Source organism: Eleutherodactylus coqui, chromosome 2 (assembly GCF_035609145.1).
Source record: "Eleutherodactylus coqui strain aEleCoq1 chromosome 2, aEleCoq1.hap1, whole genome shotgun sequence".
Classification (NCBI taxonomy): domain Eukaryota; kingdom Metazoa; phylum Chordata; class Amphibia; order Anura; family Eleutherodactylidae; genus Eleutherodactylus; species Eleutherodactylus coqui.
In genome coordinates, this window is record NC_089838.1 from 283,791,213 (window position 1) to 283,863,301 (window position 72,089).

Consider the following 72,089-nt stretch of genomic DNA (forward strand, 5'->3'; position numbering starts at 1 on the left):
GCTGATCAACTCATCTGCCCGTTTATGGGAGCAGAATAAAACAACTCAGTGGTCGTTTGTATAGCTCATGTGAACGAGGAAATGTACAGCTGACTAACGACAGCTCTATGGGGACAAATGATTGCATTAACGACCATTTGTCCCCATAAAGTAGATCATCTGCCATGTGCATAGTCCCCAACGCTCATTACAGCAGGCTGATTTTCTGTCTAGGTAAATAGGCCTTTAGTCCACATTGACCAAATACAGTCTTTCAAACTGGCCATATATAGGTTTAGTGACAGCAGGCAAAGGATATTTTTGGAAATGTTCATTTAACGATAGATTGCTCACAGTTGATGAACTTTTCAAAAAAGTTTGGTTGGTTTGCTGAAGTTCAGTCTGGATTAGTTCGAAGTGAGACGGAATATCTCCAATACCCTAAAACTGGTGTGGAACACTGTCTAAGGGCTTATTCAGACGACCATATATCAGACGGGTTTTCACGCCCGGCTGTTATACAGTGTCCCTCTCTGCAGGGGGAGGAAGCTGGAAGAGCCGGAAGCAGTGCATTGAGCTCCTGTCCCCTTTACGCCCCTCGGCACTATATGCAATGGGAGGGGACAGGGGCAGAGCCAAGTTCCGGGACTTAGCTCCACCCCCGTCCCCTCCCATTGCATATAGTGCTGAGGGGCAGGGAGGGGGCGGGAGCTCGCTGCACTGCTCCCGGAGTTTTGTTTCTGTTGTGGTTTACGTTGTACCTCTACCCATCCGGGCACCCGGAGCAAGGTGTATATATGTGGTGAGCTTGCATTTATAGAGCTGCATTTGTATATAACTGGTATGCTTATCTAATCTCCAGTCCTAACTATGCTCTCTGGCGTAGTTGGCCAGAAACGTACCACATTGCTTCCTCCATGTGCATCCTGACTCAACTCTATGCACACAAGTGCCTAGAGTTGAGTCTAAGCACTTGTGTGCACTAGAGTTGCGTCACTATTCTGTATTCCCAGATCCGTCCGGGAACTTGCGTTTTTATTTTTTTTGCGCGACATGTCTTTTCCACTGCTTATCTCCGACTGCACAGGAACAGATAGCAATATTCGACGGTCTGCTTCATTGAGATTTTCCGTTAGAGGAGTGGTAAGAGGTACGGACCAGCTCATTGTATTATGGAAGCACGTCTTTATGGGTATTGCTCTAGCTGGCACACTAACCTCTGAACAGCCAGAATTGTATCTGAACATTATAGCACAAGGGGTTTTTTTTTTTTTTTTTAAGGATCCACCTATTTACTATATTACTCCCCACTTACAGCTGTCTTAGGCATGGCATTGCAATCATACCCATTTATTGGCATATGGAACACTACATAGCAGCAAATGGATGGCATAGTGCCAAGCGTCAGGACTGCATTTCATGCTATGGTGCAAGTTGCCATAGAAACTCTTTACATTCTAGGTTCCTTCATTGAAACTCAATAAGTTATATTTGCAGAATAAAGCCCTGTGTATACTGCATCACTGAGTCATACAGAGGTATAATGGGGCACCTAGAGAACACAAATCCAGCTCAACTAGGCGCATGAAAAACCACCGACCACCTACACAAGATTTACTCACCTTCTTCCCGCTCAGATACAGAGGCTTGACTGCTTCATGCCAGTCTCTTCATCCTCCAGCAACGAGGTGTTGTATAGACATATATCCACTGCATCACTGGATGCCAGAATGCGGAGACCGGCGAGGAACTAGGCAAGACTACGTGGAATGGGGAGAAGATGTAAACTGCCCCACAGCAGTAAACCCACAGGACAGGTGATACGCATCTGATCGATGGGGGTTCAGCTGCTGGGACCCTCACCGATCACAGGAATGGTGGTTCTGAGTGTCCTAGAATGACTACAGCACATGCACACTACTGCTCCATTCATATCTATAGGACTGTCAGAGATACTCAAGTACAAGTGCTCAGTTATCTCCGAGAGTCTCGCAGAGAAGAAAGGAGAAGTAGGGTGCACAAGTGCCCATAACTCTAGTCATCCCAGGACCCTCCAGAACCCACCATTCTGATACCCCCAGCAGTCAGAACCCCCACTGAGCACATACTTCTTGCCCATTCTGTGAATAGATGAGTTATTTTTGTGGGACTGTAAAGGAGCAGATGATGCGGGATCTACAGCAACAAACCCTGAAGGCAGAGCAGTCAGTCTTAGTCTCTCTTTTAACCTCACAAGCGGTGCCCTTGCCTTTCTCCTTGATGGGCGGAGGAGCCATGTACAGGTTGCACCCCGGGTTCCAACCACCGGTGGCCGCACAAGCTAAAAGTAAAACAAAGGAAAGCAACAACCCCAGCGCCCACAAGAGTGGTGAGAGATTGAAAATATCAGACACTCCATATTGCCTTGAAGCGCATCGCATCCTCCTCTCATCACCTTGTTTGAAATAATGTTCTTATTGGTACAGCGGTTTTCCAAGCCTTTGATGTCCCTTTCTACATAAGTGGTTCACGTATTTGCTCACAGGGACTTCAGGTGTTGCAGCTGGCCTGGTTCTTCGGCTGAGCTGCTGACATCATGGTGAGTCCTCCCTAGTTTTATTTGTCACCTATATATGTATTTTTTCACTACTAGTCCAAAGTGCGGTCCTTTTTTTATTTTTTTCGCACAAGGAAAAAGTGCCTGGCTGCATTGAGCACAACTGAGGGTCCGGAGGAAAGGCACATATATTGAGGCCGAGAAGCCATTGCAGTACCTGTTGAAGTCGGTTTATACAGACATCAAAAAGCAAAAGTCCTATTTGCTTCACCCATTTGCGGGTAAAGCACACGTTGTCAAGCGAGTTACCAGGCCAGCTTTGTCGGCCCAATATCATGCTCGCCCACGTGAAGGTAGCCTGAGGGAAGAGAGGAGCCAGTTTCCCTTGCCACACAGAAGTCTGTTGCATCCAGCTAACTGTTGGAACAGGAATCACTTTCCAATTCTCTCTCATGGGGGACACCGATCTGTAGGACCAAACACTTAAAATCACTGCACTGCTCCAGGGAAAAAAAAAAAAAGGTCCTTTCCGCCACACCCGTCGTCTTTCTCCACTTTCTCTCTCCTTGGCACTCAAAGCTCACCCCTCCGTTCCCGCCGCCTCTTAAAGAAGGTACACTACTGTGAATACGTTTTCAAAGAAGCAAACAGGGTAGAAGAATATGCAAACTTTCCCCCTTACAGGACCACTTTTCTAATGTCTACATTGTAGGTTTCTGGAATGCTGGAGTATTTTTCCCTTATTGTGAGGTGAAAACTATAAAACCGTACAGGACAGAAATTAAAAAAACAACTTGTTTAAATTCCATTTTTATTTTCTCAATATAAAAATACTTATTTACAGGAAATAAATATATTTCAAAACGGACAAATAAATTACACAGTGAACTACAGAATGAGCAGGAAGAGGGAAAGCGAGCGCGTGAGAACAGAGGATCCTATTTACAGAAGAGGATGGAAAAAAGGATATTTTTAGCGTGCAGACCCCAAGGAGGTTTGGTTTAAAAAAAAAACAAAAAAAACAAATAAAAGTGAATAGAATATGTATATACAACACGACCCTCTCATCCCTCCCTGCGGCCACTTGCAGACACGTAACAATTAGAATAAAAAAACATTAATGGCATTGGGCAGTAGAGAAAGATAAATCCACGCAAGTCCTGGTCTTGTCTATGGATTCGTGAAATGTTTTCATGTATAAATCGCACAGCGGAATCATTTATGGGACATGGTACATGTCATGGCCAAAAAGGGTTTCTAGAAGGATTGTCCCCGCTTCCAGAGGAACTGGTGGAAGGAAAGAGAATAGAACTATTACAGCCTCACATTCGTTTTCATGCGTCTAAAAAAAAAAAAAAAGAAGTCATTTACACGAACACTCAGCAACCGGGCTGGGCTGCATCACAATTACGTGACAACCAGTCATTTTGCATGTGACCCACATGGGGAAAAGGGGGTTAAAAAGGCATGGTTTGGGCAGTTTTAAAAGGGGACCAAAAGATGTATCTGTAGACTGCCGCAGAATTCTAGTACAAATTGGATATGTCAACTTTTTTTTTTTTTTTGAGTTTTCCCATATACTCATATTCCTTACTTCAATACAACACAAAGCCAATCGCTCTCCTGTGGAACTGCAAGAGCCAGCCAAGTGATAACAAGTGGATGGCTCTTTGTACCAGTCCTTGTAGTCACACAACTGACTAGCTGTGGACAACTTTCTTCTATTCGCGCTACAAGGATTGGTGGCTGTACATATAGAGCGCTGTAAACTTGTAGTGTAAAAATGCTATAGAAAAAACAGTAGTGATTTTATTGCCATACACCAGTAAACCTGCAAGATCGGCAACTAAGTGGTTAACGATTGATCCCTGCACTGTGATTGGCAGAAAGAGTAAACAGGTTGCCGAGTCTTTCTCTCCGTTATTGCTCTTCTGGCCAAGGATTTCAGGACTTAAGAAGCGACTGGTTCCTCCATTACACTCCGGATCGGACATCACTCAAGAACGCATCGAATCTTACAAGAAAAGATTTACAAATACTGAAGTTATACAAGTCACAGAAGTAAGGGGAAAAGTGAGCAAGTACGCCAGGACAAGAAGGAGAACCACTTAGGTCTTCTCCTCACTTCTATACATCTGCAGTGGAGACAACACAGGGGAAGAGAGAAATTAAGTTTTGGCCACATCCTTCCCCCAAATCTCCAGTCCCTGAGGTAGTTCCAAATAAAAAGTAAGAAATAAAAACAGTGCAAACTGTGCATGTGGCAACCAGGATTGTCAGACAGACGATTCCTCTGGGTTGGAGTCCGGCAAAGCCTGCCTCTGCTTCAGTTTCCACCTCAGTTCTTCATTTAGGTCCCCAAGTGGTGGCCGTTCCTCATTTATTGCCCCACCTAGTGTAAGCCTTATATACCCATTGCTGCTAGAACCCCGAACACCTGAGAGCAGCATGTGGTTAGGTGAATGAAGAGGGGGTGAAGGTAGTGGTTGACCTGGGATGCCATTGCCAGAAGGAGAGGAAGAACCCGTGCTGTTCTGGCACAGCGCATGACCTGGAACAATCTTAAGCGATCCGTCAGAATAGTAGTAAGAGGAAGGATCCCATAGTTTCTCGTCTGAGTCTGCACTAGGCAGGCACTTTGTAATTTTGGGTTGTGACGGTAACTGGATGGGATACACCAGAGTATTCTCCAAGGACTTAGAACCTTTCTCCATCTCATCTTGCAGCTTTCTTCGGAGATAGATAACAGCCAGGAAAAGGGCCAAGCACACAGCTCCTAGAGCTATAACCATCATCCACACCAAACCCAAACCATCCATAGGAGCGGACGATTCCAGAGCCAAAGTTGGGGAAGCCACTACATTTAACTGGTAATGTTTGGAAGACAATTGGGCCCCTTGTTCAACCGAAAAGCAACTGTATGTCCCAGAATGGTGAACGTTAACTCCAAGGATAACCAACGCCTGAAGTGTGATATCGTAAAGCACAGAGTCATTATCATCCTGTCGCAAATCCTGGCCATTGAACTTCCATATGAGTTGGGCCAGGTTGGAGGTCGGCTCACAAGGGAGAATGATATTTGTACCAATGGCCACAGTGAGATTTCTTGATGAGGGTTTTGCTGAAAGGCAAAAAAAACAAAAAAAAAACCATGAGCAAATCATTCCACATTATGAACCACATACAACCACAGACTTAACATAAAACTTACATAATTTCATGAACTCTATTTCACATATGGATGTATCAAAGTTTTCGATATCTTGAAGCAGAACATCCCTACATAAAAAAATTAAAAAAAAGAAAATCTTAGCATGAAGTTACCTAAAGTGGGAATACTGCAAACTAGATCATCATTAGCCGTTCCCATCACTGACATAACAGTTTGACCATCATTCCCCAAATAGGAGTCGCTACTCACCCATCTTGTTCGTCAGACGCAACACAGCGGTTTTGGCTAAGATTCCAGGCACAGAAAGGATCCCGGGCTAGAATGCAATCGGCACAGGAGCGATATTTACTGCAGTCTGCCATGGAAAGTCGTACCAGCCCAGATGGAGAGCCAGCAAAGAGAGAAGACTGTAGAAGAAAAAAGAAAGGTCAGGCAAATGTATAGAAAGAAGAAAACTGTATATAAACAGGGCGATCATAGCCGTAAGAATCCTGATCCTGTCCGCTATACAGTAACAGCTTGGCTGGATGCATCAAATTAGTTTGACTTACATGGTCTTTGGTGGCAATGGGAATTACATGAGACGACTACTGCAAGACCACCCCTTAGTATCTAGTCCACCTTTGACCTCAACAGCTATAACTATATATTAAAAAGGGGCCATCCAAACAAAACCATTTATCCACATTACAGGTGACAAATGATGGATCGCTGAAGATCTGACCCCTGGGACCTCAAGAGTCCCCTGGGTGAATAGAGCAGCAGTGCACAGCTTCATTTACCTTGTATGGAGATAGCAGAGCACAGTGTTCGGCTATGTCTATCAGCCCATGAGAGTTAATGGAGCAGTTGAGTTGTCACGCATGCGCACTTAAGCAATTCTGTCCTGGAGCTGGAGGTATTATCTGCAGTTCTTCTCTGCCATCTGTCTGAATAGTCAGTTCTGGTCCCAATTTTTGGCTGTCCAAGATGATGGCTGCAATTTTCTATCTTGATAATGCAAGATGTGCACTGCTATGATTGGCCAGTGCTGATCATGTGAGCAGCACTGCCCAATTGGAGAGCAGATACAGCGCATTGGTGGTTTAAAACTACCAATGCACTGTGGTGATTAGGTAGTCTGAAGATTGCATGAGCCATCATGAATGGCTGAAAATGGGACCTGAACTGGCAGATTGGGCAAATGATATAGAAGAACAAGTGCAAGTAGTGCAAGTGCACCTTTCTCAGTTCCCAAGACAGAATTTTGTCCCAAAACTGGAGGGTCGCTTTACGTGGAGAACCTCAAAGAGCTGCCATACTGGAAGCTACATAACTAGCCTACTGAAAATTTAGGTGGCATAGAAAATGTTCTTACCTTCTGACTAGACAGGACCAAGCTGTTGACTGGATAAGGCTTATCAAACAGTTGAAGTTCCTCGATTAAATGGACAGTAGAACCCAAACGCACAGCTTTGTTCAGCCAGCCATTTCCTGCAGCAGTGAAGAAAATAGAAAATGAGGTCTTGCAGATCAACACCTTTCAGAATGACCACAACCACCGATTTATGTCAATGTTGGCAGTGGTAAAACACGGACCTGTTCCAATGAAGAGTACGTCATATAACTCCCCATTCAGCCCTGTGGTCCTGTGTACTGCAAGAGATGTAAAGTTGACTCCTTTCCTGACCAGCAGAGGGCGGCCTTGAACAGATTCCTCCATAAGAGGGTGTTTCTTGGCAAAGTTGAGTGTGTTATCGGGAAGGTCCATGGAGCTGTTCATTCCGTATTGACGGTGGTAATTTGTGATACACTGGAACAAAAAAAGGTTCAAATTTAGAAAATAGGAGAACATAAATAAGCTCTGGCTGTAATAACCAGATATATGCTAGTCTCAAATAAATCCATTACAGTCATCTGCCAACCTTTTGAAAGATGGAAATTTTTTTTTTTTTTTTTTTTTTTAGTAATTGGCATCATGAATGCCCTAATTATCAGCTATGATACCCAGCTAATAGCTGCCTAAAGGGAGCTTCAAATGTGGCTTCAAAAATCACAGGGTGGAATATATTATACAATGGTATTCCCAGACTGTTTTGTGCTTTAAGTTGAATTGTTAAGTCACCAGAAATAGTCCTTTGTGCATAAGCAATCTTTTCCTGGCTTTGTATCAAGGCCTAAGCAGCAGTTGCCTGTGCAGCCTCTATGTGCGGTTCACATAAGGATAGTGGATTGTATTACACACTTTGTATTACTTTTGCTGCTATAGACTTACAGATCCAGGTAGCGGACTGGGCACCGTGTCAGAGTAGCGACGCCATTTCTGGGCTTGCTCACTATATTCTTTGTAAGGTCCATCAAAAACATTCTGAATATCCTGAATGGCGTACTGGCAAACTGCTGAGACCGAGACGTCACCCCTGAAAGACAAGTGGACTGTTAGGGTCTTGTATGGATTTAATAAACAGCTTGTTGCTCTATCTTTGATCTGTTCTAGGCATGTGAATGTCCCACTTGGGACCCCCCTCTGGCCTGTCTGTGAATTACATGCTGTGCTATCGATTTGAATGGTTGCCATGTAATATATTTTACCTGGCACTATCATCAGATCTCTGGCCCAGTTTATGCTTATAAAGGAGGTTCTCTGCATGATACATCCTCTAACAACTACTATTAAAAGTAGCTGTCTGGGACTTTTACCATTGATGACCTATCCTCAAGATAGGGCAACAATAAGTTGATCGGCAGGAGTCTGTCACTTGGAATCCCCGTTGATCGCGATTTCCGCTGTCCACATTGTAGCAGCCCGGGTTGGTACTGCAGCTCCCATTGGAATTCATAAGACATGCCTGTAGTACCAACCCAGGCCGCTGCAACGTTGACAGCACTATCTGCCTCCAGTGCTGTCCACACTGACAGCTTACCGACAGGGACACCGAGGGGCAGACCTCCGCTGTTCAACTACTGATGAACTATCTTAAGGATCAGTCAGCAACAGTAAAAGCCCCAGACAACCCTTCTGACCACTTTTCGACATGCACTGTTCTTGTATGGCACACGTTGCATGTCTGCGTATGGAGCAGAGCGCAGTGTATACACACACACCGGATGTCCGCAATCTTTTGACAACTGACACCTGCCTGCGATCAGCATACTTGCCGATGGTAGCTGTTAAGACTTTGAATAAGACGGTCAATTCTGACCGGGGCATTTAAACGCCCCTTTTGGAGTTTGGGGTTCCAAATAGCCCATCCCACAGTGTGATCGGAAAGGCTGTTGGATTGTCGTTGCAGCCTGGGGCCTTCTGGGAACCCCAAGGCTGCCATCAATAATCATCTGCCTGTCATAAACCAGTATAATACAATAAAAACTATAGTATAAAACCTGAAAAAAGGATCAGGCATTTTGGATTTCAACATGCCTGGACTTTTGTTGCAAAGGGAGATAAGTTGCAATCACAGGTGTCCGACAATCGTTCACTAGTCCACCCATTGGAAACACAGTCAAGATAACCATTTATGGGGGGAGCCAAGAGGAATAGCTCGTTTGGTAAAAGGCTATACAAAATGTCTAATCACAGTGCATAAAGACCAGGAGAGCCGGTGAAACAACAAACAACTCTACAACACTTGTGGTAGAGGGTCTCCCTAAAGAACTGGATGGATAAAAACCCAACATCTAATTGTAGGTCGCCAAGTAAACAGATTAGGTATTTTTGTATTTACTGCATATTACTCACCAGCGTGCCTGGAAGACTGCATAGAACTGTGTAGACCTCCAGTTGTCCGTCCGCAGGGTAAAGACAGACTGCAACAGGTTAAAGTAAAGCTGAAGCTCTGGAAAGGAGCACACTAGCCGGGCCTTCAAGAAACTGGTCCACTTCCTCTGCAATGTACGAGCCCCTCCTAAGTCTCCCTGCAAGATCATTAGAATATGGTATGAGAAACAGGAGGCTACAAAGGAAGTCTAAGAAGCCAACAATCTTTATTGCCAATACCCCAAAGAGCAATTCTACACAGAAGGTATCAGCAGTCAGCATCCATGTATTACACAGCATTAAGGGCAGCTCGGGTCACTGCTAATGGATCTCCACATCCATTCACTCCTGTAAAGGGGAAGGGAAGTCATTGCCGCAGCATTTGGAAATTGGATGGAATTGGTCTTTAATAGCATTTTAATGCCAGAAGCTTTGCAATGACTTCATGGGGGTAGGACGGGGTTGGTTATAGTCACAAAGGGCATAAATGTTGCAGAAAGATTAAAAAAAAAAAGAAGAGATTACAGAATGTGCTAAAAAGACATGAGCAGCGCCTTTATATATAGCAATATTTTGCAAAAATGAGAAGAAATGTGCAGCAAATATCACCCACCTTACAGACACGGGCCACCCGGGACACCATCCGGTCATTATTGCAGTCGTATTCTAGGGCACGCTCCGTGAAGAAGAAATAGATCTTGTCATCATCACCCATCTCATTATCCATACTCTCCGGCACGTGAGCAGAGCTCACAAACTTGGCCTCTAGGAGTGGACAGAAGACGTACAATGAGGTTCTGTGTAGGAGCTAACTAGTTTTACCGAAGAGAATAGAGCTAGGAAAAAGCACACCCCTTATATGACTTGCCCATCATTAATGGGTACAGCACCAAAGTAAGGGCTTATCATTTTGTACAAAGAAATTTAAAGGGAAGGTATCACCGATGTACTTTCTGCTAAATGAAAGCAGACAGTCACACATTTCTAGTCTGCCTTTACTTTCTGATTTTTTTATTGTATTGGCCATACATGACTATGGGGCGGCCATCTAACCTAAGCTGCAGTCAACAGCATTTAGAGATATGCTTTACAGCAGCCTCATAGGCCACAGACACGATGGACAGAAGAGAACCTACTGACTTCTACGAGAGAGTGTTTTGGGTATGCTTTGCGAAGTCAGAGATCACTATACAAGGAAAAGTAGGAGGCGAGCTGTAATCATCACTTTGTGACTGGTAGATCCTGTGTTATCTATATAATAATATTATTTATTTGTATAGTGCCAACTTATTCTATATATACACACAGATACGGTCTTGCATTTTAATTATAATGAGACAACTGCCGAGGTTTCTCTACATAGCAGGAAGTGTCAGGCTCTTATTAGGATCTTCAAATAAATAAATAAAATATATAGTGTGTGACAGTAAAAATCGCCAAACAATCTTAAAATCTATGTTTAACATAAAAACTTGATTTACACAATAGGTCATTTTTGGACAAAACCTTCCCTTTAAAACTATGAACTTTCTTTATTTCCTTCTTTCTTAAAGGGAAATTTCATAGGTCTGGCAAAAACTGAGGTGCAGTCATAGAAGGAGAGGAAGGGAGGGGGGGGGGGGGGGGGAGGTATACCTTCCATAGGAATCTGCCTGATCAAAAGACACCGTCATGCAGAAGACTAAAATGGTTCTTGTGCTTATATAGACTAGTACTTTCTCACCGTTTAGCCATGTTAGCAGATATTCCGTCTTTATACTGTTATGTTGCCCCATACTGCGTTGAATCACCGGCTCTGTGCCCAAGAAGTTGAATAATGTAGCGGAGTACAACATCCCATCTGAAATGTAAAGAACAGACAGTTACTATATATACTAGATTACAAGCTTCCCCCGGACTACAGTCTACAATTTTCCTCAGTAAGGAAATTCAAAATCTTAGCACTCACCAACAACAAGCCCGGTGTGTCCCGTAGATGGATCATATGGACATTTTCCCTTCCCATCTTCTATGTTGACACTATCCAAAGTGAACGTTGACAGCTCCTGGGCAGGGGGAAAAGCATAGCTTGTCATGAAGCAGCCGGGCATTGAGCATACTTACACTCTAGATGGAAAGTGACAGTTATAAAGCAATACCACAAGATTGGCTGAAGGCCCCGAGTACGAGTTCATGACTGCATAGCCAACAAAGGGTTTTTCCAGGAAAGTTATAGCATTACATACTAAGCAAAACCATAAAAGGGGTTCCTCAGACACAGTTACAAGCCAAGCAGTGTCTTTTTCCCGCTAAGGAGGGGGTAACAGATACGGAAGACAACTAGCTGGAGGAAACTACACAGGTCTGTGTAGATGTGCCTGCCCCAAATAGCCACCCTATCGGACATTGGCCCATTGGAGTATTTAATAGAGAAGGAATATCTTTGAAGAGCATCCTCTATGTAGTCCTCTTTCAAGAGGTCGTAGACATTCGATAACTGTTGGTGAACACTCGCTTGGCCCGCAAGAATTCCTTCTGACCTCCTCATACACATTTGATTTGGCACAAAGCTCATAAGTTCTACACTGGGGGAAGAAATTAAGATAAGTCGCTGTTAGACACTTCTAGCAGAGGTTTATCTCCCTTGAGAATCTCAACCTACCCAATCCTTGTCCATCCCTCCAATCTGCCGAACGAATGTCAACAGAACGTTTAATATACATTAGATGGTTGGCTGGTCCCACAGAAGTTGTCCAGTTCAGCCAAGTAGACTAATGTGCATGGCCACCTTAACTCATGGGTATTGCTAGTACAATCAGGGCCGTTATTTCTCATTGTGTATAGACACCAAGCCAAAAACTAGGCTTGTTCAACAATGTAGGATGTAACAATTCAACAATGTTATTATATACAATGGCCTTTTATGCTTAAAGGTAGGGGGATGCATCAAAAGAAAATGGCATTATTTAAGTCAGGTTTTTATTTCAAGCACATCCTTGTTATACTGTCACCAAAGCAGGCACAATAAAATGACATATACAGCTTTCTGCAGTGCACTTGTAGACTGAGGCATGATGGCAGAGGGTGGCGGGTTTAATGACCGGTTTAGTGCACTGCTTGAGACCCACATAAGGCAGGATAATAAAGGTCTTTTTGCATGAGGGGGGGGGGGGGGGGTAAGCATACAAATGTTCCTGATGTATGCACAATGTAAATATGCCCAGGGACTTGACAAATGATAAAACATTAACAGCATATGTTGTGCAAACACAAAAATGCATCTTTTATCGGTATGCCGCTATTGTAGGGGCGTAACTATAGGGGATGCGGTTGCAACTGGACCCAGGAGCCTTAGGGAGCCCATAAGGCCTCTCTTCTCCATATAGGGAGCCCAATACTATGAATAAACCATTATAGTTGGGGGCCCTGTTATAGGTTTCACATTGGGGCCCAGAAGCTTCAACCTATGCACTTAACTAATATGGGGCCCATGGGTCATGGAGTCTTTGGGCTGAATGGCCAAGCTCCTCGTACCATTGTTGACTTGCCTCCCAATTCCATTGAATATCCAGCCAGTAGGGCAAGTCTCTTTGTAATTTACAGTTGTGATGGGTTGGGTGTCTCTTTGTCAGTACAGGCTGAACTAGTATCTGACATCTATACGGTGACTGCACTACTTGGGTATACTAGAGCTGAGCGGCTATATCTAAACCCACCATGTTATACATGTGCTGTCACTGATATAATTGTGTGTGTGTCTGGGTTGGGGCAATTCTACGTTTTTCTATGGGCCCCATGACCTTCGTGTAAACCCCTGCCGCCGACAATAATGTCAACTGATACCCCGTTACAGGCTACAATCAGGCCTTAAAGCTGTGACCTTCTATAGCCAGTGATTGGCTGCAGCAGTCACGTGTCTCGTCAGCAGCAACCAACCAGGAAGTACAGAGGGGCTGTGAAGCAATTTTAGGTAGCAAGAAATTCCCTTTAAGACAATACACAGCTTAGGCTCTGTATGTATCCCTCCGGTCCTGATAGCTCTCTTTTAGGGCAGCTTAACGCGAGCGTAATTCGCTGCGTTCCACCTGCATGTGACAGTTGCGTACTTGTTGTGGGCTGCCGATTGCCATGAATTATCTCGGTGTGCGTAATACACCCCAAGATAGAACATGGTGCGATCTTTATTGAGCTCGTATTTCGCACAGTGTGCATGAGATCGGCAACATGGGAGCCTATGGCAGATCAGTACAGCGTATTCTGTGCCCGAAACCCGCACACAGAATATGAAGGAGCCTTTAGACTTGCATCCGATTCATGAAACTAAAGTTACATACATGAGCGTTTGCATATAATTGCATGCTAGTACAGAAGTCTTTTTTATGTCCCAATATTTGGAATGTTTTGGGGAGGTTTACTGCATTAAGGTATCATGTTCTTCATAGGACATTAGAAATCCTATTTATCCCATCCAACACAAAGACATTCCTTGTCGAGTGCTGCTCAAGTACTACGGCAAATTCATTACTCACTATATAAGCACACTTGGGCTGGAAGGCGTAGGTCCCGCAAGTAAGGAGATGAGTCTCATTATATTTCTGAAGGATACGAATATAATTGAAACACTCCGTCTGCAAGAAAGAGTGACAAGAAAAGTAAGAGGGATGACGTTCACCTTAAAGGGACAGGTTTTCTTCCATTCTATCACAAACCTTACCTGATTGCTCTTTCCTTTATAGACACACTCCAGCTTCTTTTCACTGGGGGCTTCCCATACAATCTAATAGGAGAAAAAATGTAAAACCGTTAATAATCAAAATTGACCGTAAAAGGTTTCAAACATAAAAGTTGTGTAAATCTAAAAGAAACCTACCGGCGGTCTCAGGTCCTTGCCAATATTATCAAGGTCCAATGAAAATATGGCCTCCCGTGCGCCTACATACAGCGCACCCCTATTTTCATCAAGCGTCAACGTTAGGTAGTGGGAGATGCCACCACGCCAAGACCGGTGATTTTCAGAGAAGCCTAAAAACACGTAAAAGACAACAGTCAATGGCATATAAAAAAAATACAGTATTTTCCCTACACACTTCTCCCAGTCATGCTGTCTATGGGCCATGTGACTCGTCACTGGCTGCCATGTCACACGGGGGTATAAGGTATAATTACTCCATGACATCATCTCCCTAAGGAACATGAACTGCACAAAAACAGGTGACATCAGCCCGAGCCAGAGGAAGCTGTGTAACCCGCCTCGGCACGCTTCCCTTTGTCTACTAGCATGCTTCAGGAACATTAGGCGTGATGGTAATAGGTAATCTCACCTGAATACCGCACAGTTTTGCGTGGCATCTGATTCCATGCTTTTACTTCAACGCTTATTAAAAGGGCCAAAATACAAAACCACCGTGGAATCATCACCTCGTCCGGTCCTCCAACTTTGATTCTGGGAGTCTACAAAAGGCAGAGCAAGAAGAAACGGGCGTTAAAGGGCACTTGGGTCACATTATTGATTGCTCATAATAACGTGCAGAGTTCAGCCAAGGTTCAGCCATGTTATAAAGAGTCTATACATTGCTTTAAGTCCCTCCAGAACTCCTCCTTAAATCTAGAAAATCCAAAGTTAAGTCACCTCCTGGATGGCCCACCGCAATCTATTTTCCAGACAGCTGGATCCATCCAGTCAAAAGCAGTAGCGGGGAAAAAAAAAAAACTCGGATTCTCATCGGCTTTAGTGTTCAAGGCAGATACTTTACAGATCAGGCAAATTTATAAAAAAGGTTCCGATTAATCCAGTCATTCCCCCTCCATTATTCAGCCCTTTCATACGCTAGGCCCCTTTTTCTTGAAGGGATTAGTAGAGATTACGTTGGCCATATACATGGTAAAAACTAAGCAGAGTCCGGATAGTTCATTGTAACCTAGACCAATAGGTTGCTCCCCCAAATCAAGCACTGCCATTTCTGGAAAGCACTTTTCTCTAGATCTCCATTAGATATAACATCTGTTATGAAGACTAAGTAAAGGGGTAGAAAACAAGACTCAGTGGATCCTGTCGATTGCAATGTGCATGGGAGAGAGCATCTCTTCCCATGTCAGTGGTCTGGGACTACATAGGGCCAGGCGTGTTGGGTTCTAATATTCCAGACTCTTTGCTCCCTAGAAATAAGCGGAGGTAGAGGTAGCTGGCACCGAGTCATCTCTCAAAATGACCACCTATAGGAGCTGTGCCTGCAGTACCAAACCAGGCCATAGTAATGTTAACAGCGCTATCTACTTCCAGCACTGCCTGCATTGACAACGCACTCTGCAAACAGTTGATGGTCAGGGATCCCGAGTTGCGGACCCCCAGCAATCAGAGTAGCATAGTAAGACTTGTGTCCATCCAGTTCAGCCCATTTTCCTATGATGTTGATCCAAAGGAAGGCAAAAACCCCATTTAAGTACAAGCCAATATTCTTCAGTTTAGGGGAAAAAAATTTATTTCCGACTCAAAGTCTGGCAATCAGAATAATCCCTGGATCACCGACCCTTTTGAAGTAATTAGTGACTATAACATGTAACATTGTTGCACTCAATTTTTTACCTATTCTGGGGAGAGCTAATCAATAGTAAAATTCCTAGACAACCCCTTTAAGTGCATAGAGTACACCCCATACATAATCTTGACTACATATATTTCACACTCACTGAATGATTTTAAAAATAAAAAATTCCAGGTTTAAAGAAAACTATCCATTTCTTTTGCGGATCGCCTCTTTGTGGTTGTATCTGGTACTGCAGCTCATCTCTATTCAAGGGAATGTTGCTGAACAGCAATACCAGAAACAAACCCTTAGAGCGACCGTCTGGTTTCAGGACCAATTTCTATCCTGAGACTAGAGGGGGAAGGGAGGTTATATTACCTGCAGTTCTGTTTTCAGGAATCCAAGGTGGCCGACACAGTCTTCAGACTACCTAATCCCCACAGTGCATTGCTAGTGTTAGACTACTAGTGCACTATTCCTGCTGTCTGATTGACTAGAAGGACTCATGTGATCAGCACTGGCCAGGGATCAGGGCACAGTGTGCTGAAAACAGGGCCCAGAGCGGCTACAGGTAACACTCTCTCCACCTCCAGTCCTGGGAAAGGATTTTGTCACGAAACCAGAGGGGTGCTTTAAGGGAAATGTATCACCTAGGTTTTTTTTTCCCACAAAGTAAAACTAAGTAGTGAAAAATGTTCCATTTTTTATAAATCAGTATTTAATTTCTGAGATATATATAAAAAAAGTGACTATCCATTGTCTGCACATAACAGATAGGCTTTACAGCAGCCTGGTGGGCCATTGACACAATAGACAGGGACTGACCCATTGACTTATGAGAGAGTGTTGTGAACGTGCTCCCTGATCAATTCAAAAGTTATTGTGGAAGAAGTGAGCTGCGACCACCACTTACTGTGACTGTTAACTTTACATAGTCATTAAGGCCCATTTAGACAACGATTATCGCTCAAAATTCCCTCAAAAGCCGTCTTTTGAGCGATAATCATTGTGTCTAGCTGCACTGACATCGTGCAGTTTTCGCTAACCCGTCGCTCATCGTTGTCTTTCAGCGTGCTGTAAGACATCGATGAGCCTTATCAGGGATTCACAGCGGGATACAGCTGATACTATTGTTTTAGCTGTATCCTGCTCCCTGATGACAGGCTGGGTATGAAGAACAGAGCAGTCCCACTCTGTTCTCCATACCCCGCACGGAGTGCTTGGCTGTATAACAGCCGGGCGCTCAGTGCAGAAAACAGCTGGATGCAGAAGACAAGCAGAGATACTCCGCTTGTCTTCTGCATCCTCCGCGCCGAGCGCTCGGCTGTATAACAGCTGGGTGCTCTGAGCGGAGAACAGCTGGATGCAGAAGACAAGCGAGGACAGCAGGTGTCAGACTATTAGACTTCAGAATTTTAGGCCTTGCCAAATCACTAAAATAAGTCTTAAAAATATATTTAATATAAGCTTGATTTAAACAATTGGTCATTTTAATTTGAAACACTCCCTTCAAGGCCAGTATTACACCTATGAAGTGGAACAGCTAGGAAGGCAAGTGTAGTGTTATAAATCCTTGGACTAAGGCCTCTGACACTTGTCATGTGCCCAGACAGAGAAGCTTAGGTGCCAGTTGCATCGGACACTTGTGTGTGCTGTCCGATACACGGACTGCCCGCACATTGACTTGTATCTGCAGGTCTCGATGGTTGTCTGTGATATGGAGCGAAATAGGACGCATAATAATTTTTTTTTTCATGCCGATTATCAGTCTGTGTGAAATGGCAGTGTGTATAGCCTCATACGTTACAGTGGGTGCATGCGCGGTCCATTAATTACACGGACCGCACACAAACCCAAATACGCCAGAGGCCTAAGTATTTCAGCAACTAGAAGTTCATAAGTTTAGTTACAGGAGCTAACAGTCTCGCTTGAGGTCTATAGAAAAATATATACCTGGGGTTTTTGCTTTCTGAAACATAACAGGATTATCCACTTGACGGTTTTATCATTGCATTCTCCATACAACTTAACACACACAAATATAAAAAAAGTGCACACTTGAAAGATATGTTAAAAAATAAAAAGTGCCAGCAAAAAAAAAAATAAATAAATAATAGAGCACAGAGTGCAAATGAGACCTAAAGACGGTCTCTATAAAAGGGAACCATGGCACCAGAAAGGCTATGTTCACACTTGCATTAAGAACCTCCGTTCGGATCATCCGTCACAGATTCGACACAAAATGCGGGAAGAAAAAGCCCGGCACGAAAGACTTTCATCCAGTAAAATGCCGGAGATCAAACAAACACCATTTTAGTCAATGAGGTCCATTTGGCGCTATTCAGTTCCATCATAAGACGCATCCGTTTGCCAGGGGATTCCCCTCCCTTGCTCCCATAACAGAGCAGAAAAAAAATGGAACCCCTGAATGCAGAGACTTTCGTGGACAATACACCCTCTACAAACTCCTGCCGGTACGGGCACTACCTCGCTATAAACATTTGGATGCCAGTGCAAAAATTATACTTTGGGCTAAAACGAGAGATTTCTCCACGCCCCAAAAGTAGCCAAACTCTGAACTTGGTGGGAGTGAATGCAAGACCACAAGCTTGGCATGGATTGGAAAAGTGAATTAGTCACTGGAAAGCAGCTTAATCCACTTGGAAGGATCTGCACACGTAGACATTTTCCCCAGCGCACTTCTGTATACATAACATTAACATTCAGGTCATTACTACAATGGATTCCGCAGCGAAAAGAAGGAAAGGAGCTTACCATTTGAGATAAGTGGATTATGATGCCATGCTCACCCACCATACAGAACAACACACTGAATGTTACTAGTACCCACCCTTACGGTTTCTAATGAAGCACTTCTGGTGCACGGTATAGATTATTCCGTCACATAACTGCTAAATTACAAGCCAATTGGAGACACTAACCAGGCTTGGCAAATGTGAAAAAGGGCTATAAAGTTGCTGATGCAATTCTCTACAGTGGCAAGAAAGAGTTAATGGAATGACTCAATATACTGTACAAAAATCAAGGAAAATAGAGAAAAAAAAATATCACAGTGCTGTGCCAAAACTGTGGAGGAGGATGGAGCAGCAGAAGAAAGGGATGAGGGTGGGAGTTTAAACAGGATATACTTCCTGGGATCGGAGCAAGGAGGCTGCAGAAAGACACTTCCTCCTGTAAGAAACACAGCTTCCCCCTTCCGAATCTTCCCTTCCTTTGTTATGACCCAAACATACGATTAAAGGGGGCAGAGGGCGACACGAACAGGACCCACTCACAGGTGAAAAGGAAAGGCTTGGCCTTGCAGTCCCACACACCGGATGATTGAAGTTAGGTCAGTCAGAGGGGGATATGGCCATGTATAAGGGTAACCATAAGGCCGGCTTCACACGGGCGTATTTGCACGCACAAAACACAGTGGATAGAACCCATTGATTTAAGTAGGTTCATTCACATGTGCATATTTTTTCCTGCACCTTTTGGTCGCAATGAAAAAAAAAAAAAATGCAGCATGCTCCATTTTACTGTAAATGCACCGAGAGTCCGCATAGACGTCAAGTCCCGCATGGCACCGCGATGCGGAGATCAAATCGCGGCATGTTCTATCTTGTGCCTGCTCTCGCATCACAGCGCACATTGTTTGCAATGGCGACGGCAGCACAGCACATGCTAGGTGTATGCGATGCAAAGTCTCCCATTGACAACAATGGGAGAAACTCCGCAATTCTCTGCCGCGGCCGTCAGCCATGACAGAAGGTCCCTGTGTCAAATGAAAAACGCCTTGCATCCTTGAGGATTTCACATGGATGGCAGGGGTGATTGTGGGCAGTGATTCATGGACCGATATCGCTAATGTGAAGTTAGCCTAAAACACAATCATTCAGTTGAATTGGATTGAGTTGCAATACCGGGCACAGCCCCCAAACAAGCATGGCGCTGTTTCAGTTGGAGATAAAACAGACTCTTGAATTTCATAAAATTGTTGGTCCTGGAAGATCAGCGCACCATTTAATGGCTGGAAGTGTATCTATAGCCACAGGAAAAGGAGTTGTCCAGGGTTTACAGGTAGCCCTCATATACAGGGTGGCCACACTGTTAGGACGTATTTACAGGGGCGATTTACCCAGCGCGTTCAGTCAGATTCCATGATGGACAGAACGCGGAGGGGGCCAATATACTGAGCTAGAAGAATCACCAATTTTCTTCTATGGGGACATTAAAAAAATGCGTTTTTAAATGTAGGTTACTATGGGCCACCATGTATAATATCAATTCCTCACTGCTTGCAATGCCTCCAACCACAAGCTTGCTGTTGCTTACACTTAGCAATCTCCTGTTAGGGAAACGCAGCAAAGACGCAAATCTCTCCCTCTTGGCCTCCAGGCACCTTAGCAATGACAACAAGCCAGAAGCTCTGAATAGGATCTGACACTAAGCAGAGACTGAAATCCCAACAAGATGGCAACATATAGTATACATTCGAGAATTAATTTAAAGTGGTTTTCCAGAACCTCTCCTCGGGATAGGTCATCATTAATAGTTAATTGGTGAGGGTGCTCCGCTGAGGGTCTCCGGCAAACCTTAGCGGGGAGCCGCTGTCACTTTAGGCCAAACGTGGCAAAGTGCTGTACATTGTATAGTGGCTATGACTGGTATTGCAGTTCAATCCCACTCACTTGAATGGAACCAAGCTGCTCTCAAGCCATATGACTGATGAACGTAACATCACAGACCTGAGAAGAGGCTGCAGTACTCATCCGAACACTGATTTCTTCAAATTGGGAAGGGGGGGGGGGGGGTAATTATGACCAGCGGATTCCCCCAATCAACTATTGATGACCTATCCTGAAGATAGCTCATCAACAGTAAAGTCCTGGAACACCCCCCTTTAGTGTTAAAGAGGTCCACCCTACAGAGGGACATTAGAGCACCTCAGTTGTTTTTTTTGCCATGGACTCATTCTCCTTACATCATAAGAAAAGCTAATAATTTTTTTTTACTGCCTGTTTCAGTGGAAATCATAAATAGTCATAAAAAGGCAGTACGCTATCCCTTTAAATGTCTGCTGCCATAATTGTGTTTCTGTAAAAATAATCCATTCATATAAAATATTCATGGACACAGAGCGGGGTTAAACAGGAACGTTACTATATACGTGGAGCCAACATCAACGCTGCTCAACAAACCTAACACATTGTATATTCCGAGCAAGAACACAGTGTGCAGCGGGTATGCCCCCGGGTCGTCAGGGACAACTATCCCTCAAAATCCCCCCCTCCGTGACACCCAGCACTGGAGCAAGCAATCGTTTCTGCTTTCCTTGCTGACTTATTAAAACCCTTGTACACAACATCAGGTCTGACCAGATGACCAAATGAAGTAAGGGTTTTGACCATGATGTGTGAACTCCACCTAAACATGAGCGAAAGGGGAAAAAGAAAAACGCCCATTCTTAAAAAAATATGGCTGAAAAACAGGTTGTTCAGTTCTTGGTTCCATCACTCAATCTAAAGTGCAAGAGTTTATGTAATTCGAGAGGGGTACCGTTTCTCCTAGTGGAGATGGCCAAGAAGACGTAAAGAGATTTATAGGCCAAGCAATGCTCCTCTGGGGAATTTGTTATGCAAATAGAAGATGGTACAATGCCTCTGCAGCGCCATCTATTGGAAGAGCGGTTACTTATGGAATAATTCTGATCTAGTATTATGCCCTTAAATCATGTTACGAGGTCTGTTACAAGGTTGGTTACTTTCTAATAGGTGGCGCTGTAGAGGCATGGGACCATCTCCCGTTTTTATATCTTATGTAACAGAACAGGCCTTGATCTCCATTGTAGGCAGTAATGGCTAGGAGGCAGCTTACTGTAACAGAAACCTTTCTAGAGGGAAAGAAGCTTGAATCTGACAACACAATTTAAGGGCGCGGTCACACGAGCGTAGGCGTATTTACGTTCGCACGTGCGCAGCGTTTAATCGCCGGAAAGAACGTTTTTCAGCGATCATGACCAGAGCTAGAAAGCGTATTATCCTTTGTTCCTACTTTGCAAACTATCTTTTCGGCCATCGAATATGCGTTGGCGCGTATTTCGGTCGCATATGTTCCGTTTTTTTTCGGGTTGCCATTTTTACGCACCGTAAAATCACCCGTGCGAATGAATACATTGGAAACCAATGCCTCAGATGGTCACGTTTATACGATTGGGCGCAAAAACGCGCCGTTTATGCGCTCATGTGAACGCACCCTTAGACTGCTGGTACTGGTCAGCGGCCAACTCCCCCCATGAGCATTTACACTGGCACAGCACTTATCCTTACTATCATAGAGCGGGCACTTATATCCTAGGGAACAAAATAGCTATATACTTTAGACTGTTAGGGCTTATTCTTCTAGGCATATGCAATGTCCGTACATTAAAAAAATAAATAAAAAAAAAAAAAAGCACAATTTTCTCTGTGTGTGTAAAATGCATTTTCACTTTTTAAAATCAGTTTTATTTGTTCTTCAGCCACACAAAAAATGAATTAAAAAAGTTACAATTTGCAGGAAGGCCCAAGTGACGTCAGCTTTGTCACACCCACCAGCAAACAGGGTCCCCCCCCAAAAAAAATACAGACATAATGAACATGTCTGGGGCATATTTTTGAGGGGCATAGTATCCTTCAAAAGGGTTGTCCCATTTGTAGCCGTTTTGCTGAAGGAAGCAGACGGCTCTGTACATTACACAGTGGCCCAGGTTGGTACTGCAGGCTGATTCTTATTGAAGTGAATGGGATTCAGCGTGCAGTACGAACACAGTCCACTGCGCAATGTACAGAGCTGTCTGCTTCCTGCAGCAAATCGCTACAAGAAGGCCTACTGCTTTAAAAAAAGCACTGAAGGTTGTGTTTAGCTCTTCAACTAAACTTATTGAAGATTACATAAAGAGCTGGTGATCAGGAGTTTTTGACATTAATAGCCTATCCTCACTTGTGTGCGTGAGGTCTTCACTACAATAGCAGACAGCGGTGTGCACACACATTTACAAGGTATCCCCCATTCACAATATAGGTGATAACTTGCTGTTCAGTGGGGGTCCACAGATATCAAGAACAGGACTCCCTTGTCCCGCTTTGCAGGAGCCACTTCCAACATCACTGTGAATGGAGTGCAGGCTGAGCATTCGCGGTTGGCGCTCCATTCATTTCAATGAGGTTGACAGAAGTAGAAGAGCGGGTGCCACTCGGCTATCTCTGCAGTCCTATTGAAAGTGAATGGAGAGCTAGTGCAACCAGTGTGCCATTCAGTCATCTACTCACTGCGGGAAAGGGGAGTGGGTTGCAGTAATCCCACAGTGAGGATGAGGCAAGATAAAGCAGCCCCTTTCTCGAGAGCAGCAGTGGTCTCTCAGCAATGAGACCCCCATCAATCAGCAAGTTATCCCCCATCCAGTAGATAGGTGATAACTTGTAATTGTGGTGAACCCCCTTTAAGATGCGTTGTAATAAAATTTCATCAATACAACTCTTCCTACGCTTGTGACTAAGAACTAGAGAGTTTGAAATGCGTAAACATATGGAATAGTGTATTTAAAGAGTAACTACAATAAATAAATTTAAAAAAAACTCCCCCCCCCCCCCCCCACACACACACACACAACTTTTGGCATGTCAGAGAGACATGTAAAAAGTTTTGATCAGTAGGGATTGCTGAAGAGAAGCAGTGCACCCCTTTGGCAATCATTGTTTCTTGACAGCTGAAGACAGATACAGACGTCTATAGAATAGCTGACGAGAAATAACGACAGCCGAAAGGGAGCAGCTCCTGGGTGAGCACTGCAGTACTTTCATTTCAATGATTAGCGGGGATCTCAGCAGCCAGACCCCTGCTGTTTCGATCAGTAGGGTTCTGGGTGCTGAGACCTCGCTAATTGCTGAAATGAAGTGCTCAGAGTGTTGTGCTCCTCTAGCTGTCATCTTTCCCATAGAACCCTATACATCAGTCTTTAGCCGTCAAGAGGTGCCGACAAGGAATGATGGAGGAGGAGATTGCTGGGCTCCAAGGTTCAAATCCCATCAAGGGTAACATCTGCATGGACTTTGAAAAACTCCATCTAGATGTTGCCCTTAGTCAGGTTTGAACCTACATCTCCAGCAATGCAAAGCCGCAGTTCTAACAACTGAGCCACCAAACATGTCTGTCCTAGTAGGAAAACAACAAAAGCAAGAACACAAAATGTACAGAAAGGAGTGGCAAGTTGGAGTTTCCCCTGGAGCAATGCTGTGCAGTGGCTGCATGCTCGGTCCTACGGATTGTTTTGCCACCTCTCTAACCAGCTGAATTGGATAACGAGCTATTGTGCGTAAATCCTTACAACCGCTAGTAACTGCTTTGGTCCTGTAGCCATCAACATATTTCAGGCAACCGGGTGCACAAGTTTGTGTTCCATCCGTTAAGAACCGCTCTGGTTGATTACAATGAAATGGTTTACACGACCAGAACATGAAATATTTGCTTGGACACTCCAATTCACCCCTTGCAACAGAGCCCTTTACCCACCTAGGCCTCTGGTGGACCTCGTACGGTCCAAACCTGGGCCTGATCTGTATACAGCATTGCTACCAGAGAAGGATAAAAGACTTGTGCCAGCCCGCAGGAGTAAGCCAAGCGAGGGGCAGGTGATACAACCCAGTTCAGCGAAACCAAGTCTGCAGAGCTGCTTGCCACCAGCTCCTCCACACATCTGCAAGCATTTTTTAAGGAGGCCCCTAAATACTACACAGACGGGGTCTTTCATGATCATAGAAGGTTTTAAAAGACAAATGACCAGGGGGAAAGTTACACCGCCTGCAGGATAAACCCCATATAGAACAATTCTAGAACCTTTGGCTCAACTTGTTACAATGGAACCCTAAAGAGTTCAATGACAAACTTCGGCTTTGCCATGTCTATATCAAAAAGCTTAGAGAAGATACTCTACATACAGTAGCAACCGGTCTTGCTTTTCCAGTATTGCAGACTCATAGTATACTGTACCCATATATTATATATTCCTTATCTGCCCTCTACAAAACGTGCTCCAACAAACAGGAAAAGGGTGTACTGCCAAGGGCGATGTTTTCACTCAGCACGTTGGTTATCACCCGTTGATTGAGTTTATTTGTAGCCGACTCTCCCACATAAATTAATACAGGATTTCACCCTGTAGAATAAACAGTGAGGCTTCTCCATGGAGAGCAGGGAGAGGACTTTGCAAAGTGTCTTATGAGTAAACAAGAGGTCTGAAAGGATCTGTGTATGGAGATGCCGATTAGACCAATTAAAACACTATCACCGCTTACAATAAACATTGTTCCAAAACCCCATACAGACAATACCTGCCATTATTCCGCTGCCGCAGTAAGCGCCCAGGGTGTGGTTTCCCATTATACCTGCTGCATGTGAAGATGAGAGAAAGGCTTTCATCAGACTATTTGTAAACCCGTAATGTCCAAATCTCAGGCACATAATGCGGCGGTTTACGGGCCTTTTCAAATTGGCGTCACGGTGAATTCCATTAACTTCTAATGGGTGGATTAGGTCTCTGGGTTTTCTTTCAAAAAAGCATCTGAGGTTACATTAGAAAGTAAGGGTGCCTTTACACGGCACTACTATCCAAATAGGCACTTGATAAGAGTGAATGTAAGTGATTACATATAAACACAGACACCAACTAGGTGACCAGCGAGAATTTGACACAGCTCACCTAAAAATAGTCGCTGGTTGATTAATAATTGTCTGGCGTTAACAGGAAATCGTTGCCTTTCAATGACTAACTAGCCAACAACTTTGCAGGGAGAGGTGTGCCTATTTGGTGTACACCTCCCACTGAATGCCGATTGGCTCCCATGTTTTCGAAGATTTTGCCCTCCCACATAATTTTCCATTTTTCATGGGCTGACGGTAGTCTAATCGACCGTTGACATGACCGCTAAGGTCATTAGCGGTCATGCAGAGTGTTAAGACTGACAGATGTCACTGCTGAACCTTCCACGTGAAGCGCTGAGCGTTTACGCACAGCAAGAAGCCAGCGATGGTTCTGACTGAAAGTCAGCGATAAATATTAAATGACTTTTTTTGTATTTTCACTGGATGATTATCGCTCAATTTCGTTTGCTTGAATTTTAAGCCATAATCGTCCCCAGTAAATGGCCCCCAACACTCATTGGTTCCCGAAAATACAAATATGTGAGCGATTCTCGACTGAACAGTTGCTGCTGGTCTTTTAACACCCGCTGCTACAGTATCTGTCCGATTTTGGTCTTTGAGGATACACTTTATGCACCGACACTCTAGTCGAACCTGCGAGACCGCAGCAGTGATTGCTCACTTGATGACTTTCTGTGCATTCAGACTCGGCAATCAATGAGCGGTCATTGGATGTAACAGTCGCTATACGTAAAAGCGCACAGTCTTTTTTACGCTTTAATGACAATTGAAGCGATTATTTAGGTAATACATGTCCTGCGTAAAGCCACCCTAAAAGAAGACACATGATAGATCATATGCTCTTAAAGGGGTTGTCCATTCTGGTCAAACCCTTCAGTAAAAGCTCTTTTATATGGAGTGATGACTGGCTGTATGAACATTCCCAATCATTGATAAAATACTCGTTTGTCTCATCTTTTACATGTCAGTAACACATCCTCTCATTGGAACAATTTGGGCTGATAATGTAAAAACTGGATTGTACAAACCGCCGCACGATAATTATTGAATCTAACTGCAAAACTAAACGGGCACCGATTGACTTGCTATTAGTATAGAACACAATACGGTGCTTGGATGGGATCCCACTCCTTTCAACACTCTGTAATAGACAGTCCGGCATGTATCAATGGGATTTTTTATTAACGGCAATTCATGTTTATTTTGTGACGTTTCGGTCTCATGTGACCTTCATCAAACAATCAGGCCAGGCTGCCATACAGAAAAAAAGGGGTGCGAGTAGCGACATATGCCGCATAGGAGAAGGCTCTAGGTTGTTGGCGGCCACTCTCGACAGCCAATAATCTTCCCATAAAAAGGGCCATAACTGAAGACCCTCTTCTGATAGCGAGGTTTTCAGTGACCACACCTGCCGCCATCGCCAGTGAAGCTGTGGGCAGCTGCACATTTGTCCTGTGGCAGCCCCTGGAGGAGAATTGTGGTATTACCTAGTACCTGTGGGCTACTACATAATACATGGTTGTACAGGGTCCTCCAGAGGGCGGCTAGAGGGAGGGTCCTAAGCTAAATGCCCCCAACAGGGCATATAGGCAGGAAAATACCCCTGTAAAGAGGACTTCCACTGAAAACACTACATCTGCTACACCTTAGTAAACCACTAGTTGGCATTAATGTTTATTTAGGGTAGGACACACATTGTAGTGGCAACCATGACATTTCCTCACAGCATGCTGTAGATACAAAAATCCACAGCATGACCGCCTTCCGCTGCTGCTATTTTCCACTGTAAGCGAATGGGGTTCGTTAAATCCTCATTCACTTTCATAGTACTGTGCGTTGCTACGGAATTTCAGCTCGCATTTCACAGCAATTCAATTCCACTTTGTGTGAACTCACCCTAAAGGACTCATTCACACGGATGTATTCAGTTTCAGTCCATGAAATAAATACAGCATTTTCGAGAACGAAAACTACACGCATTCCTTGCGGTTTGTTAATTTTTTGACTCATATGCATTGCGTATTTCACGGTCAGAAGAAGAAAAAAAATAAAAATTAACACACCCCATTGATTTCATGCGCATCATGCAGATTCACATGATCCCATTGACTTTAAGGGGCCATTTCAGTCCACAATATGCACACTGCATAGTCCAATGCAAAGCAACAGGATTCCAGTGTATTCTGTATGTAAAATAAATAACTATGCACGCAATTCACAGCGCAAAACCTGTAGATGACATTACAGCCATATGTTATAGCAGGTCTGTATTATGGACATCTACAATACGCTCGCCTGGAACTGTCCTGACAGATGTCTGAAGTTTTCTATTTTGGTGGTGGCCATTTTTGAAGAAGGAACAAAAACAGCAAGAACAGCAACAACAAAAGTAATGTGCAGAGAAGTTCTGAAAGGTTAACAAAAAAAAAAAAAAGTGCGAAGTTGGGTTACTGGAAACTACATATGAAATGTATAGTCAAAGCGCCTGATATGTGCCATCTATATAGCACTGCAGATTCATTTAATACACATCCGGAATAGATTTACCAGACACTCATCCATAGGCAGTCTAATATTACAGGGTTTCCACCTATCCTTTAACATTGCACAGTCCCCTCCCCCACCACAATAGCTGTAAATTGCAGTCAAACCTGAATTTAATGCAACCCCAGCTCAGCAGGAAGCAAGTGGTCAACACTAAGTGCCAGGTCAGCTGCGAACCCCCCCCCCCCCCCCCCCCCCCCCCCCCCCCCCCCCCGGCAGAAGACAAACCAACATCCTCTATAAAGTGCACATCTCATAACAATAGGAAATCTAACACAAGGCTGCAAGAGTGACATCAACCCTGCAGATGCAAGGGGGACAATACAAACACCCTGCCCATATGTAATAGGACACCATACTACCAGGACCTCCAAGTAAAGTGTTCCTTCCATAAGAGGTTTCTGACCATTTATAGACATGATATAGCAGAGATGAGTTTGCAAATGCACAAGTTTGCCATATCATACAACGTATGGAGAGGAGATGATGGGTCATCTAAGGATTTCCATAGTACCACAGATCACAGCCTGTAGCCAACACACAGTTTTGCAAATGGGGCCAAAGGCTTGACCACCTTAGAAACCCCTCAACAGACCAATGGTAGAAAGGATGGTCTCATCATCCGACAAGCATGAGCAGCTCCAACCGTTTTGTTGTCCACTATCCAGACATAAGTTCATCCTCATTACAAGCCCCTGTGTCTGGCAGAACAATTTCTAGTTGCTTAGCTTTCATGGAGCCCATTACCTGTACTGTCTCTGAGACCCACCGATGCCTCCATGTGCAGTGGTGTCATAAATGATGAAACTGGACTGCTATGGAGTGGAACCGGGGTGTCTTCAGCCATTATTCCAGGCTTAGTTTGGGGCTCCTTCCCACGGACGGATTTCGGAAATCCGCTGCGTTGCTCGCAGCTATTAGGTTCTATTGAACCTAATAGCACAATGCTTACAGTGCGCACCGTAAGTTCACCCGTCCTCACCAGCGGCATGCTCTATTTGCCGCGGGTGTATGCGTGGACAGCTCCGCTGTAGCACAGGGGAAGATAGCATGAAACTGCTTCCCCGCCGCGTCATATGACGCGGCCGGCGCGTCACGCGACACTGTGGGCGTGTCACGCGCTCTATTGCGCATGCACGCAGAAGCGTCATGCGGGACCTGGGACGCTGGATCCGCAGGTAAGTATTGGGGTCACTGGGGGGATGCCGTGTGAAGCCGGCCTTAGTTTGTGCTCCAGCGACGACCGTGTTCATGTCTAGAGACCTATGGGTGAGCGCCTCAATCTTGCCTTTGCTTTGGAGCGACACACTGGCCCCTACTGGTGTGATGGTCTGTGGGCCCATCGCATATAACAATCAGTCACCCCCTAGTAGTGGTACGAGGAACAATGACAGCTCAGCGATATGTTCAGGACATCCTGCAGCCACATGTGTTCCTCTCATGGCGGCTTCCAAGAAACATTTTCCAGCAGGATAATGCTCGGCCGCACACACAAGGGGGTCACAGGAGCCCCCTCAACATTGTCAGGTCATCACTAGAAAAAGCCTCAGACAGCCCCTTTAAAATGACGCAATGCAGTTTCCTGTGGCCCTATGCAAAAAAAAAAAGAATGAAAAGTGATGCTTCATCAAATTGTGTAAGATGACAAACAAACTCAGCTTCACCATATTGATAAAATAGTCATCCTGATTAATTGGGCTGAGGGGTGAAAGCGTATACTGTACTGTATATGGGTAATTAATACCCAGGTCATCAATAAATGTGATCTGCCTCACTTAAGATCCACCTGATTACACAGAACACTAGATGATGCTCACATGAAATCTAATGCCCAACTGCAGCTAGCCCCCATGTACAGGGTACCAGGAGGCGGAGGTAAAAAGGACTTATTTGTCAAGGTCCTCACAATGTAGGGATGTGCCTGCCTGTGACATAAAAGGGACAACAAGATTACAAGGTTACTGATTATTTTCCTCACTTCCCCCTATTTTTGCAAAATAATATATAATGTTTTGACAAATAAGAGATAAAGGAAGAAAAATATGGAAGGGGTACAGAATGTAACTGTATAAGGCCATACAACCCCTTAAACATGAACGGGAGGGAAGTATAAGCTTAGTAATAGATATGGCACTAAAGCTATATATTCTGTATAGGAAACCAAGAGGATGGCAGCACATTACAGAATGTCTACCAATAGTTCCTCATGGTCATTGAGTGATCCATGCAGACACATAGGGTGCCGGCCACAAGTTTGTCAGGGGGAGACACCAGGCGAATAGAAGCAGGGGACAACCAACTTATCCTAATGACTTTCTTCCTCTGTGCAGCAGCACCTTGTGGGGCTTTTTGAATCCTCCTCACTTGGCTCTGTCTCCTCCCCTATGATCTTTTGAGGTGTCCCTGTCGGTCCACCAACTCCCAACAACACAACTGCTTAGTGCTGCTTGGTTCTAGGTCTGGATTTGTGTTAGGACTTTGGTTCTAGTGCCGTTTTGTTATGAGATTGGTTCTGATGCTGTATTGATGGTATAAGCTTGGCACCGTTACCGTATTTAGTCATAGCTGTATGCCCATTCCAGAAAAGTTCTATCTTGGTGCCTTCTGGACAAGCAGACTACCCATCAGTGCAATATTTTATACATTTATGATTGGGGCGGGAAGGGGGGCAGGAGGGGCCAAAAAAAAAAATCAGCAGTGCTTACTTAAAGTAGCTCTATGGTATGATGACCCCACTAAGCAGCTCCCCATATCTTGGCTTCCTGGAGTAATGTAGATATATCATACACTGATGAATGCAATCTTAATGGCCTAGTTTCTATATACAGTATAGATCCATACTTCCTGCTATACAGAAAGGTTAAGGGGGTGGATCAATATGGGAGTCTTCCATCCATCGATCGATCTGGAGCATAATCTATTGTAGTTATTTATGCGGAGTGAGATGTCACTGGGAGGTTTTATGAATGAATGCTCTGCTGAAGACATTTTCAATCTGTTCTGTGGAATATATTCAGATATCCCATTGAAGAAAGCTACAATAAATCTCTCCACAGTCAGAAGTGGCTGATAACAGGGAACAATAAATACACAGCAGATGGCATAGAGATAGACTTTAGCCCTCATATAAAGAGCAGTACCAGAGAAGAGCGTAATAGCAATGATGCCCTTGTACCAAGTCCAATTATTAGGGTTCTGGGGCGCCACAATGCGGAGAATATTTTAGGGTTCCTTTGCGTTTGTCTTCCGTTCTGCTGTTCATTCAGAGAAGCAGCAAAACGGGGAAAAAAATTGCTCTGTTTTACTTCCCATTAATTCTAACAGAACTTTTGTCTTACAGTTACGCTCCGTTCCATCTGCTTTCATGGGAAAAAAAAAAAAACTACTGTTTTTTTCTGCCAAGAAAAAGGAAAGCGGACAGAAAGGATCCTTTATTTTCTTTACATTATCAACCCCTGATGCAAACTGGATTGAAGAGGTTTCCGCTTGGTTCCATTTTCATTGCCCTCTTAACAGATCCATTTTTAATTCCATCAGCAATTGCAGAAGGGAAGATCAAAAATTGACGGAAATAGAATGAAACAAAAGATGAAAAACTGATACAAAATAGCTTTTTTCGTCATATCTATCTATATGGACCCATTAAGAAGAAGAAGAAGAAGAAGAAAAAGTGAACTATGGTTTCCATTTGGTTCAGTTTTAAATCTGTTTTGCCATCCGTTCCATGTTTTAAAAAAAGTGAAAGTAAAAACACTTATGTGAATAAGCCCTTTACATTAGTTTGAATGGACAGTGGCTCTACTGAGAACAGGGCCCCTTAGCACTCAGGACTGGAGGTGGCTCCAACAATTTGGAACCACCGGTCACACTTTAATGGTATACGTAAAAGCTAAATATGTCAATATACTTGAAAAGATGGATGTAATTACATCACAGACAAAGGGGTCTAGAAAGCGGAGATTCTGCTATCTGTTGGATAAGAGGGCTGGTGCTCAAGAGATTTTCTTTCCATGCTTTACAAAATAGCATCTTTGCATGGCATCAACATACACCATAAAAGGGTATGACAGGAGCGGGAAATTGGGGTCAACTGTTGCCGGAACACATTTTTAATGGAAGCTGCAGCAATGATTGTGATAAAATATGGGTTACACATCGTTACTTCTGCATTAGTATGACATAGGCCTGCGCTGGCCGGAGAGCCACTTCCCATTCACAGCCATATATTTACGGATAGGCGAGGAGGATACAGAATAAAGAAATATATATGGTGTACAGAAAGATACTTAACCCACTGAAAATGACGGATTATGTGAGCATAGCAGGCGAGAAGGAAACATATGACGTGCACCAGGTGGCCCTATGCCTGTCCCTACAACCATCCAAGAGCTAATCTAATGGGAGCGGAGCAATCTGCCTGACACAACCAGTTCTATTGACCAGCAACACAAGGCGCAGCAATGGCCGGCCAGTGTAATTTGATGATAATTCACCAATGCAGTCATCCCATCTGGAAAATTAGTTACATGATAGGTCATTGAAATCAGATTACCAGCAGCGCCAATGCCGCCAGCTGCTGGCTTCATAATAAGAGGCCTGAAGCCTGCGGTAGCGAGCGTCCTGTATCCACATCAAATCCTCCTCATCTGCTCTACGCCAAGTCCGCTGCCAGCGTCGTAGAGATTAAATTGTAGGAGTTTTGGTTCACAATGCCAATCTCTCATCAGCCTCTTCTCCGCCATAACAAGGCACAACCCTGCCAGTGTTCTAGAGATATAAAAGGGGCAGATTAGGAGTCAGCAGCTCAGGTTGGAGCTCGTTGGGAAGAATTATTAAAAAACCCCTCCGGCAAATAGTCTTCCCGCAATTGGCACATTTACAATGCCATCATGCCAGGCCACAATATGTAAACCATCCTCAGTTATGGGTCAGATCTTGCCGATACACACAACCCCCCCTTATACACACGTGCAAACCTCCCCCCTCCATATACTAATCCCCTCCCCCCTTTACACTATATACAAACCTCTCCCCTCCTCTTTATACTGTCCAGACTTCTGCTAGTCAGCAAGAAATCCCAGCCCCCAACAGTGCACAACTCAACGCAAGTGTGCAACACAATACACACCATTGTAGATATGCCAAGACACACTTATCATAGTAGTGTAAAACTACACATCAGCCTTAATTGTGAGCATAGTGCTCAAGTATACAACACCACAATGCAATTATAGGACACATAATAGTAAACAAATCCATACTATAGACTCATAATTGTGTCTATGCAGCACCACAATGCACAGTTTTCATATTCAATAGGGCACAAATCAACACTATATAGACTTATAGTTGTGTGCAGCACCACAATGCACAATTGTCTGACACACTTTGCATCATCACAACAGTGCACAAACCCACAGTTGTGTGCAGCATCACAATGCACAATTGTATGACACTTTGCATCATCACAACAGTGCACAAACCCACAGTTGTGTGGCTAGTGTGCAGTACCATAATACAATGATATAAGCCATGTACAATTATTACAATAGTGCACAACTCCACACCACAGTTATGTCCAATGCCCAAAAGAGCAACATCACACTATACAAAAGTGCACAACTCCAGTTGTGTGCAGCACCACAATGATCGATGTAGAACTGTGGACTAGCATCACAGAAAGGATACATAACAGTCGCAAATATGTATCACTACAAGAGAGGAAACATATTTGTATACAGAGGAGTTGCAACATATAGATACAATCCTATGCAGAGTCATACATAGTTGTATACACAGTTGCCAGGCTCACCTGCTCCCAGGGATGGAGCTCAGATCTACTTCTCCCCAGCGAGCTCCCAGTAATATCCGGTACAGGCTGCCCTCCTGCTGCTGGATCTCCTCCACAATTTGCACTGATGCCCGGGTACAGTTGTGCCCACAGCTCCAATCAGGCAGGACGTAGAGCAGAATGTAGCGATCAGCTCCTCTCGCACTGCATCCCACTGCCCCGTCCCGATCTCCTGCACTGGATGCACTGGAGCCTCCTCCTTAGCTCTTCTCATCCTTCTCTTGCCAGTTTTTTTTCTCTCCTTAATCCCTGCCCATTTTTTCTGACGTCATGATGGGGGGATGGGGCATCCTGGAGCTGGATCTGCCTTTACTAGACTTTATATATATATAATGGTTCTATTGTGCTGCAGGATGCAGAGCAGGCACAGGGGTCAGGGGGCAGAGCACTGATCTGCTCCAGCCTCAGGCTGCCCCTGTGCCCAGCTCTCTGCAAGGACAGTGCCAGTTCTTTTGCTCCTTAGTATTCATTTGATATCCAATTGTTTTACTGTTTGAAGTCTGATCATTTGCTAAGGTGGCACAGATCACCCTAGTGTGGGTACACTGGGATATACAGAATGGGTGACTGTTTGTGATGGCACGGTTGAGTATCAATGAAAATATTTAGAGATCTGCTGATTGTCACATCAAAAATGCCCCCACTGAAGGGAATGAGATGTAAGATTTTAGGGCTCCCTATAGATTTCAAATTTAGTGCTAGTATTTTACAGGGGAAAATCCGTATTGGAATCTGCATGTGTGTGGATATACAAAGCGGATATTCGAGATAGATTATTCACAGACACCTGTGGCGTTCATCAGTGCAAAGGCAAACGTAGAAATTATTCCAGTTGCAATCACTGCAATCACGAAGCTTAACCCTTCAAGGATGCACACAATTTTGGCCTTCGGGATACGAAATAACTTGCTGATTACGGTTGTGAGGATACAAAATATGTGAATTGTGTTTGCTGTTGTATGAAATGATTGTATTTTCTTCTTTTGACCTGTTTTAATATTTTTTCAGCTTTTCATTAACCCACTGAAGAATCTTCAACACCGGATAGAATACTCCGCAGTAGCGTTACAGAATATGTTCTCCTGTGGAACACGTAGCGTCTGAATCTGTATTGCTAACGTGCAGCTTTTGATTCAGAATCGAAAACAGAATTCTACTGGCAATTCCTCATCAAAATCCGCAGCTAGCCGTGTGGAATTCAAGAGTGGCATATTCTGCAACGCTGTTGCAAAATATTCCTTCCCGTGTGAAGGGCCCCTTAGAAGAGATTAAGACCAGATATACATGAACATATTTGCACGCGTATGAGCGCTGCTTTTCTGCGGAGCAAATTATGCTTTTTTGTGTGTGCATGGGCATTTGTGCGCGGCAAAACAATATGCAGCAAAAAAAAAAAACGCATCAACAAAACTGCATGTGTGGGAAACCCACAGCGCTGTACACTGTGTAGTGGCCTGGAATGGTACTGCAGGCTCAGTTTCTATTCTGCTCAGAATGGGAACTCCAGGGGGGTGGATTCCCACTGATCAAATATTGATGACCTACCTGAGCACAGATCATCAATAGTTTAGAACTAGAAAATCTCTAATGGCAATGTGCATGAGGCTTCAAAGGGAGACCACCGTTTTTTTTTATCGTAGCCATGTCAGCAGGCGTGCAGTTGTCAATCACAGCTTTCCTCCCACTGCAGATCGTGTGGGTATTGCAGTTGTATCCAGCAGCGACATGTGTAGCATAGTATATGAAGACTTCCATCTGCCCTGGAAATGTGCAGTACAGGAAGCAGAGAGAAGGATTTATCAATACTGCAGCTTCCAGCCGCACACCCACATCACCTCGCTGTTCTCTCTGCTTAGAAAATACCAAAGAGAGCCGATTGTTTAGACTATACACAGACTTGTTGTAGCGCGATGGCTCCAAGTCCACTATTGTGTTACATGTACAGTCTATAGGGAATATATAGAGTCACATACAGGTGCAATTGTCATACATGTTCATGTAACTGTCACATGACAAACAAGTCAATAAGAAACATGGATTGAAAAGAGTTGCATATACAGTAAGGCTAATTTCACACGGGCAAGCGCGACATCGGGTTGTGAAACTCAACCCAATATCGCACTAGTGCTTGTGCGACGTCCCCACGGATACGGGGCATTTTTGGGTCAAAAAGGCCTCCCATCGCTTCAGGGAAGTAGTGATTCTCCGATGCGGCTTTCAGCTGCACTGGAGGATCGTCAAGTGTTTTCCATGGTTTTCAATGGAAAACATCACATCACACTCATTCGGCACGTTCCCCGGAGTCCAGGGAGGTTTTTCTTTTGCTTGCCTGGCTTCCCGATCCAGCACTGTCATTCCCAAAAGTCAACGCGGACTGTGCAGTGCATGCGCACTCCCAAAGCACTCAATGGCCCGGCTGTATGGTCTACGCTAACTTTCAGGATTGGGCTCTGCCAGGGAGCAGGGCAAGCATAAGAAATACCTCCCTGGACTTCGGGGAACCCACCGAATAAGCACTATAACTTTGTTTATGGTATTCATACCTGGTGACAGGTTCCCTTTAGCATTGGCAGATAAAGGCCCTTTTACACGGCCAAGTCTCTGCCTGCTTAACGAGTGCCAAACAACAATCCAGCATGCCAATTGGAGCCTATAACCTCCATGGAGGATCACTAGTATGGGCAAGACCAACTGTTACTGCAATCATTTGATCCTACATAGATTGCGTTCGTTAGCAGCACATTTCTCTGGTTAGACAGCAAGATATACTTCTGAAGGACAAGCATTTTTTCGCCTGCATAAAAGGTCTGATCAGCCAAAAAGGAGAGTTTGCTCAGCTGATCACAGGTATGTATGTTCAAATTAGCCAATGAGCAGGTAAATCAACATTCATGCCCAATCGTTGGCCCGTGTAAAAGTTGCCTTTAGTCACTGACTTCACCATAAACAGGCACGCTCAGGTCTACTTAGCTCTCGTATTTTTATTTAAGGGGAAAAGGCTACTTGCCTAACAACTCTGGCAATTAAGAATCAGGCATGTTAAAAATCCCTGTTTCCTCTAACATCTGCAGTTAGTAGGCCCAATACATATGGGATGCTGAAATCTGCAGGTTCGGGTCACTTTTATGTATATGGCCAGCTTTGCAGCGGGTGCAATTACACAGATCCTATTTAATAACAACCAAACAAAAACATCCCTTTGTGAAGAACTACAAAGAAGGAATTATCATGATTCGTTCTACAATTAGAATAATATTTGATGGGAAATGATTCCAATTAATAAAAATATGTCTGTCCTTTGATTTCCACAGTATGGGGTTAATGCAATTTACAGAGAAACAATAGTTGCATTTATGATGCTACATTTTATTGGGAAGATTTGTTTATTTTATCATTTTACTCATTTATATTGCACACACATGTTCTGAAATGCTGAATATCACTTGATATAGGGCTTTGTCCCTATTGGGGCGCTCAATCCACCTTCACCTATTAGTATGTTTTTGGATAGTGGGGAAAAACGTGAATACTTGGAGAAAACCCACAAAAAACAAGGGGAGAACATTTCATTTATTTCAGTGCAAGGATAGGAGTGAAGTCAAATGTTGTGGTCCTTATTAGAGATGAGCGAGTATACTCGCTAAGGCACATTACTCAAGCAAGTAGTGCCTTAGCCGAGTATCTCCCCGTTCGTCTCTAAAGATTCGGGGGCCGGCGGGGGAGAGCGGAGAAGAACACACGGGAGATCTCTCTCTCCCTCTCACCCCGCCGCAACTCACCTGTCACCCGCGCCGGCCCCTAAATCTTTAGAGACGAGCGGGGAGATACTCGGCTAAGGCACTACTCGCTCCAGTAATGTGCCTTAGCGAGTATACTCGCTCATCTCTAGTCCTTATAGGTATCCCCTTCACCTCTTAAGCTGGCCATACAGATTAGTTGTATGTTGGCTGAACCTTCTGATTTCAATTGAGAAAGACGACCATCTAATGTGTATGGGGGCCTCCTGACTCTTTCTTGGTGGCAGATATCGAGGTAGATAAGGGTCTGGCAGTTGGATTACAACTTGCCCTATTCTTTAGTTCTCAGGGAGATAAGCGACCACCAGAGGTGTATAGCAGCAGCTTACTTCCTTCCCTATATTTCAAAAAGATGCATGATCTGAGCGTGCATGTGTACGGGAGCGGGTGGGATCGAGAGAGAGATGTTAGTAGAAGGACTGTTCGGCTGTCAGCTATCTGGTGTGTATGGTCAACCTTAATTTCACTTTAAAAAAAAAAACAAAAAAAACTGTAGTTTGGATAATGAAAACCTACAGCCCAAATAGGAGATTACACTGGATGGTAACAACATTTTTAAACAAGTTTATACTTTGCATTTGGAGTTTTTTTTTGCCAAGATTGCGAATAGATCTAAAACAGAAAAAGCTTTCATTATACATCTTCTTCCTTTAGGGTCCACTCCTGCTTCTTGCTTATTGAAAACAATGCAAGAAAAGAAGGTGGTCCATTAAGAGAGGGTCATGTCCTTTTCATATTAAAGTGACCCTCCAGAGTTCCCCTTACTAAAGGCCCGTTTACACGCAAAGGCTATCTTTCAAACGATTCAAAGTTTTAGTGATCATTTTGCAAAAAATGTGTTACAGGACACTATTGTCCATAAACACTTTATCATCTTCATTTGCGTATTAAAGGGCCTTTGGGAGCTGTTTGCAGAGCCCAGCACATAGGATGGGCTCTGCACACAGCTCCATTGATCTCGCGTGGGCTGTCAGCAGAATACAATGTAATCTCATGGCACACGCTTGGAACATAGCGTGTGTACCGTATTATCTGAACAATGGATTTTAAGCTCACCTTAAAATGATTTCTCAGCCGAAAAGTGAACGATGGCCACGTTTACACGCAACGATGATCACTCATTTGCAGTCGTTTGATCGAATTTGGAGCGATAATCGTTGCATGTAAACGGGCTTTAAGACTCATTTGCCATAATACATGTGCAGCAATTACCCAATGATTATTTTATTCTCAGTGATGTTTTTCTGACTTAGTAGTTTGTACTTTATAATCATTGTTCCCTTGCTGTAATAGAAAGCATCTCTCCATGCACCAGCGTCTTGGTGAGTCTGTTATAGATTTGTGTTTATACACATTAGCCAATCAGAGGAGGAAAAGTGCAGCAGCCTCAACCAATGAGGAGACAAGGGTGTGTCTCAGACTGCCTATAGACACTATAGATAAACTGTAGTCACAGATCACAGCAGACAAGAAGCAAGATCTGAGGGAAATAAATATCAGGCAATCACCTCCTGAAGGTACTGATTTGCATATAATTTTTGAGCTCCTGACTGGACAGTAACTTTAACATGAAGGTAGGTACTTAAGTGGGTTTTCTAAGACTTACAAAAACGAGGCTAAGAGTGGGGATTGCACAAAATAACAAACTATGCACTATTCACTAGTTAGATTTCCCCAGTGCCCTTAGGCTGCTTTCACATGGCTGAGAAAATCTCACAAAATTTGTGCGCTTGCGAGACACACAAATCTCACACAAATATGAACCCCATTCTTTTCACTGGGGTCATACACAAGAGTTTTTTTTTCCCACATCACATTGGGACATGTTCTATTTGTGGGCGTTCCCTCACATCATGCATTGTTTTCAATGGGGCCGTCAAAGCATCACACTGCATACGAGGTGAATACAATGGGAAACACTCTGCGATCCTCCGATGCAATGTTTAGGATTAGAGATGAGCGAGCATACTCGCTAAGGGCAATTACTCGATCGAGCATTGCCCTTAGCGAGTACCTGCCCACTCGGGAGCAAAGATTCAGCTGCCCGGGCGGGCGGGGAGCGGCGGGGGAGAGCGGGGAGGAACGGAGGGGAGATCTCTCTCTCCCTCTCTTCCCCCGCTCCCCCTGCTCACTGCCGCAACTCACCTGTCACCCCCGCCAGCAGCCGAACCTTTTCTTCCGAGCGGGGAGATACTCGCTAAGGACAATGCTCAATTGAGCAATTGTCCTTAGCGAGTATGCTCACTCATCTCTATTTAGGATCCCTACTTCTGTGGGGAAATTGCACAAGCGCAATATCGGGCCGAGTTTCACTGCCCAATATCGAACTTGTCCGTGTGAAATTAGCCTTAGCCTCTTTTTTAAATAATTCTCTATTAAGAATGGTTTCACACACATTTTTGAGCCAAAGCCAAAAGTGGATCCAGCAAGAAGGAAAACTAGAAGTACTTCCTTTATATTTCCAATTTATTTTGAATCAATGTCTGGCTTTGGCTCAAAAAACTGCTTAAAAACCTGTGTGTGAAACCACCCTAAAGGGATTCTCTACTGATGTGATTTATGACTGCATATGCATTAAAGGGCTTTACCCATGACTTAAATTTGCTTTACAACCACTCTCTTCTTCCTGGTTGCTGCAGACCAGGACATGTGACTGTTTCTGCCAATCACTGGCTATAGACTGCTGTGGCCAGTGATTGGCTGCAACAATCACATGTCCTGGTCAGCAGCCACCAGGAAGGAGATAGTGATTGTAAAGCAAATTTAAAAGTCATGGGAAAACCCCTTTAAGACAACCCCTATTCATGTTCAGAACCCAAGCATGAACTCAACTCAGCCTTTTCAATTGCCACCATTTATTACTGTAGTACCCCGGTAATTGCCTCTGCAAGTAAAATGTATGGCCAGCCTCATCTTTCTCTGTTAAAGCTGATCACCAGGCCAGAGTAAAGTGGTTTTCCAGTTATAAACTGCTAATGGTGTATGTACAGGATAGGCCATGAATAGTAGATCAACCAGGAATCCCTGATGATCAGCTGTTTATTGTGGTGGTGTGCGCATGCACTGAGCTGATTTCTGCAGGAAGAAGACAACTCTATTGCCACTGCAGTGGCAAGGCTTGGTATTACACATGAAGTTCCCAATGTGCAGTGAATGGGAATTTCACCTATTATACCAGGCAGAAATTAGCTCTGTGCATGAAAGCACTGGCTGAGCAAACAGCTGAACAGACCTGATCTACTATTGATGGGCTATCCCAAGGATAGCATAAAAGACAAGACATACAATGCAGGTATATATAGCCATACATAGCATGTATCTGTTAGAAAAATCTCACCATCCAGCCGCGGGGTGCGCTCAGTGCAGCTCTGACGTCAGCCAGGATTATTCCCTTGATCCTATAGTCCCTGGGATACATCCTCCCGGAATTATTGGGTGCATATGCGTTCCATTGTAGCGCTGAGCATGAGTGACGTCACAGTCTGACATTGATGAGGTAGTCACATCAGTCCAGAGATCTCTAGGGCGCATCCTCACAGGCGTATGGAGCGCATTGTATTCCACTGGGGCATCGGGTGTCGATAGCGTGATGATCTCACTCCTGTGTCATCCTCAGGATCTCACATCCTGTGTCACAACTGGACAACCCCTTTTAATTTGAAAAAGAGTCTGTCACGGTGGTTCTGAGATCGCTTCCATTTTAGTATTCGGGTACAAGTTTTGTATGTGTTTTTCCATCTTCTGGATCAGGTAGGAGTGGTATTAGGTGAGACTTCCTTGGTATCATCTGTGGGTAGTTTGTCAGGATTATTTCACATGGCCTTATGCTTTGCTTAGTGCTGTTTAATTTCAGTCTTTCTCTGTCTGCGAAAGAAATCAGAGCTTGGTGCTGGAGCTCCTGTTTGCCTTCTCAAAGCTAAGTACTGCGGTTATTATTCATTTTCTTCTTGTTTTCTGTGGTCTTCTCCTATCCCACGTAGGGTCTGGTCTGCTAGTGGCTTAGGTACATGGTCAGGTTCGCCCTTGTCCGGGCGGGTTATCTGCGCATAGGCAGATTTCTTCCCTGGGTAAGGGTCTTTAGGGATAGTGTTTTCCTTGTGGCAGTTTTCTTTGTTTACGACAGTTTGGTGTTCAGTTGCGTAGCATTTCTGGTTTACGGATCCAGCGCGTTCTGCTTGGACGTGACAGAGTCCTTTTGAAACAATCTCCTCAAATTTTAGCATAACCCAAAGAAACCTCATGGTTCACTCCTGAGCATAGCCAGAAGCCACATTAGTGAATACCACCTTTAAATTGGCAATAGACAAGAAAAATTAAGATTCATACAGAAAAATAGTAGATAGTTTGATCATAGGATCTGTTATACCAGCAACATTTTGAATATATTTAAAGGGATTTTTTTACTATAAAATAAATTAATTGCTAGGCATGGCATAAAATATAAAAGAGACTATACTCACCTGTCTTCAGCCCCCCAGAAAACAGGTAAGCACCTCCAGCTGCAGGTATAAATGTCTGGTGGAAGTCAATGACTGCTGCAGCTGAACACCTCTAGCTTGGATGTAAGATGTGATATGGATGAGCATGGAGGCTCTAGTACCCTGTTGTACGGCCTCTAGCTTGGATACAAGATGTGATACAGGTGGGCATGGAGGCACTAGTACCCTGTTGTACTGCCTCTAGCTTGGATAAAAGATGTGATACGGGCAGGCATGGAGGTTCTAGTACCCTGTTGTACCGCCTCTAGCTTGGATGTAAGATGTGATACAGATGGGCATGGAGGCTCTAGTACCATGTTGTACCGCCTCTGGCTTGGATACAAGATGTGGTATGGATGGGCATGCAGGCTCTAGTACCGTTGTACAACCTCTGGCTTAGATACAAGATGTGGTATGGATGGGCATGGAGGCATACAAGTTCTGTTCGATATCCTGTGGCATATTGGTCCACACTTTCTGTACTGAGCATGAGGGGCAACACATGTGGCTGCAGGATGTCCTGAACATATAGCTGAGTTGTCATTGTCCCTCGTATCATTACTAGGAGTGACCGACTGTCTTATGCGATGGGCCCCAGACCATCAAACCAGCAGTGGAGGCAGTACGCCACTCCACAGCAAAGGCAGAATTGTGGCGCTCACCACTAGGTCTCCAGATATGAACGCGTCCGTCGTTAGTGCCAAAACTAAGCCTAGATTCATTACTGAAGACAACCTGCTTGCACTCCATAGCAGTCCAGTTTCACGACATCACTGCAAATGGAGATGACAGTGAGTGAGTGTCAAAGGCAGTATATGTAATGGGCACCGTAAGATCAAATGTCCTTCAGCCAAGTGCCTGGAAATGGTTCCAACAGACACATGATGGTGCCACCTGTATCTGGATGGCTAACAATAAAACATTTGGAGCTGCTCGTGCTTGTTGGACTATCAGACGATCCTCTCTACTGGTGGTTTGTCCTGAGCCTGGTCGCCTTGTATGTGTGCCCTCATGCATTGACTTGTTCGAACACCTCCTAACAGCCAGAACGGCTCAGGTGGGGGTGGTTCGTCCAGCTTCTCGCATTCCAATAATGCACCCCTCTCAGACTCTGGTAACTGGGTGAAATCTCTTCTCTGCATCATAGAGACGTCTAGTGGTTAACAAGCTCTACACAAGCGGAAGAAGAGGTCACCACACACAAGGAGCCTCCGAGAGCCTTTTATAGGCCAAGGGTGGAAACCCTTTTAGGGCCTCAGGTGACAAGACCGTTCATCCAATCACCACAACTCTAATCATTTGAGATGGAACTGCAGGATGAGTTTTGCAGCAAAACAACAACTAAGTGCTTGATTTTTATTTAATAAAGAGTGTAATATAAAAGGACATACAACATAATATAAACAGTAGAGCATTATTACACTTCAATATTCCATGTGCCCCAGCGGGCCTTAATGGTCAGGTTTGTCACTGACATGGATCACATCTTCTAGGCTGCAGTCATATCGCTCCTTTAATATCATGTTGTCATCTGAGTGCTGACCACACTGACCTGCAGAATGTCAATCCAGCTTATGCACGATAAATTGCCATGTAAGATAGATTTCTGCAATGTTGGTGTCATGTAAATTGTATCCCAGTAAACCAATGCCACTGTAGATGCTGATGCTGTCCGACATGACACATACATACGCTTCCTATCACTGCAATGAAAATCAGTAGCAGAAAATGTCATTTTATTTCCAAAGGAAACAAGGAGTTTCCATCCTCCACTCTGAGAGCATCATATGGTTGTAAGCAGATATGGGAAAATACGGGAGCACAAATAACAATGTGCTATCTGATCGCCGGCTGATGGGCTTTTCTGATAAATCGGGTATAAATGGACCTAGACTGCTGTGAAAGTGAATAACAGAAAAAGTGTTAAAATATTTAACAGTCCATGCTAATTTAAAGGGAATCTGTATTACAAAAACAATGTAGGCTGGAGTCACACGAACGTTGCTTTTTGTATTTTTTGTGCGTGCAAGGCATGATCAATTGTGTATGCAAAAAAACATACACCGATGCTCTCAACTAGAGATGAGCGAGTATACTCGCTAAGGCACATTACTCAAGCGAGTAGTGCCTTAGCCGAGTATCTCCCCGCTTGTCTCTAAAGATTCAGGGGCCGGTGCAGGTGACAGGTGAGTTGCGGCAGGAAGCGGGGGGGAGAGAGGGAGAGAGAGATCTTCCCTCCGTTCCTCCCTGCTCTCCCCCGCTGCTCCCCGCCCGCCGCCGGCACCCAAATCTTTAGAGACAAACGGGGAGATACTCGGCTAAGGCACTACTCGCTCGAGTAATGTGCCTTAGCGAGTATACTCGCTCATCTCTACTCTCAACCATTGCAATGACCAATTAGTTTAATCAGTTCCAGATATGTTCTTTCTCTTCGTAAATGCGCAGGAAGATAAAGCATGCTGCATATTGTTTTGCAAGACCCAATTGAGCACGCCAAATATGGGCACCCATTTAAATCAATGGGTTCTATTTTCTACGTATTGCATTCGCAGCCACCATTGCATTCATTACAATGGGGCTGACGGGAATAGTCAAGTGCTTGTCCTATTGAAAAGAATGGAGTGGCACTGCGCATCAGCAACTGCCAACCCATTCAATCTCCTCCTCCATTGCAGGAGGTGTAGTGATCCTGCAGTGAGGAGGAGAGGGGGACATGGGACCGGAGAGGGTCTCAGCAGTTCAGTTTTTTCACCTATCCTAGAGATAAGTGCTAAAAGTTTGTTCTCCTGCAGCCTCTATTAAGTTGGCCATATACTTCAAATAGCTGTCAGCAGAATGCTTGTTCAGTCGAATACTGTCCCTTCCAACCCCATACAGATGCTTGATCGGCCAAGAGTACATGTGTACTCAACAGAGAGAGAGGAATAAACTTCTGCCAGCAGAGGCATAACTTGAAGCTCCTGGGCCCTAATGCAAAACCTGTAACAGGGCCCCAACTATAATGCTTTATTCATAGTAGTGGGCTCCCTATATGGAGAAGAGAGGCCTTATGGGGTCCCTAAGGCTCCTGCGCCCGGGTGCAACCGCATTCTCTGCATCCCCTATAGTTACGCCAGTGTTTGCCAGATGGTGGTAGCTTATCACCCTTGAAAAGAAAAGGATCTGACATGTTGAAAACCAACATACGAGACGTTTCTTTCCATCCACTTTGGGACATCCCATACATACAAGATGGGTAGCCATACCTGCCAGTTTAGGCATTTGACCTTTTTTTCAAGAGTGTCTGTACCACAGAGACAACCTATGTAACTGCCATGGAGCCCTCAGAGAGAAGGACCCTATTGCAAGTTACTCTCCTTGTCATTTTAATGGGTGATGAGAACCTACACAGGAATATGGGTTCCCACCATCCAAATGTTAGCAACATGGACGTTAAAAGCAAGTATTTGAGTGATGAAATGGGAAGGGGACACTAGAATCTTCTGTCCAAGTGGCTAGGCTAAGAGTGTTTTATGGTCAAGGGGCACCCATATTTTTGCTATGAGTCCCCAGATCCCTATATATATGCCACAGAACACACCTCAATGTTTGTGATTATAGGGAGAGGCATCTCTTTTTTTATATACAGCTATATACATCTTATTGTAAGGCAACATATACAACATTATCATTTGCAATGTCACCTTTTACATGCATTGCATCATAGCAAACAGACAGAAGCGATCTAGGTTTGCCATAGTCATACACAGTTTATAGTATTCTCTAGGTCTGCGATGTCATAAACAATATATACAATACAGAGATGTTATCCTCCATTAATCAGTAGTAGTATTTGATGTTTGTGTTTTCAGTATGCAAATCCCATGGAAAAATGAAGAAGAGAAAATGAGCAACCTACATAGTGGTAACCCATACAAAAAACTAACAGGGGGTTCCAACAGGGAAACCAGCCTTGCCCTGGGGACCCACAATATAAAAAGGCATTGCAGAAACCTACAATTCCCACCACCATAACAAAGCAACTCCCTTCATTCACACTGTGTAGATACATGGCAGAACTTAGTTATGTGCGAACTATTGTAGGTGTGGCACCTGGCAGATGTAGGTTGGGGGCGATCACCCACCTTAGGTCTTTCTGGCCAGATGACCTTCTTCCTCTGTGCAGCAGTGGTTTGTGGAGCTGCATGAAACATCATCCTCTTGATTTTGCCCCCTCCACTCTGAAGGCCCAAGGCACAGCTATCAGTCTTCTGTGCCCCTGCTACACAATCGCTTAGTTCTGCTACTGTATTTATGCATTGAGCTTAGTCCTGGTGCTGTATTTATTTTATGTTGCTTCTGGTGCAGTATTTAAGGACTGAGCTTAATTCTGGTACAGTATTCATTCACCGAGCCGTTCTGGTGTAGGCATGCTGCTATCTTTTGTGCTGCTTTCTGCACAAGGAGAATACAAGCAGACTGCCTATCAGTTCAATAGATGTCATTTCTTTCTTATGATTGGGTGGGGAGGGGGCAGAAATAAAAATTCCATATGGGATGCCATCTAACCTAAGGTCAGAACTGCATAGATAACTGGACATTTACTACTAATAAAACATAGTATCCAGACCAAGGCAAGAAGGTAATTTAGATCACGTTGTATCTTGGTAGCAATTAGAGATAAGCGAACGTACTCGTCCGAGCTTGATACTCGTTCGAGTATTAGCGTGTTCGAGATGCTCGTTATTCGAAACGAGCACCACGCGATGTTCGGGTTACTTTCACTTTCATCTCTGAGACGTTAGCGCGCTTTTCTGGCCAATAGAAAGACAGGGAAGGCATTACAACTTCCCCCTGCGACGTTCAAGCCCTATACCACCCCCCTGCAGTGAGTGGCTGGCGAGATCAGATGTCACCCGAGTATATAAATCGGCCCCTCCCGCGGCTCGCCACAGATGCATTCTGACATAGTTCAGGGAAAGTGCTGCTGGTGCCGGAGCTGCTATAGGGAGAGCGTTAGGAGTTATTTTAGGCTTCAAGAACCCCAACGGTCCTTCTTAGGGCCACATCTAACCGTGTGCAGTAGTGTGGAGGCTGCTTTTTGCAGTGTTGCACATTTTTTTGTATATCGGCCGTGCAGAGCATTGCGTCCTGCAGTAATTTTACATTGTCCAGGGCCAGTAGTGGTGAGGCAGGGACAGAAGACATATTTAGTGTATATAGGCAGTGGGCCTTTCCAAAAACATTTGGGAAAAAAAATCTATTTGGGCTGCCTGTGACCGTCCTCCGTGTACTGGGTCTCTGCTGGGGGTAGTTGTCCTAATTCATACGCAGCCAGCTAAGTGTTACAGCAGGCTTGCGCAAAATTCTTTCCTGCCTCTGCTGTGCGTTCCATAAGCGAAGTCAGCCTCCAACCACAGGCCAATAAGCGGCACATTTAATTACAGCGTTCTGTTTCTGCACTACTGGTAATACAGCATGCTGAGGGGTAGGGGTAGGCCTAGAGGACGTGGACGCGGGCGAGGACGCGGAGGCCCAAGTCAGGCTGTGGGCACAGGCCGAGCCAGTGCGGTGGCCAGGGGTAGAGGCAGGGCCAGACCGAATAATCCACCAACTGTTTCCCAAAGCGCCCCCTCGCGCCATGCCACCCTGCAGAGGCCAAGGTGCTCTAAGGTGTGGCAGTTTTTCACAGAGACGCCTGACGACCAACGAACAGTGGTGTGCAACCTTTGTCGCGCCAAGATCAGCTGGGGAGCCACCACCACCAGCATGCGCAGGCATATGATGGCCAAGCACCCCACAAGGTGGGACGAAGGCTGTTCACCGCCTCCGGTTTGCACCACTGCCTCTCCCCCTGTGCCCCAACCTGCCACTGAGATCCAACCCCCCTCTCAGGACACAGGCACGAGTGCCTACCAGCCTGCACCCACACCCTCACCTCCGCTGTCCTCGGCCCCATCTAGCAATGTCTCTCAGCGCAGCGTCCAGACGTCGCTAGCGCAACTGTTTGAGCGCAAGCGCAAGTATGCCGCCACGCACCCGCACGCTCAAGCGTTAAACGTGCACATAGCCAAATTGATCAGCTTGGAGATGCTGCCGTATAGGCTTGTGGAAACGGAGGCTTTCAAAAGCATGATGGCGGCGGCGGCCCCGCGCTACTCGGTTCCCAGTCGCCACTACTTTTCCCGATGTGCCGTCCCAGCCCTGCACGACCACGTCTCCCGCAACATTGTACGCGCCCTCACCAACGCGGTTACTGCGAAGGTCCACTTAACAACGGACACGTGGACAAGCACAGGCGGGCAGGGCTACTATATCTCCCTGACGGCACATTGGGTGAATTTAGTGGAGGATGGGACAGAGTCAGAGCCTGGGACCGCTCACATCCTACCCACCCCCAGAATTGCGGGCCCCAGCTCGGTGCTGGTATCTGCGGCGGTGTATGCTTCCTCCACTAAACCACCCTCCTCCTCCTCCTCCAACGCAACCTCTGTCTCGCAATCAAGATGTGTCAGCAGCAGCAGCAGCAGCACGTCACCAGCAGTCGGTGTTGCGCGGCGTGGCAGCACAGCGGTGGGCAAGCGTCAGCAGGCTGTGCTGAAACTACTCAGCTTAGGAGAGAAGAGGCACACGGCCCACGAACTGCTGCAGGGTCTGACAGAGCAGACCGACCGCTGGCTTTCGCCGCTGAGCCTCCAACCGGGCATGGTCGTGTGTGACAACGGCCGTAACCTGGTGGCAGCTCTGCAGCTCGGCAGCCTCACGCACGTGCCATGCCTGGCCCATGTCTTTAATTTGGTGGTTCAGCGCTTTCTGAAAAGCTACCCACACTTGTCATACCTGCTCGGAAAGGTGCGCCGGGTCAGCGCACATTTCCGCAAGTCCAAGACGGACGCTGCCACCCTGCGGACCCTGCAACATCGGTTTAATCTGCCAGTGCACCGACTGCTGTGCGACGTGCCCACACGGTGGAACTCTACGCTCCACATGTTGGCCAGACTCTATGAGCAGCGAAGAGCTATAGTGGAATACCAACTCCAACATGGGCGGCGTAGTGGGAGTCAGCCTCCTCAATTCTTTACAGAAGAGTGGGCCTGGTTGGCAGCCATCTGCCAGGTCCTTGGAAACTTTGAGGAGTCTACCCAGATGGTGAGCGGGGATGCTGCAATCATTAGCGTCACCATTCCTCTGCTATGCCTCTTGAGAAGTTCCCTGCAAAGCATAAAAGGCAGACGCTTTGCGCTTGGAAACGGAGGCGGGGGAAGACAGTATGTCGCTGGATAGTCAGAGCACCCTCATGTCTATATCTCAGCGCGTTGAGGAGGAGGGGGAGGAGCATGAGGAGGAGGGGGAAGAGACAGCTTGGCCCACTGCTGAGGGTACCCATGCTGCTTGCCTGTCATCCTTTCAGCGTGTATGGTCGGAGGAGGAGGATCCTGAAAGTGATCTTCCTAGTGAGGACAGCCATGTGTTGCGTACAGGTACCCTGGCACACATGGCTGACTTCATGTTAGGATGCCTTTCTCGAAACCCTCGCGTTACACACATTCTGGCCACTACGGATTACTGGGTGTACACACTGCTCGACCCACGGTATAAGGAGAACCTTTCCACTCTCATACCCGAAGAGGAAAGGGGTTCAAGAGTGATGCTATACCACAGGACCCTGGCAGACAAACTGATGGTAACATTCCCATCCGACAGCGCTAGTGGCAGAAGGTGTAGTTCTGAGGGCCAGGTAGCAGGGGAGGCGCAGAGATCAGGCAGCATGTACAGCGCAGGCAGGGGAACATTCTCCAAGGCCTTTGCCAGCTTTATGGCTCCCCAGCAAGACTGTGTCACCGCTCCCCAGTCAAGGCTGAGTTGGCGGGAGCACTGTAAAAGGATGGTGAGGGAGTATGTAGCCGATCGCACGACCGTCCTCGGTGACGCCTCTGTCCCCTACAACTAGTGGGTGTCGAAGCTGGACACGTGGCCTGAACTCGCGCTGTATGCCCTGGAGGTGCTTTCTTGTCCTGCAGCTAGCGTCTTGTCAGAGAGGGTGTTTAGTGCGGCTGGGGGAATCATCACGGATAAGCGTACCCGCCTGTCAACCGACAGTGCCGACAGGCTTACACTCATCAAGATGAACAAAGCCTGGATTTCCCCAGACTTCTCTTCTCCATCCAGCGGACAGCAGCGATACCTAAGCAATACGTAGACTGCACCCGCGGATGGAAGCATCATTCTCTATCACCATCAAAAACGGGGAACTTTTTGCTTCATCAATCTGTGTATTCTATTCATCCTCCTCCTCCTGCTTCTCCTCCTGAAACCTCACGTAATCACGCCGAACGGGCAATTTTTCTTAGGCCCACAAGGCTCAGTCATATAATTTTTGTAAACAATTTTTATACGTTTCAATGCTCATTAAAGCGTTGAAACTTTCACCTGAACCAATTTTTATTTTAACTGGGCTGCCTCCAGGCTTAGTTACCAATTAAGCCACATTAACCAAAGCGATTAATGGGTTTCACCTGCCCTCTTGGTTGGGCATGGGCAATTTTTCTGACGTACATTAGTACTGTTGGTACACCAATTTTTTGGGGCCCTCGCCTACAGTGTAATCCAATTAATTTTTTGCCCACCCTCATTAAAGCTGACGTTACATCAGCTGTGATGGGCAATACAATTGATATATTTATGTACCGCTGGTGGCTTCCTGGCACCCACCCATGCTGTCGGTCCACAGGGAGTTGTAACTGCATGTGTCCACTTCTAAAGAACCCCAGTGTGACTGGGGCATGCAGTGTGGGCCGAAGCCCACCTGCATTTAATCGGACGTTACCTCAGCTGTGATGGGCACTGCAATGGGATACATTTATGTACAGCCGGTGGATTCCAGGGAGCCACCCATGCTGTGGGTGCACACGGAATTCCCATTGCGGAGTTGTACCTGCCTGTGACTATTTATAAAAAATGCGGTCTGACTGGGGCATGCAGACACCTTGACAGAATGAATAGTGTGTGGCACATAGGTTCCCCATTGCTATGCCCATGTGTGCAGCTCCTGATGGTGGTGGCACAGGATTATATTTCTCATTGCTTCTGTACAGCATTGTGGGCTATCGCCCCGCCCCTTTTAAAGAGGGTCGCTGCCTAGCCGTGCCAACCCTCTGCAGTGTGTGCCTGCGGTTCCTCCTCATGGCAGACGCACTTATAAATAGACATGAGGGTGGTGTGGCATGAGTGCAGCTGAAGGCTGCGCAGGGACACTTTGGTGTGCGCTGTGGACACTGGGTCGTGCGGGGGGGTAGGGCAGCATGTAACCCAGGAGAAGTGGCAGCGGAGTGTCATGCAGGCAGTGATTGTGCTTTGTTGGAGGTAGTGTGGTGCTTAGCTAAGGTATGCATTGCTAATGAGAGCTTTTCAGAAGTAAAAGTTGTTGGGAAGGGGGGGGGGGCCACTCTTGCCGCTATTGTGGCTTAATAGTGGGACCTGGGAACTTGAGATGCAGCCCAACATGTAGCCCCTCGCCTGCCCTATCCGTTGCTGTGTCGTTCCCATCACTTTCTTGAATTGCCCAGATTTTCACAAATGAAAACCTTAGCGAGCATCGGCGATATACAAAAATGCTCGGGTCGCCCATTGACTTCAATGGGGTTCGTTACTCGAAACGAACCCTCGAGCATCGCGATAATTTCGTCCCGGGTAACGAGCACCCGAGCATTTTGGTGCTCGCTCATCTCTAGTAGCAATCAGAGATCAACACAATATACCGCATACAATATATGGTATGTATAACACAGAATGCTTCATCATCAAAAGCATCAGATATGAACTAATTGCGGTACTTAAGAAATTTTCCAAGACTTGAACATTTATTATCTGTAGTTATCAGTCCATAGGATAGGTCATCAATGTTCGATAGGTGGGCATCTCACATTACCCGCAGTGCCCCAATGAGTGATGTATGTCCATCATTGTTTACACTGACAAATCAGCTCATTAGTACTAACGAGTCAGCCTGGTACTGCAGCTCAGTTACTTTTTAAGTGATTGGGACTGAGCCGTGGTATCAGGAACAGCCACACTGCTACCACTTCTGTGTGTACAATGATGCCTTTTGCAGATCGGCACAGATCCTGATGGTTGAACCTCGCCCCACGAACAATGTTTAGGTCTCACAAGACCCCTTCAATGATTTTTACTGCGGCCTGCTTATGGATATTCAAAGTCTAACAAAACTAGTCCTCGTCACTGGTACTGGAGGCTTTTGGTGTCCTTTATGGATATAAACTGACTTCTTATGTGAAAATGTACAAAAAAACCCATCATCAAAGTAACTTCTATAAATGTTACCCCTGAACCATGATTGTTCCTCTACAAATAGTAAGTATAATTAGTAATTAAAGCTATTTCGTATTGGAATGAAGCACCCATGTATGTAAGACCTAGAATTAGTAAGGAAAAATTAAGTGAACGTCTTCTGTAAAGTAAAAGCAAAAGAGTCTGGGTGAGTCAAAGGGTTCTTATCTCCCGTCACATTGTACTTGTCTATATTTAGGTCCATAATGGAGGGGGATGTTTGACGGTGGAGTCCATACTTCCCCAGTCAGATAATGTGCGTACAGTCAGGGAGTGGCAAACACTCAAGGATTTTACCAGATCCAGTGGTATGTAATCCCAGGGAAATCTCTTAAACCAAACCATAAAGTGACAAATGACCACATCAGAGGGAAGAGCCACCTCAACTAATAACCTCACACAACTGCATAATAATGGTCATGGTATGGACACTGCACTGCCAGTGCTTCATATATACAGTAATTCTTGCTATGTCTAGGAACTAATGTACAAAAGTAACAACAACAATTAAGGTGATTTCACATCTGCGTCGAGGTTTTCGCTTTCCTGTTCCATTTGGGATCAGGAAAGGGAATCCCTGTGGCCAAAGCGCTCCATCTTAGGATGGAACCAAACAGTGCCGAATGGACCCCATTGACTATAACCTCAGACCAGGCATTGCAACACAGATGTGAAACCACCCCAAACAAAACTGCGCCACATCTTTTTATTTATTTAGTGTAAACAAATTAACAAATATAGAAAATGTCAAGAAAAGCAAGCCAAAACATTAACAGAAGCCCACGACTATACCAGGATCCTTTATAGTAGGTGGCCTTACAGGTGGCATGATTACATTGGACTAATAAGGCAACACTGCCTGTTTACTCTGAATGGAGGAAAGCGGCTGGAAGGGATTTCCAGAGCGCTCTGCTTATATTCAGTGAGCGACCATTGCTTTTGTGTAAACACACAGGAGCAACGAGCATTGGGACAGCCATCGAATGCTAAAGTTCCTGACTCTCACCCCAGGTAAAGGTACCCTTAGGTCTCATGCACACAAGCGTATTACGGCTCCACAGAACTTTTATGGGACCCTACTGGGCTGATTATGAAAAAAATACCATAGTATGTGTCATTGGATGCCATACTGCAGAGCTATTGCTTCTTGGGAAGAATACTCGAGCCTGCATCTATTTTCAATTGGGAAAAAGCTATTGCCAGACTGTTCTGACAATGGCCTATCTTCCGTGGAAATAGAGGATCAGGTATGTTGAAATCCAACATGCTGAACTCACTGTTTTGGGGGAAAATGGCAGCTAGGTAATGTGTGTGAGGGTGTCCTGACTTTCTTCTGATGACAGATTTGGGGAGAAAGTCATATACCGTAGGTACTTGCCAGTCCCACTGAAATTGGCAAGTTCAGCTAATTTTCACCTAATCACCACCTTATGGTTTGTACTTCAAGGGGTTCTCCACGATTTTTACTATTGACAGCCTATTCTCAGGTTAAGTCATAAATAGTTGATTGACAGGGGTCTGCCACTTGGGATCCGTGATGATCATCTTATTCCCAGCAGATAGCGCTGTCCGTATTGCACCACCCTGGTTTTGTACTACAGGCTCAGCTCCCATTGAAACTGGACCACTGCGCGGTTGACAGCACTTTCAGCTTCCAGCACTGACCACTATGATAGCAGGCTGAGGGGTCAGCTGATTGGCAGGGATCCTAAGCGGCAGGCTGTTGCCAATCAATTATTGATGACTATCTTGAGAATAGGTCATCAATAGTAAAAGTCCTGGAAAACCTCTTTAATGTTTTTTTTTGTAGGTTCGCCTATTAATTTGGCCTTAGAGGACCTTATACAGTTGCTCTGATTGAATCCCTATTTTCTTTTAGCTTAAATTTTTCTGCAAATAAACATAATTATTAGAAAATCATAGATCAATCCCAGATACAGAAACATATTTATCAAAACTGTCTAACAGAAAAAACTCGTTTGGTCGTCCATAAAAATCAATTACAGTGAAACTTTTATTTTTAGAGAGCAATTTAAAGGGGAAGACATTGGTGATATATCACTTGGGCACGGGTAATGTCTAACTAGTGGGGTCCGCATTGTCAGCCATTAACTATAATAAACCATCCATGAAGTCTCAGAAGAAATCTGAGCAGAGCCAACAGGGAACAAAGTAGAAAGTTCTGCCGAGCTGTGAATCTTTACTGTAGCCAACAAGGACGGTTTTTCAGTGAGTCAGTTTTGATGAATTCTTTGTAATATTAGCAATCTTATGGACGAGGAAACAAATACTTTTTGAACCCATCGTATCTTTGCTTGCCTTTTGGTACTGGTTTTGAAGCACACTTGAGAAACACTTTATCAAATTCCAACCCCCAAATAACCCTCGGAGGCACTCAAGCTTGTGTACTAAATTGCCCTACCATGTACACAAAAATTTCTTAGACAAACAAATAAAAGGCACAATCAATAAAATGACGGCAATTACTCAAGAGAGGACGTAAAACGTGGCTTTATCTTGTGGCTATTGCAAAAGCATGTAGAATGTTTATAGACATTTCCCACTGTGTTTACTTGAATCTTCCACCAGAGACGACAGAAATAGTCAGCTTGGAGAGCACATTTTACATTTTTTTGTTTAAAAATAAAGTATAAAACTTGATGGGAGTGATTTTCCCAGACAAAGATCCATCTGCTGTCAATCGCCATATGATGACTGGGAGACATAACTGTGGCATGTTATACAGTCCATTATCATCTCTCCTACTTGAGGCACTGGGGATTCCAGTTTATTTTCTTCAGAAATAAGGAGTAGGCTTTTTGTAAATTTACATTTGAAAAAAAAAAAAGTCATAGGGGGCGTGGCTTGTATATGGCGCCGTGAGAATGTGCTCCTTCAAAGCTTCTGACTCAGACACCGCTTTAATGTAGATCCCAGACCCTACAGCGACTACCAGCACCAGATTCCAAGAGGAAGCAATGGGGAAGCACTTGGGACGTCAGAAACCTAGCTCAGTGGCTGTCAAGGAGAACGTTCTCTCACGATTTCTGTGCTCCCTGGAGGCCTCTTCACCACCCACGCCTGATGACAGCATGGAGGAGTCGCATGCTCTACAGCCCGCACCACTGGATTTCTCCTTCTCCAATACCTTTGCGGTTATGACCATGTAGTCACCTGAAATGTGGCACTACAGTAAAATACTTAATGCTTAAGTCCAGAATCGCTGTCCTAACTTCATCTCATTTGTAAGAGTAATGATGAAGGTTTCCATCTAATAAAAGATGGAGCCAGAACAGGGAACCAAATAGTTAGTTTAGCTTAGCATTTTACTTCTGTGCAATATTTTGAGGACCCAGGAGAACACTTGGAATTCAGAAATAGGACCTCTAGCTGCCCTGGGATCACCTGACCCAGCAGGAGAAAGAAGCAGAGCTAACCGCAGCCGAGTTGAAAGGAGAGTCCTAGTTGGAGAAGACTCAGGAAATTCCCCTTGCCCTGAGATTTGTCGGAGCTAGAAATTATAAAAGAGTCGTGAGGTGGGAAAGTGCAGGAGAGAGAGTTAGAAGGAGGAGGGAGGAGGAGGTCTGCAGCCAGAGCTGTGCAAGAGCAGAGATCCTTCCTGCTAGCATTCTCCCTGTCCTGACACTGGAGAAGTTTGCTGACCTCCTCAAGGAACCCCTTGTGCAGTTGATCATTCACCCACTATGCTGAGAGAAGCCTGCACTTGCCTTAAAAGCCAGAAATCCTTCCATGCCATGCCTTCCCTCCGTGCCTTCACCGAACACCCAGAAAAGACACACACTGCCAAGTCCAGAGAACCTTCCTATGTGCAGATGAGTGAGTACTGGAGAATTTTAGCTTGTGTTTCAGGCTGGCAATTTACAGTTAGTTAGGTCAAAGGGGCTTCAGTCCTAGTCAGTCTCTCTATAGCTTTCCCTTATCTTAGGTGTTTCCTCCCCAGGGCTTATTTGTCAGGATATCAAGTGTTAAACTGTGTATATGCATTTTCCATTGTTCAAGATCCTTTCAGACTGCCATGTTCAAAAGGATTTTATGCAGTTTACTTAAATGCGTATGTTAGTCTTATTTCTTAACAACATTCACTTCAAACAGGCACTGGCGTCATGACTTTCTAATTCCATTACATGACCAAATCTTGTTGTCTTCCTTCACCTGTGTGCAAGATTGTATAGAGAAAGCTCCACTCATTGCCATCATGACATGGATCCTTAGCTACCCCTTAAAAACAAATCTGAGTATACAGGCCTCTTCCTGCTTGTGGCAGGTTTCAACTGCCTTCCAGGCAGAAATCACTGCTTCAGACCCAATGTGTGCTGAGCAGCAAAAGGTCCTCGCTCCTACCTCATAGGATTCCAGACAGGTCAGAGGCTCACCTGCCTCTCTTCAGGGGGAACCTGCTTTCATCCTAGTCCCTCTTGTGTTTCCACTCCAACCTTCCCCTCTGTGGATGATATGATAAATCTTCCCAAGCTTGAAGATATTTTTCCCCAGGATCTTCTTTAAACACTTGCAATCTGCCTTTGGTCAATTTGTCTGGGGAGACAGCCATAGTAGGGTTAGTTAACAGACATTTTCTAGGCCAAAATTCTCGGGAGAGACTGGTCTTCCTGACCTTAAACTATACCATATGACTGCTGTCTTACTAAGACTCTTTGATTGACACTTCCATGCGGGAGACAGATCTCATGGACACCTCATTCAAATCCCTGCCGAAGAGATCTAACTAAGTCAAACATTCCCTCTTTGCTCCTGAGCTTCTCACTACCTGGGTCAAAGCAGTTAGGAAAAACATCTTATTTAGAAGAAAAGCCCTCTAACCCCTCTCTTTTACAACCTTGCTGTACCTCCAGGCCTATATTCTGAGAAATTCTTGGGGTGGTCTGTATCAGATGACGCTAGAGTACACAAAGGTTCTAAACACATGAAGAATAACTTCTTTCTCAGATCTACAGCACACCCATTACGATATCCCTCTCTCATGGTTCTCTAACATGCAGCTCTTACTCTTTATTCTATTTTTATATATTTTGTGAGTGCGGATTTGTTATAGGTTGTTCCGGTTGTACTCATGCTCATTCGTGTATGCTTGGAAGTAACTTTATAGGTTCCATGTTGAGTTTGATGGCACCCTGTGCGGAATGTTCTTTGGCCTCCCTCTATCATAAAAAAAAATTCAGACTCAAAACCAAGCTCAGAACATAAATGCATAGAATCATAGAACCGTAGAGCTGGAAGGGACCTCCTTGGTCATCGAATCTAACCCCCTGCTCAATGCAGGATTCACTAAATCATCCCAGACAGATGTCTCTTCAGCCTCTGTTTGAAGACTCCCATTGAAGAACTCACCACCTCCTGTGGCAACCTGTTCCACTCATTGATCATCCTCATGGTTAAAAGGTTTTTCTTTCTAATGTCTAATCTGTGTCTCTTCCCTTTCAGTTTCATCCCATTGCTTCTAGTCTTTCCTTGTACAAATGAGAATATGGCTGATCCATCTGCACTGTGACAGCCCTTCAGATATTTGTAGGCAGCTATTAAGGCTCCTCTCAGCCTTCCATTTTGCAAGTTGAACATTCCCAGATCCTTTAACCATCCCTTATAGGACATGATTTGCAGACCGCGCACAATCCTGGCAGATCTTCTCTGAACTTGCTCCACTTTGTCAATGTCTTTTTTTAAATTAGGGTGCCTAGAACTGGAAAGGTCATAAGATAAAATATAGCCCCAGTACTAAGCTCATGATATAAGTACATTAGCAGAACCAAACTCATAACATAAAAACAGCGCCAGAACCAAGCTAATAATATAAATACAGTGGCAGAACTAAGCTATCATGTTGAGCTGATAGCAGTACCTCAGAAATTAGAGGGGAGAGACAGCAGTACCTCAGAAATTAGAGGGGAGGAGACAGAACCAGGAGCAGAATGATTCATGCATATCCACAAGATGTTGTCAAACAAAGAAGATCCTCTGGTCTGGCAGACCTAAAAAAGTGATCGCCCCAGCCTATAGTATATCCACCTGCTGCCCCCTGACAAGCTGGTGGCCAGCAGCCAAATAACTAAGGTTGTCCATGATATTAACCTACACTTGAAAGGGCCCATTTAAATTTTTACCATGGGAGCCCGGGACCTCTACACAGGGTTGCCAACCTGACATTCTTTTTTTTTCTGAACAACTTATCTAAAAATCACAGACAGCATTTGTATGGACAAATTGAACAACCATATTGAATAACAAAGATTATAAGTAATCCATGTCTATAGCTCAACATACTGATATTAAATCATTACCAGAATTTACTATGGGCTGTAAAATGCTTATAATTACAATCACATTAACCTGTCCAAGTACCACCAACCTCAGCAAAGATCATGGATACTTCTTATTATTTACAAATTCTGGAAAAAATCCCCCTATTTATGGACCGTTGACAACCCTACACCTGAAGCCATAAAAATACACTGTAGTTTGGTACCAAATTCCTTCTTTCAAAGCAATGGAGAATGGAGGGTTATAGACCCCAGATTCTGTTCACTGCAGTCAGTATCAGTCGGCGCAGTCTTTTTGTATATCACATATTCCTTGTCTATGAAAACTCGATGTTACAGCTTAATTAGGCAGCTGACTACATAGTTGTGTTCATAGAATATACTGTACAACTCAATAGTCAGAGTACGTTTTTGGACCCTTAGACCAGGGTGCCTGGAGAAAATCTTAGCGAAATTGGGAGAAAAGGCATGCAATGTCATCATGGCTTAGAACAGATGTGCTGACCATTGACCTTCCTTACAGTCCATAATAAATTACATATATTGAGGTTTACGGTCTTTGCAGCTATTATTGAGAATCATGTTTCTATTCTGTAGGGGTTCCTGTTATGCAACCAAAGATGTTCTGCAAGTTTCCATAGCAGGAAATCAGAATTGGCTGCACTCAAATCCAGCAAAAACTATCACCCCATATGTTCTTTTATTTCATCGAACCGCCACATGCAGACAATATAATCCGATGGTAATGTGTTCAGAGGCAAGTGCTACATTGACTGCAGATATTGTGTATCAGATCAGTCCGCAGAGACAATATCCTGCCAGAGAATGGGTTACATGCTCGGGACCACCTGCCACGCACACTGACAACTTCAACACCAGCGAGACAACATACAAAGGAGCTGCTAAGTGAGAGCAAAACAAATGAATAGAAATGGCCTAATTAGCCTTATTAATTAAACAGCAAGCTCGTCTGCAGGGATTGTTGTGCGGAGGCTCATAGACGGTTTAGTTCTGAATCTCCAGCTTTCATGTAAAGCGAGACTTTGAGCAATGTGAGCGATGAGATGGGCCCCATGACAACCTCCAAGTCACCGAAAAGTATGTTTACCAATTAATTTCGCATTAAATGTGAGAAATGCCTACCATTCATAGCTTCCCAGAATACTTCATTCTTGGAGTAATGATCTTCCATTAGACACAGACAATTATGTTGCTTTATACATGATGTGTATTAAACATTGCAATAATTAGCTTGATGGAGTTTACATTTACTCTCTGACATGGCCAAGCTCAATGACACGTGAATAGATATACAATACGGTGTGTATAAAAAGGGATTAAAACAGATTAACGTTACTTGTAGTTTGGAAAAAGTAGCAGAACAGGTTAAGGAGCACACAGTCGTCTTGGCTTGTTTTATGGCCATGGCACAGTGCCCATTAAAAAAAATAAATAAATAAATAAATATATATATATATATATATATAGAGAGAGAGATATATACACACACATATTATATGTACTCATACAATACATACGCTGTTGAGACGTGACATTAAAATCAAATATTGTAAAGGTTCTCCTCGTGCCACCAAACAGCTCCGAGGCATGGACTCCACAAGATGTCTGAACGTGTCCTGTGGTATCTGGCACCAAGACATTAGCAGCAGATCTTTTAAGTCCTATAAGTTGTGAGGTGCGGCCTTCGTGGATCTGACTTGTTGTTTTCAGCATTTCTCACAGTTGCTTGATCAAACGAAATTGTTGAGAATTTGGAGGCCAAGTCATCACCTTGAAGTCTTTTTTATGTCCTTCAAACCATTCCCGAACAACGCCTTCAGTGTGACAAGACACATTATAGGCCACTGCCATTAAGGAATACCGCTGTCATGAAGAAGGGTACTTGATCTGTATAATGGTTAGGTAGGTGGTACGCATCACCTCCATGTGAATGCCAGGATCCAAGATTTCCCAGCCGAACATTGCCCAGAGCATCACACTAACTCACCAGCTTGCCTCCTTTCAAAAGTGCAACCTGGTGCCATGTCTTCCCCATGGAAGTGATAACACACAACCATCCATATGATGTAACAGAAAATGTGATTAATCAGACCAGGCCGCCGTCTTCTATTTTTCCATGGTCCAGTCCTGATACGCATGTGCCTATTGTAGATGCTTTCAGTGGTGGACAGGAGTCGGCATGGGCAGCCTAACTGGTCTACGATTACATAGCCCCATAGCTGTGATGCCCTTTGTGAGCTGACATGTTTCTATTAAAACTGTCAGGCTGCCTTCACACAGGCGTCAAAATCACGTGAGATTTGTGCGTTGCGAGACGTACAAATATGAACCCCATTCTTTTGAATGGGGTCATATACATGAGAGATGTTTTCCTGCATGGCATCACGATGCGATGCTATGTAGGAAACAAAACAAAGCATGTTCTATCTTCCTGCGTGTTCACGTATCGCACTGCTGGCAGCAGCATCGCGAGGTATTCCATTGAATCCCATTGAAAGCAATGGAAGAAACTCCACGATCCTCCTCCAGGTTGCTTCTTCTCCATAGTGATGTCAGGTTGTTTTGCCATAAAAATACCTCACATCTTCAGGGAATCCACATGGTAGGGAGCGCGATACTTGGGCCGGATTCAAGGCCCCATATTGCACTCGCCAATGTGAAGTTAACCTCAGGGTTCTTTTGTCTATCTTCCGACATCAATACATAGTATTTATAAAATGTATTGTTCTTTTTCTATGATGTATTTTCCTGTTTATACACTTGTTTTTCTGTACCAACTGGTTTGATGTATTGCCAGCTCACAGCTGTAAAACAAGAACCAATACCTGCATGTAGCCTCCATTATGTTTTTTGTTTTCCCCCTTCTTCTGTTTTCCCCTTCCGCTTGCCTTTATTTGTTCAATGTTTTGTTTTACTAATTGTATTATTCTACTAACTTTTGTAACCCGATGAAGGGTATAATTACAAAGTACACTATCCTTCCATAAGTAATTGGACACCTGAGGAAGGGCTCAATCACAAGAGCATATTTTGGTTCAATGTCACTTGCGTAATACGGACAGCTTAAACCTTTTTGACTTGTATTGGGGTATCCATTTGTCCTATTTTGCAAGTCTATGGGAGTGTTAAAAATATACAGTGAATACACATGATACATGCATATTCACTGCGTGTTTACACAGGAAGGAAGTGCGCCGGCTGAGCCGTTGACCAGCTCGTTGCCGGTGAGACCACGGGGTTCTTAAAATGGTTGTTACGGGTGGTTCTGTGATCTCTCCCTGACAATGGTAGAAACGTGGCCAGCTCAGTCACACGCAATGTAAAATAGAACAGTCAAATGGTAACTGATGATAATAAGCACCAAATGGTATTGTCACGTGACGCCAGTACCTTTGTTCTAGCAAACGGATATTTGTTGTTGAATAAGAGAGCCCACAAACCAAAAAGATAGTTTTAAAACAGGAGGTACACGGTTTTTCTTTACTGACTGAATCCAACTTTGATTCTTTCAGAAACAACACAAGTCAGCAATCTTAGACACCACACTTCTGACAAACTTCTTTTTGTTTACTCACACACACCCTCTCTTAGGAGGCTCTTTTCCTTCCTGTAATCTAGATGTCCTCAGTCCCAGTTATCTGAGGTACGATCCTCGGGGGTCCTCTCTTCACACAGTGGGGCAACTTACAGCTCTTGCATTCATTTCTTGCATCTAGCTACTCCTCGTGACTCACCATAGCAGGGGTTGCTACTCCATGCTTCAGTTCCCGAAGGAAAGAACATCTCACGGCAAATGAGATAGGCCCATGGCTCTGCGTAGGCAGAAGCAAAAGTGAGCTTCAGCCTCTCTCTGACCCACCCTCCTCCACCGACTACATCTCTGCACACTCCTCTCTCCCTCTCTGACTTAGCCTGCTTCTGCTACATTCCTACAATGCCACACATAACAAACAAGTTAAGTGAGACAAAGCTTGTTAGCACTATACAGACCACAAACTAACACGGATACACACATGTACATAAGAGAGAGCTTACACATCATGAACACACAACTACCCTCAAGACAGACCCAAATCTGGGCCACTACAGAAGGAGAAATCTCTGCACCTTCTTTAATTTTTATTTCTCTCACATAAGTATGCAGTGATAACTACATATTTACGTGTGTAAAAAAACAAAATATGCAGAAAATACGCACAATTTGGTCACATAAATACACAGTGTATTTACACAACTGAATACACTATGCCCGTGTGAGCCCCGAGGGTCCTTTTACATAGGATGAAATATTCTGCATCAGCCTCAAAATACACATTGCTATTATGCGCATTTCGGTGCGAAATTGAAAATAGCAGAATCCTGCTTTCAATTCGACATCAAAATCCGCAGATAGCAGTGCAGATTTAAGGGACGGCATATTCTGCAATGAAATATTTCGGCCTCCATGAAAGGTCCCTAAAAATCAAAAGCAGTATTTATTTACACATGTTAATACTTAGTGGGGCTCCTATAACCCAAATGACATCAGATACTCTCCTTGGCATACTTTCTACTAACATCTGATACACTTCAGCTGATATTTCCCTTCATTCATCCTGCAAACGTCTGGTGAGTTCTCCCAAAGAAGATGGACATTGTTCATATTTCCTGACCAGACATTCCAGCTCATCGCAAAGATGTTCAATAGGGTTCATGTTGGGACTCTGTGCAGGCCAGTCTAATTATGTAACATGGCGTGTTGTGCTGTTGTTACTATTACGTTATTGTCTAGAATTGCAAGGTATACCTTCGTGTTCATGGTTCTTGCCACTACAACTAAAGGACTGAGACCATGCCACGTAAAACATCCTCAGACCATAACAGAACCTCCGCTGTACATAACTGTTGGCACAACACACTCAGAAAAAGGCGTTCCCAAGGCATCCTTCACACCCAGGTACATCCATCTGATTTGAAGATGCAGTAGCATGATTCATTACTTTATAGAACATTCGTCCATTGCTGAACTGTCCAATGATGATGCTCTTGGCATTACTGTAGATGGACCAATGCATCTTCTTTAAGAGAAGTCACCTGGAATTTGCAGGATGAATGGAAGGAAATAGCAGCGAAAGTGTATCAGTAGTAAGTATGCCATGAAGAGTATCCTATGTTATTAGGGCCAAAAGACTACTTTTGGTTTCTTGCTCAGATGTACGATTACGTTTGGTAGGATAGTATAGACAGTATAGACTCTACACTGTACTCACGAGTGGTACTGATATATTTTGGATTCAGTAAAATTACATTGAAAGCCAAAACTTCATTGGTGTGCTCTTCCACTTTTCTTCCATATATGACCTTTTTGTCAGTCGGCACTAACTTTTTTCAGAAATTTGTGCTACAGTAGCTCTTCTGTGGTATTAGACAAGATGGGCTAGCCTCCACTGCCCAAGTGCATCACAATTTGGTCCTTATCAAAGTTGCTCAGATCCTTGCACATGTCCAATTTGTCTGACTCCAGCACATCAACTTCAAGAACTGACTGATCACTTGCTGCCAAATATATCCACCCCTCACAGGAGCCATTGTTATAAGATTAGTGCTGTTGACTTCACCTTCCAATGTACAACCTCAATTCCAAAAAATTTGGGATGCTGTGTAAAATGCAAATAACTGTAAAGAAAAAAGAATGCCATGCTTTGGAAATCTCATATGACCATATTTTATTCACAGTAGAACATATCAGAAGGTGAAAGTGGGATATTTTCCATTTCTTTTAAAAAACTTAACTAACTCAGAAATGGCAGCAACACATCTCACAAAAGTTGGCCCAGGCCATGTCTACCATTGTGCAGCACCCGCTCTTCTTTTTACAACAGTTTGTAAACATCTGAGAAGTGAGAACCCCAATTACTAGAGCATTGGTATAGAATTGTGTCCCACTCTTGTCTGATGTGGGATTTTAGCTGCTTAACAATTCTGGGTCTTCTTTGCTGAATTTTTTATTTCATAATGAGTAGAGATGAGTGAGCACGCTCGGATAAGTCAGTTACTTGAGCGAACATCGCTCTTCTGGACTAACTGGATTCTTGTCCAAGCAGGCTGTGGGGACGGCGGGGGATAGCGGGGGAGAGAGTGAGAGAGATATCTCTCTCCCCTCGCTACCCCCCGCCGCCCCCCCCCCCCCGAGCCTGCTTGGACAAGAATCCAGTTACTCCAGAAGAGCGATGCTCGCTCGAGTAACTGACTTTTCCGAGCGCGCTCACTCATCTCTAATAATGAGTCAAATGTTTTCTGTTGGTGAAAGATCTGCACTGCAGGCGGCCGATTCAGCACCGGGACTCTTCTTCTGTGCAGCCTTGCTGTTGTGATGGATGTAGTATGTGGTTTAGCATTGTCCTGCTGACATATACAAGGCCTTCCCTGACCAGATATTGGGCGGGAGAATATGTTGTTATAAAACCTCTATATACTGCTCAGCATTGATGGGGCTTTTTAAGATATGTAAGCTGCCCATGCCAGAGGCACTAATGCAACCCCATACAATTAGAGATGCAGGCTTATGAACTGTGTGCTGACAACAAGCTGGATGGTCCCTCTCCTCCTGAGTCTGCAGGATACAGTGTCCGTGGTTTCCAAACAGAATTTCACATTTTGAGTGATTCAATTCATTTTGCCTCAGTCCATTTTAAATGAGCTTTGGCCCAGAGAAGATGCCGGCGTTTCTGGATATTATTGATATATGGCTTCTACTTTGCATGATGCAACTTTAACATACATTTGTAGATTACATGACCAACTGTGTTCACAGACAATGATTTCTGGAAGTATTCCTGAGCCCATGCACTTATTTGCATTACAGAGTCCTGCTTGTTGTGAATGCAGTGCCGCCTGAGGGCCCGTAGATCTCGAGCATCCAATATGGACTGTTGGCCTTATCTCTTGTGCAGATTACTTTTTCCAGATTCTCTGAATCTTTTGATGATTTTTGTACTGTAGATTATGGAATATTCAGAGTCTTCACAATTTTATGCTGATAAACATTTTTTCTGAAATTATTCCAGAATTTTTTGTTGCAGTTTTGCACAGATTGGTGAACCTCTGATCATCTTTGCTTCTGAGAGCCAATGCCTGTCTATAATATACTCTATTTATACACAGTCATGTGACTTAGCAGAATATTGACCCCCCCAGCTGTTTTTCATTAATACCACTTAGTTTTCCAGCCTTTTGATATTCCTGCCCCAATTTTTTTGAGACGTGTTAAAGGAGATGTCTCGAGGAAGCAGTGATTTTTTTTTTTGCCCAGTCCCCCTAATTAAACATACATTACTAATTACCCCTGTAAATGACTTTCCTAGCTGGTTTGTACTTACCGTTCCAGCGTTTCAGCAACTTATAAAAGTTTCCCCAAGATGGCCGCCGGCTCTTTCCCCGTCGCTCGCTGCAGCCCGACGTGCGCGCTCCCGAGACGCTGCCAGCTGTGTCTCCATGGCAACCGGACGCCCCGCAGCCGCCGACCAGACGCCCCGCAGCCGCCGACCAGACGCCCCGCAGCCGCCGACCAGTCACCCACCGCCAGGCAGCAGGTAACCGGCGCTAGCCACCGGCTCCCCAGCGCTAGCCCCCGGCTCCCCAGCGCTACGCTCCCGGCTCCCCAGCGCTAGACCCTCAGCCCAGGTGAAGGCCCCGGAGCCCAGGTGAAGGCCCCGGAGCCCAGCGCTAGGTTCCGGAGCCCAGCGCTAGGTTCCGGAGCCCAGGTGAAGGCCCCGGAGCCCAGCGCTGGGCTCCGGGGCCTTCACCTGTCAGTGAACATCACCCCCGACCCATCACTTACCCCCCTGGCCCAGCGCTAGTTCCCCCGGCCTAGCGACAGCCCCCCCTGGCCTAGCGACAGCCCCCCCATCGCAGCGACAGCCCCCCCCGGCCTAGCGACAGCCCCCCCATCGCAGCGGCAGCCCCCCCCCCTCCATCGCAGCGACAGCGACGACAGCCCCCCCCCCCGGCGCAGCGGCAGCCCCCCCGGCCCATCACTTACCTGGACGGCAGGACAGCTGGGCGGCTTCTCCGGACAGCTGGGCGGCTCTGCACCTTCCTCTAACAGAGGATGGTACAGAATGGCCGCTCCCGAGCAGTGACAGCTCATCTGCGCATGCGCAGAAGAGCTGTAGCGGGGAGCACACTGAAGTGGCTCGTGCTGAAAGGAGAAGACCGGACTGCGAAAGCGCGTCTAAAAAAGCAAGCTGCCAGCGAATTTAGACGGAACCATGGAGACGAGGACGCTAGCAACGGAGCAGGTAAGTGAATAACTTCTGTATGGCTCATATTTAATGCACGATGTATATTACAAAGTGCATTAATATGGCCATACGGAAGTGTATAACCCCACTTGGTTTCGCGAGACCACCCCTTTAATTTAAAAAAAAATGAAATGGAAACATTTCCCACTTTCCGCTTGATGTGTTCTATATTCTATTATAAATAAAATATGATTATATGAGATTTCCAAATCATTGTATGCTTCTTTTCTTTACATTTCTTTACATTTAACACAGCCTCCCAACTTTTTTTGAAATTGGGGTTGTATAAACAAGCAGTACATCGGAGTTGAAAGAACATGAGACTGATAGAATGATTGTAGACAATGAAAATATAGAATGCTAAATTACTGGTACTGTCCCTATACCAAGCTGGAAGATGAGGTTGCTGAGAAAGGAAATAATCTTTTGAGGGTTCATCCATGGTGAAAAGATTGGGATTCACTGACTTCCACAATAACATGGTAACATCCTTTTCATGTAACAGAAAAAACGTACTCTCTATGACATAGTTCTGCTTTCCTATAAACCCTCTTAGATATTCTGTATAACAAGATCCGCTGCTCCCAGAAGTCTGCGCTGTAGCGTAATTATATAACTTATGCAAGGCTTAATTTAATGAGAATGTTTCCTAAGCTTCAGTTGTAAATAAATTATACTTCACTTTATCTTCTGTATTTTGATGTACAGATGACTGCAGTATTTAAGAACTGGCGTCACCGGGTCATATGTAACAATGTTAACAACACAATGGCCTTTCGGGTTCATGTGAAAGTACAGCACATATGCAATTGCATATTCAGAATGCTCTGACTTGGCTTGGCAGTGAGTGAGAACCTCTTTAAACTAAGGCAGTTCCCAGAAGTTTGCACAAAAACTTTCTACAGGAAGCACGAAAGATGTCAGGAAGATGATGAAGAACAGGGTGATAAGTAGAATGTTTAGATCTAATATGAGTGATCACTTCTAAAAACTGGAATATGAACAGATACTTTACAGGACAGGGAAGCTCCTCTTTGGGGGCTTCAGGGGTTTATAAAAACAATGGAAAAACCTAGATGTTTCAAGAGATTTTTTATGTAAGACCAACTTTGTAGGGTAATACAGTCTGAATTTGGTTGGCAAAGTATTCATACGAATGCTCAATGGTGTCTAATGAAATATCAAAGCACTCATCAAGCTTCCCTCACTTTCCACCTCACCATACCGTGCACATCTCCAAGCCCTTTACCTTCTGTATCATCCCATTATTTGTGGCATGTAAGCTCATTGGAGCAGGACCTTCACCCCTCACCTTTATTTATGTAGCGCCTATATGTTAAATATTTTTATTATTAATCTTAAGCCCTGGTAGACATGTTGGTGGGGGATAATGTGTTCTCCTTCTTGTTCTTGATGATATTCAGGTCTAGTGACTGTGCTGGCCAGGGAAGATGCTTAACCTCATCTTCATGCTCCTGAAACCATGCCTGGACATCGCAAGCTGCATGGATTGGGCAATTATCATCCTTGAAGATCGCATCTCCATCAGGAAACAATGTCTGTACCATTGGGTGGACCTGATCAGCCAAAATGTCAATGAAGTTCTTGGCAGTCACTCTTCCTTTTAAGGTTACGATGGGTCCCACAGAAAACCATGAGATGTGTGCTCAAACCATGACAGAGCCACCACCATGCTTGACTATGGGAAGCTACCTTTAACGTTTACTAAGCATAAACATGTCCTGTTGTGAAAAATAACGTAAAGGGGAATTTGTTGGACTAAACCACGTGTTTCCAGGCATTAGCAGACTAGGATTTGTGCTCGTGACACCATTGTAGTTCTTTTCATGCATTTGTTTGTATAACAAATTGCCGCTCTGCCATGAAAATTTAGTTTGTGGAGTTCTCTCCTCACTGTAATGATGGAGACAGGATGCTGGAAATTTTGATTGAGTTCGGCAGTCAATCTGGCCGCAGTTGTCTTCCTATTAGAGGTTACAATCTGCTTCATACCCTTCTGTCACTTTTACACTCTCAGCCACTATTGCGTTTAGCAGACGATGTTTTGCCTTCAAGGGTTTATGCTGTCATGACTTTTGATACAGAACCTCTGGATACAGAAACTAAACTGGTAGTTTTGCTGACAGATGCTCAAAGGAGATGGGTACCAACCATCTTGGATTACTGGGCACATATGGCGATGGTTTTGGCTGATATTGTGAGCTATGTATGGCGCAGAGTGTTAAGGCAGCAGAAATGCAGTCCTACGCTCTCACTCACGACCTGAAGGTTGCAGGTTCAATCCCCACCAGGTTCAGGTAGCCAGCTCAAGGTAGAATCAGCCTCTCATCCTTCCAAGGTTGATAAAAGTAGTACCCGGCTTACTTGAAAGCGCTGAGGAATAAGTTGGCGATATACAAATAACAAGATTTAATTTATTTTATATTGGGTGATTTTTTTCTTTTATGTATATATATATTTTTTTCTGTAATTGTTTTTAACTTATTTTTGTAATATATTTTTTTTACCATCTATGTCCCCCATATCATCATATAGGACCTCTGGGAGTCATTCACATTGTCTATTTTTTTTTACATTTTTTATACTTTTCCACTGTAGTTGGGGCATCCATAGGAGCCACAGTTACAATAAAAAAACCATTCCCCTATAATGACAGTAGTCACCAACAGAGCTGATCTGGGTCTGCTAGGACTCTGCAGCTCTGCTGTGGCAGGGAGCACCCAGCGATCACGGGATCACTGGGTCAAATAGCAGAAGTAACTCTTCAGCTTTCACTCTTCACTACATAGCGCTCATTGTGCACTATGTAGCCTTTAAAAGAGAAGGCAGAAACAGATAAACGCTTCTACCCTCTTCTCTGGATCCTTGGCTGTTACTAACAGCTGAGGACCCGACCAGCTCCTGCTACATTGCAGGAACAGGCGCTTTAATGCAGCACTGTGTTTTTACTATTGGCTGGGATTAAAACCCAGGACCAAGCACTGTAAATGTACTGTGCTTGGACCTTAAGCGGTTAAAGGATTGTCTGCTTTAGAAAGCCCATGCTCACATATGCTGTTCTGAGTTAATGGAGGGGGCTCCTGTTCTAGTTCTTGATCTAATAGCCAGACTAAAGAGTGGCTCTGTCTGGTGTTATGGAGGACCCAACTTTTCTGTGCCCATTCAGAAGACTGTATATTTAGGCCACGTGTTGTCCGTGCATTCCACAAACAGCAGACAGACCTATTATAGCCAATTATACTATTCACATGAACATTCTTTCAAGCGCAATGGCCCATGTGAAAAAAAATCAGTGCATGTCCTATTCTACTCTGCTTCATCGAATGAGAATAGCACATGAGATGTGCAGAGTTTGTCAATATCAGACAGCACATGGACAGATGGGCACGTGCTGTCTGATCTGAGTTGTGCACCAGTTACTTGGATGCAACTCATATACGGCCAAGACAGACAATCCATTGATTTCAATGTGGAAGGCTTAAATGGAACTTGTCATCAACTATAAGCACCATAAAATAAACAATGAAATAATAAGACTGAAGCAGAAGATATAAAAGAATGTACAAACAAATATTTATTTGTGCATTTAAAAAATATATGCGGAAGAATATATAAATTGCGTTCATATCATGAAAAGAGATGAATTGGTAGCTGTTGTCTCTGCATTCACATCATGGAGAAAAATAAGTCAGTTTGTTACACATTTCGGACACTACTCACAACATAAATCTTCTATGAAGGCCAAACCCTTTTGCAATGTGATATCAATCAAGTGATAATTAAAATCTTTTTAGAAAAGCCATTAAAAAACACACCTTGTTGCAATATTACAGCTAATAATGATAAATAATGCCCTCTTTTCTGTCCATATCTTTAGGAACACATGTTAAGTGATATAATTAATATTAATTATCAGGTATTTTTTTGCACATATTTTTAAATGGATTTATAAATATTTGTTTTTATGTTTTCTCATATATTCTGTGTTGAATGTACTTTTTTCATTTTTTGGATTTCTTCCTGCCTTGTCCCAGGTTAGTCCGTGCTTGAAGTTCATCCATTGCTTACATTTATATTACTCTCCATTTCGGAGCTGGCATTTTTCCCTCCATAAACTAAGTTATGGTGCTTATACTTCAGACGTCGGGGAATCCAGGGAGTTGTTTCTCATAATCACCTGGTCCCCTGTTCCTGCAATGTTCCCCGGCAAAATCAGCATGAGCACGGCCGTGCATGGCACTCCTATAGAGATGAATGAATGCATGCGCACATCCTACTGAAAAGAGTCACACTGGCCGTGCTCATGCTGACTTTGCTAGGAGACAACGCAGGAATGGGGGACCGGGTGAGCATGAAGAGAGGCTTCCTGGACTGCAGATTACAGAAACTATAAGCACCATAACTTAGTTTATGGTGCTTATAGGTGATGACAAGGTCCCTTTAAATTCCTATGCAGTGGCGCTGCAAGGGAAATCAGCTTATTATTTAAGGATGCTTCTAACCAAGTGGCCAATTGTTCTAAACAAAATAGTATGGAATTGCTACCTTCATGAACTGAAGTAATTAGGGCAATAGGGAGAACAGCCACACAAATGACTCTTAAGTATTGCATATTTTACACAATGATTTGTGACATAATGGATCAACTATGCAGGAACTGCAGTGGCCCAGTACATGCTTTCCTGGCCCCCTCCATAATGTCGTACATGCCATGTCTTATGTAGCTGCTCTGTGCAAATCTGTCTTGTCATTCGTTATGTGTATTGCACAGCTGCAGCAAGTGAGGGGTTAAGTGTTTGCAAAGCCTGGAGACTGTCTGTAAATGTATCAATTTATGTCCTGTCATGT

The 72,089-nt window shown here is 44.5% G+C and overlaps 1 protein-coding gene across 1 annotated transcript; it reads right to left on the bottom strand.

Annotated features, from left to right (window-relative positions):
* Positions 1 to 3,309: 3,309 nt before the first annotated feature.
* Positions 3,310 to 34,223, bottom strand: SEMA4C (semaphorin 4C). Its single transcript, XM_066593102.1, has 15 exons — positions 33,985 to 34,223; positions 14,724 to 14,853; positions 14,273 to 14,424; positions 14,117 to 14,179; positions 13,932 to 14,030; positions 11,372 to 11,468; positions 11,147 to 11,263; positions 10,037 to 10,188; positions 9,406 to 9,581; positions 7,942 to 8,086; positions 7,266 to 7,479; positions 7,045 to 7,160; positions 5,937 to 6,094; positions 5,727 to 5,794; positions 3,310 to 5,636 (listed from the first exon to the last, which is right to left on the bottom strand). The coding sequence occupies exons 2-15, from the start codon at positions 14,815 to 14,817 to the stop codon at positions 4,792 to 4,794; spliced, it is 2,496 nt and encodes an 831-aa protein (XP_066449199.1). The 5' UTR covers positions 14,818 to 14,853; positions 33,985 to 34,223; the 3' UTR covers positions 3,310 to 4,791.
* Between the last annotated feature and the right edge of the window lie 37,866 nt (positions 34,224 to 72,089).

Excerpts from the sequence above, each read along its gene's own strand:
- SEMA4C (XM_066593102.1), bottom strand. The coding sequence starts at position 14,817 with ATGATTCCACGGTGGTTTTGTATTTTGGCCCTTTTAATAAGCGTTGAA. Across the intron at positions 10,189-11,146 it reads TCTGCTAACATGGCTAAACG|AGGCCAAGTTTGTGAGCTCT; the intron begins GTGAGAAAGTAC and ends GTCCACTCCTAG. Across the intron at positions 7,161-7,265 it reads CGTACTCTTCATTGGAACAG|GAAATGGCTGGCTGAACAAA; the intron begins GTCCGTGTTTTA and ends TCACTGCTGCAG.